Raw genomic sequence first — 72,089 nt, forward strand, 5'->3', positions numbered from 1 at the left:
CCCTCAACGATCAACAACTTTTTTGTAAAGGCCAAAGATGAGCAAATCACTCGTACTAGATCAAAACCTACAGAGAAGGTTGAGTTCTAGAGTGAGAGGCTCAACAATGGTGTTTTTGGAGAAGTAGGAGAGAGAAGAGAAAGTGAAAAAGTGATTTGAAAAGTCAAAAAACGGAACTTAAACCCAATCGACCCGCTCGAGCGTCAAACACCCCGCTCGAGCGTCACTCACAGACTCCCGCTCGAGCGGCGAATACACACTCCCAGAACTTCTACAGAACCAGGCCATCGCTCGAGCTTCCAACTCTCCGCTCGAGCGGAACTCACACAACCCCGCTCGAGCGGCCAATACCACGCTCGAGCGTCCAACACTGCACAGAAAATACTGGATGGGTGCAATTCCCGCTCGAGCGCCAAAACCCCCGCTCGAGCGGACAGGTCAAAATCTGGGCAACTAGTTTTGGTTTCTAAACTCAACCAACCTGTAACAAACCTGCCCAACACATCACAAAACTCAAATACTAAGTAAAAAGGATGTAAACAAGATAATAAACAACTACCAACATCCACGGACACATGTCCGGATCACTGTATATCAAGGGTAAACCCGGGATCGCTATAGAGACTGTTTTTTGCATATATATTTTTTTTTAATATCTAGAGTTCCTAATTAAAAGAAAAATTTGAAAGACATGACATTTTAATATTTATGTGTAATATGGCAAGAGAGTTTATGTTTTTTTTTTTTTGGCACCGTTTTAAGGCAGTATAGTATTCTATGTTGTATTTCAAAAAATTTTGGTCAATGTATATATGTGTGTATTACTTTAGTTGTGTTCATGAAAAAAAAAATGTATTAAACTTACAAGTATTTAACATTTTGTTATAAAAAAAAAAAAAAAAAATTGTACCATTCAAATGTAAAAAAAAAAAAAATTGTACCATTCTAAAAAGAAAGGGACTATTTTTTTTCATTTAATTTTTTTTTGAAAGACTTGGCATTTTAACATTTATGTGTAATATCGCAAGAGAGTTTATGTTCCTTTTTTTTTCCCACCTTTTTAAGGGAGTATAATTGAATATGTTGCATTTCAAAAATTCTGGTCAATGCATATGTGTGTATTACTTTATTGCTTATAAAATGGCTTTCTTATGTGGTGAATTTTTTTTTTTGGCATAAATTTATGTTTGGAGTTTCCAAGTCATAAATGGTGAACTTCAAAATATTTATGATTATAATGGGTTTTAATTTTGGTTTTAATTTCATCTCTATAAAATTGAAGTCAGTTAAGAAAGAGAAAAGTTCAAATTCGGACAATTATTGTGCTCGAATTTTAATTTATCATTTTAATGTGATTGTTAAAAAACATCTATTCTAAATGCTAGGTTGACTCAGAAAATGTGAGTTTGATTATGGGTTTCTCAAAGAATGTAGGAAGAGAGAGAGAGAGATAGAGATAGGTTATTACGGCAATGAACTGTTTGTTTGGAGCTATTTAAAAATAAATTAAGGGTTGTACCAAAAAAATTAAACTGATACTCAGAAAATTTTATTTAACATTTTATTTGCTGTGTAATATATTTATTTAGTTGTACCATTCAAATGTAATATTTATTTGCTGTGTGATTCTAATGTATAGATGATAAATATTTTTCATTTAATTTTTTTGTGAATATCTAGAGTTCCTAATTAAAAGAAAAAATTTGAAAGACTTGGCATTTTAACATTTATGTGTAATATGGCGAGAGAGTTTATGTTCTTCTTTTTTTTTTTTTTTTTTGTCACCGTTTTAAGGGAGTATAATATTCTATGTTGGCATAAACTCAACATAATATTCTTCATGAACACAACATAGAATATTCTATGTGTAATATTCTATTTTTCATTTAACATTCTATGTTTTTTTTTTTTTTGGGCACCTTTTTAAGGGAATATAATTCTGGTCAATCCTTATGTGTGTACGTATTACTTTAGTTGTCTTCATGAAAAAAAAAATGTATTAAACTTACAAGTATTTAACTTAACGCAAGTATTTAACATAAAGATTTTTGTTTTGAATCAAATTCACCGAGTATTTAACTTAACCCAAACAAATGTATTTAACATTTTCTTATAAAAAAAATTTTAAAAAAAATTGTACCCTTCTAAACAGAGAAGGCACGTGCCTCTGGTATCTGTTGACCTTTTTCTTTTTCTTAGAAGTTTATATTTTTATTTATTTATTTTCCTCTTGATTGTAACCCGTTAAGTATTTTCTATTCATGGCAGTTATTTATTTAAATAAAATTTTGAATTTTATTATTCGATTTGGTAGCAAGATATTTGGAAATAACATTTCATTGCCAATGAAATCCATGTTAACTTTTATTATTGCTAATTTTTTGTTTCTTTGTGTCTAAAATTTTTAGGTTGAAGTACAACAGTTATGAACAATATCACTATTTTTGGTCAAGTAAGTTTTTTTTCTTCTTTTTTCTCTTCATATAAATTTAAGTACCTCTCTAATAAATTTAAGTACAACAGTTATGGACAATATCATTATTCTAATTTTTTTTTTCCTCATGCTTTATAGGTGGATGGGGACTTACACCGAACCGTAATATCTCCTCCCTTTACTAATTTTCTTATTTATGTGTATAAAGTTTTATTTATTACTCTAAAGTTTTTGTATGTATAGGTTCGATTTCTTCAAGAAAGAAATGTTAACGTTGTTATTCGCGATGAACGTGACCTTAATACTATTCGCATTCATGAGGTAAGCATAAAAGTCACTTGAACATTGGACATTTATTTTCTTATCATTTTAAATATAATTTATAAATATATTCTACTTATTTTTTACAGGCAAAGGCAAAGGAAAAAGACAAAGCAATATCAAAGGAAACAAAAAAAGCTATTCCTTATGGCAAAGGAAAGGAAAATGCGCATCCCATGGTATGGTTTCTCAACAATTTTTAAAAGTTTCTTTTTCGAATATTATATAGATTTTTTTAGGAATTGCGTAGTGTCATATACTATTTTTTATGTACATTTTTCAAAAGTTTCTTTTTCAAAAATTTATTCAATTCTTTTTATTGAATGTGAAATGTTTTTCTAAAGCATGTTAAAGTAAGCATTTGTACAACATGCTAATGCATTTTGTATGAACATTAATTTGAATTTTTAATATGTTTGTCTATTTGTATGATAAAAATATGTTGCATTTGTACAATATGTTGCATCTACAACATAGCATAATAAAAATATAATAGAAGAAAACGAAAAAGGAAAATAAGAAGAAATAACAAATATGTGATGAAAAGGAAACTACATAATATAATTTTTTTTAATTTTTATTTTTCTTATAAGAAGTTCTTAAGGAAAGAAGAAAAAGACAAAAATGTATTTTAATATAACAGAAACAACAAGAAGAGAGAAAAGGAAAGTACAAGACATTACACGCTAATATTCACATTTTATGTACCCAATGATCTAATATTTACCTTTTCAACGTACATTTTGTAAAGAGATGGGTAGTGTCTTAAAACCAATAAGTGCGTGCATAGTGAGTTTGCAGTTTTGTGTGCTTAATGTGTTTTCAAATTATTTTTCCCTTCCTTTTTAAATTTCATAAATACATGCATTGGTTCTTATATGACTAACAACTTAACCGAGTGAAGAGGAAAAGTTAGTTAAAAGGAAGAAAAAATACATGATGAAAGGGAAGCAAGTTAGTTAATCTTCACATTTTATGCACCTTCTTATATAATATTCTCATTTTAGGCACACAATGATAATGTGTTATCAAAAGCTGCATTAGCCCAACGTGCACGGCGAGAACGTGAAAAAAATCAAAAGCCATGTTCTGCATACCAATTGGGACAACGCCTACGACGAGAACGAGAAAGAGAAAGATCGAAGGAATGTATTAACCCAAGACAACCTTCTTTAACACCAAATTGGTAAAAATAAAAAGAATTTTTTACCCAAGACAATCTTGAATTTTTTATTTTTACTATTACCACTTTATTATATAGATTTTAATTTGTTCACAATCTATTTCTGTAGGCCTCCTCCTACAACTCCATGTAGAAATGTTGGTGTGGTCATCCGTGATGAGCACGACCTTAATGTTATCCGTGTTCGTGCGGTAAGTACAAAATCCAGTCAAACATTATATGTATTTTATTTATATAAGATTTTTTTAATCTTTTCAATATTTTATTTATATTTGTTAGGCAAAAGATAAAGAAAATGTTAACCCAATGTCTAAAGGAAAAGAAAAGATGGCTCCTTCCGGCAAGAGAATGACAAATGCATGTCATGTGGTATATATTCTTTTTTAAAAATATGATGCAAAACTAATCAAAATTTTGAATAGTTAAAATATATGAGTGTATAAAATGAATTTATTGTATTATGTTGTTTTTGTAGAATGATTGTAATATGTTTTCCTGTAACTTGCTATTATTTGTATGTGTTTTTCAAATTTATTTATTCTTATTTTGCATGGATACATGTGCATTTATAACGTACTATCCATAAATAGGAAAAAAGAAACGAAGAAATAAAGAAAAAATATATAAAGGAAGGAGAAACTAAATAAGATAGGTTTTTAATTCTTATTTAATATATAAAATAGAAAATAAAGAAAGTGAAAGGGAAAGGGAAAGGGAAAGGAAAAGGAAAAGAGAAGAAATAAAAAGATATAAAGAGAAGAAATAAGAAAAAAAGAAATAAAGATAACATTATTAAAGGTATAAAACAAATAAAATAGAAAACAAAATTAAGAGAAAGGGAAGAAATAAGAAGATAGTTTCATTTTAAGCACAAAATATTCACATCTTTTGCTTCAATGATAAAATATTTTCTTTTTAGGCACAAAATGATAATGTAATATCAAAAGCTGCATTGGCCCAACGGGCACGGCGAGAGCGTGAAAAAATTGAATTTCAATGCTTGCAACGAGAGCAAGAGGGATTAGAAGAATGTGTTCAACTAAGACAACATTCTTTAACACCAATTCGTCGCGATCGCACTCACTTGGAGTGGGAAACAATAACTGAAGATTCTCAGTCGGCACAAAAATGAACAATGGTTACCCATCATTCCACATGTTCGTTTTCTATGCCAAGCACATCTTCAAATTCACAAAGGAATCAGTAAACTATTATGTCTAATCTTGAAATACATACTTTTACTCATACCGTTTTGTTTTACAAAATCTTATTTATACACAAATATTCGTAGGTCTACTCCTATAAATCGATTTTTTCAACAAGATCTATGTACTAATGATGAATTAGAAGATTTGCCTACGAGTATATTAATTGACGCTCGGGCACACAAAGATTTTTGCCGCCATTATCTTGGCAAGATGGATGTATTATGTCCTTATTGTTCAGCCTTACATTGGATGGATGAAAAATTGACAAAATCATCTATAAAGCGTCCCTTATTCAGAACTTGCTGTTTGGAAGGAAAGATTAGGCTACCTTTACTTATTACACCCCCTCCACCACTTCAGGCATTGTATGATGGGAATAATGATCAATCAAAATCCTTTCGAAGTTATACTCGAGTGTACAATGCAGCCAATGCTTTTACGAGTCTTGGTGCTACATTGGATCCTAGAGTACTCAGTGGAAAGGGCCCTACATCATTCACAATTCATGGGGAATTGCGACATCGAACAGGATCACTACAACCACAACCAGGGCAGGATGCGAGTTATGCTCAACTGTATATCTATGACCCTTATTCAGCTTTAGAAATTCGTAATCGTAGAAATCCTAACTTGAGAAGGGATGTTCTCAAAACTATTCAGGATAGTTTGTTGCAAGTCAATGCATTTGTAGATAAATATCGCCAGGCTCATGCCATTTTACATCAATTAGACTCGGCAGGACACAATCTACCTGCTCATCTTCATTACAGTTCAATAACTGATCGACGTCGGTATAACCTACCAACTACAGATGAGATTGCAATTGTAATACCAGGTGATGGAACAGAGGTAAATGGAATGAGAGATATTATTTTACATTTTCGAGGAAATAATGAGTTGATGCAAATTAATGAATGTCACCCAGCATACTTGCCATTACATTATGTTCTATTATTTCCATATGGTGAGCTTGGATGGGAACCTGAGTTGAAATTGTGGAATGTTTAGTATGATCGACCTTCAACTGATCGACTTACTCAAATGAATTTTTATAGTTATCGTTTGTTTGAACGACCCATAGAGTATTCAACAATTTTGAGAGGTGGGAAACTATTTCAAGAGTTTTTGGTAGATGCTTGGGCTGCAACTGAGCAAAATCGATTGACATACTACAAGCTTAATCATGGGAAACTTCGGGTTGAGCTTTACCAAGAGTTGTCAGATATGGATCCAGATTATGTGCGACCTGGACAAATTGGTCAAAGGTTTGTTTTGCCATCTTCATTTACTGGTAGTCCTAGACATATGTTTGAAATCTTTCAAGATTCAATGGCTATCACACGATACAACCAACACCCAGATATTTTTCTTACCATGACTGCAAATCCCAATTGGCCAGATATTACTTCAGCATTATTACCATATCAAAAACCTATTGATCGTCCTGATTTAATTGCCCGTGTTTTTGAGTTGAAGAGAAAATGTTTAATGAAGGAGATAGAAACAAATAAAGTGTTTGGAAATAAAGTTGCACATGTTTTTACAATTGAATTTAAAAAACGAGGCCTCCCTCATATGCATGCACTTTTATTTCTCAAGAGTCCAGACAAAATTCGGACATGTGCTCAAGTAGACAAATTGGTTTGTGCAGAATTTCCAGACCCAAAAGATGATCCTATGCTTTTTGAAACTATCAAATGTTGTATGGTACATGGACCATGTGGTGCTCGAAATCCGCAAGCACCATGTATGGAAAATGGTAGATGCACTAAGAGATACCCTCGAGCTTTCACAGAAACAACAACTATGGGTCAAGATGGATACCCTATCTATCGTCGTCGCAATAATGGTCAAGTACATACTGTGAGAGGGCAAGAAGTTGATAACAGGGATGTCGTACCATACAATGCATATCTTTCAAAACTTTTCAACTGTCATATAAATGTGGAAGTTTGTGCCGGAATGAGATGTGTCAAGTATATACATAAGTACATTTATAAGGGTTATGATCGTACAACGATGGTGTTAGGAATGATAAATGAGATTCAACAATATCTCGATGCAAGGTATATTGGACCTCCAGAAGCTGCTTGGCGAATATTTGGTCATCCTTTGCATGCAGAGATGCCAACAGTTGTACGATTGGCACTTCATTTACCTGGAATACATCGTGTTGTTTTTAACCCAGAAGAGTCATTACAAACGATTCAATCTAGAGCTGGTCAACAAATGTCAACTCTTACTGGCTTCTTTGCATATTGTGCTGCCAGTGAAGATGAATGTCCATTCACTTATCAAGAATTTCCACAACATTTTGTTTGGCTCAAGTCAGAAAAGAGATGGAAATCAAGAGAAAGTAGATATGTAATTGGTAGAATGTACTTTGCTAGCCCTAATTGTGGCGAAAGATTTTATCTACGTTTGTTACTAACCGTTGTCAAAGGACCAAAGTCATTTCAGTCTTTACGCACGGTCAATAATGTTGTGCATGATACATTTAAATTAGCATGTGTTGCAAGGGGGCTTTTAGAAGATGATGAAGAATGGATACAATGCTTGAAAGAGGCTGTAGTCATAAAAACTGGATATCAATTGAGGAGATTGTTTAGTATTATTCTCACCCAGTGTTCTCCACTAAATCCATGTGCATTATGGAATCAATTTTCAACGCATATATGTGATGATCTTGCATATAAGATTTGTACATTGTTTGTCATTTCTAAACCAACTGAGGCTCAAATTGAAGATTATGGTCTCCATCTTTTGAATCAAATGCTTCATGAATCAGGCAAAAGTTTAATTGACTTCCCACCCATGCCACAACCTACTGCAAATTGGAGTGCAGTAGTTGGTAATCGATTGATAGTTGAACATCAACAACTGCAGAGTAAGGCACAACATGAAGATCCACAAATTGCTATTGATTGTCTCAATAATGGACAGCGGAATGCTTATAATACAATCACTTCTTCAGTTTTTCAAAATAAAGGAACTGTTTTCTTTCTGAATGGGGGTGCAGGAACAGGGAAAACATTTCTATACAATACGATTGCATTAAAATGTCGCAGCCTTGGGCATATCGTTGTTACTGTGGCTTCGTCTGGAATTGCATCACTGTTACTGGTAGGAGGTCGCACTGCACATTCAACATTTTCCATTCCGTTAGATGTATTGGAAAATTCATTTTGTGGGTTTAGCAAACAATCATTACAAGCTGAGTTATTTAGAGAAACAAAACTCATAATTTGGGATGAAGTTCCTATACAACATAGACATTGTGTTGAGGCGGTTGATCGTACATTGAGGGATATTTGTGATAGTGAAAAGCCATTTGGGGGTATTACTGTTGTTCTTGGAGGAGACTTTCGACAAATCTTACCAGTTATACCCAAAGGAGTTCGTGAGCAAATTGTGAATGCATCATTAAGACACTCTGTTCTATAGAAGCATATATATATCTTGACTTTGGATTTGAATATGCGCTTGAATCATGAAGGCCATGAAAATTCTAATTTTGCAAATTTCTTGATGGAGGTAACACTACTTTAACCTGTATTATATAGATTATTTTAAATTAATAAATTGTGTTTACACTTACTTTTTTTATTGATTTCACTTTTTTTTAGATTGGGACCAATCCTCAAGAAATCGTTAATCTTCCATCAACAATACACAAATGTCAAGATTTGAATGAATTACTCTCTACAGTTTATCCACAATTGAATATGATAGAGACGTCAACCCCAACATTTTTAACTGAACGCACAATTCTGTCTGCGCGTAACGATGATGTCAGTGACATTAATACTACTGCGTTGAATATCTTTCCAGGGACATTATATACTTATCTTGCAGCAGATAAAATGTCTGAAGATAATGAAATTGATCCTACCATTACAAATAGATATCCTAATGAATATTTAAATTCATTGGATCCTCCTGGGTTGCCAACTTTTAAGTTAGAGTTGAAAGTGGGTTGTCCTATAATATTGTTGAGAAACATTACACCGAAAGATGGACTATGTAATGGTACAAGATTGATGGTTACTAGGTGCGGCACTCGCATAATTGAAGCTCAAATTTTAACTGGAGAAAAGTTTGGCAATTTGGCATTCATACCAAGGATATCTTTGACACCATCTTCTTCAGAAATGCCTTTCCAAATGACAAGACGTCAATTTCCAGTCCGATTGGCATATGCCTTGACCATTAATAAATCTCAAGGACAATCTGTGAAATTTGTTGGGGTTGATTTGCGTATACCAGTGTTTAGCCATGGGCAATTATATGTGGCATTGTCTAGATGTACATCCTTTGATCGTATAAGTATTCTCCTCCCTAAAGATAATTTGGATTCTACTACAAATATTGTTTATCCTGAAGTATTGCTGTAGTATTCTATGCAGATTAAATGACCTTTTTTTAGAAGGTAACCACGTAGATTTATTTCTGTTGTTTATATAACTTTTTAAAAAAATTCAATTTAATAATAATTTGAAATTTGGACTTTTGTAGGATTGGACCGAAAAATCCATGGAGCTTAAAAGGAGAAATACGACTACCTTGCTTCGATGGGGATGTAATAAGGTAATTTCAATCTGAAAGTATTTTTACATGTATATTTCCAACAAATGTACTAATTTATATTTTTTTGTTTCCACAAATTACCAGATTATTGTGCATATTCCTCATTGGGGATACATAAAAGTTGATACAAAGACTTTTTGGAAAGTAATGTGGAGGAAGTTTGGGCAAACGCATATTTGAAGACATGTTATTGACACATCTTTTGTAAAGCATATATATTTTTGGTGTATGACAATATAATTTTTGGTGTATGACATGTTAGTGACACATCTTTTGTAAAGCATACATCTTTTGTAAAGCTTTAACCCACTTTTTGTAAAGTTTTAACCTACCCTTTTGGTGTATGACAGTATAACTTTATTTCTGTTTTTTATTCATTATTTACACTTTTTTTTACTGCCTTTTATATTTTGATATGCAATATAACTTTAAATCTTATATGTTTGTTTCTTAATTTGCATTAAGATTAGGGAGAGTTGTTATTTTATTTGAGTTTTGTAGAGCGTGTAATACAAGCAAAATTGTTATAAGTTCTTTAAGAAGAAAAATATTTCAATATATTTTTTCAGTATCTTTATCAAAAAATGACACAAACTTTATAAATTTCAACATAATACGTATAAATTATAACTACATTTTAATCTTAAAATTATTTACACCGTGCCTTTAGGCACGGGCATACGCTAGTATATATATATATATATATATATATATATATATATATATTAAACTAATAAAAAAATGATTGAAGGGTTGCCTAATGGTTTAGATGCTCCCTTACCGAGCATAAAACTTGAGTTTCATATCTCTACGAATTTAACATTTTTTTTTCTTCTTACTTTCTTTCTTTCTCTTCTCTTGGCCCAAAAATAATAATAATAATTTAAAATTTAAATGAACAACTCAAATGAAAATGGTCTTTTGTCACTACAACAAAAACACACTTTAATGACACTATATTAGTGGCATCTTTTTAGAAAATATCATAAAAATAATATTCAGTGGCACATTTTTTAAAAATGTCACAAAACAACAAACATAAAAGGCTATAGTGACATTTTAATAAACAAATGTCACAACACTACAACAAAAACACACTTTAGTGGCACTATACTAGTGGCATGTTTTTAAAAAATGCCACAAAAATAATATTTGATGGCACGTTTTAGAAAAATGTCATAGAACCACAAACCTATAAGGCTCTAGTGGCATTTCAATAAGGAAATGTCACATCAATTTTATGGCATTTCATAAAAGATTGACACAAGAAATTATTTTAGTGACATTTATTAACAGATGCCACTAAACTTTAGTAACAATGACATTTTTAAAAAATGTCACTAAACTAGGTAGGTGCAAGTTACTTTTTATGACATTAAGTGAAAAGTGTCATAAACAAATATTTTATAGCATTTTGAGAAATGCCACTAAGCCAAAACCTTTCCAAGCAATCTAATGGCTTTTTTGAAAAAATAAGAAATGCCAATATATTTTCAAAATTTTTAAAATGCACAAAATAAATAAATATAAATAAATTACACTCAATATGACATGTTTTTTTAACTGTACTTGCCACATGTACAAAATTGATCAACGGCTTTATATGACTTAATAGGAAAAATAAAATTTCAAATTGCTCTTCTGTACAATGATAAAGTTTCTTGAATTTTAGTCCCCGTAGTTTCAATTAACTCGATTTTGACTCTGAATTTACGAAATTATCTCAATTTATTTCAATTGCATATAATTGTTGAGTAAATTACATCAATAATCCTTACATTTTGTTGTTCCATATAATTTCAATTGACTCAATTTTGACACTTAATTTTAGATTTTACGTCAATTTAGTCAAATTGATAACATCTTTAGGGTCTTTGATAGAAAATGTTCATTGGATTGGTTAAGGTTAAGTCACTGAATTAACTAAGTATTTTGTTTTGCTCCTAAAATGATGACATGTTACATTTGTCATTAAAAAAAAATGCTATCAATTGGACCAATTTGAGGCAAAATAAAAAATTCAAGATTAAAATCGATTCAATTGGAATTACAAAATCTAAAATGACATAATAGCCAAAATAGAAGGACTAATAGTGTAATTAACCCTAATTGTTAGTATTTTTTATTGACAAATATATATATATATATATATATATATATATAAGTGACATATGTCATTCTTTTAAAGGCAAAATAATAAATTTGCTCAACTTGATGAATTAACCTCAACAATTTATTATTATTATTTTTTATTCAAATAAAGCCTTCAAAAAAAAAAAAAAGAACTAGAGATAAACATCAATAGTGAATAGGGCAGCCATCCACTTGAAGATGATGGACCAACCAAACAGGGGGGATAGGGATAGGACCCGCCCACTAAATTGGCCCTGTTTGGTAGAGCTGTGGGAAAGTGCTTATAGCTTATACCTAAACAGTTTATAGCTTATAACTTTCAACTTAAGCTGATTTCCAGCTTATTCTTAAAGCATCTTCTGCCCCACTCAAAGAATAAGCTGTTTTCTGACTTCCACAAAGCTATAAGCTATAAGCTATAAGCTAAACCAAACACATCAAAATAGCTTAAATTAAGCTGAAAGCTGAAATAAGCTGAAATTAAGCTGTACCAAACAGGGCCATTGTCTCCTAACGGTAGCATCTCCTAGCCACTGTGTGAGCCACATTATTCAAAGCCCAACAGACAAAGCGAAAAAGGACTTTTGAGAAACCATGGCAGAGGTTCACAATATCTTGCACCACCATTGCAACACTTTGATCCACTATCTGATGCCCAGAAAGCATGTTGATAATACTTTGAGATTCCCCTTCAAGCGCAATGGAAGTGAAACCTTTCTCCAAACTCAGTTGAACCGCTTCTCTAGCTACAAGTGCTTCTATGAGAATGGCTTTGTTAATTCCTTGAAATTTCCTTGACTAAATGGCCAAAATGTGACCATTGTAGTCCAACCATTCTCAAATTGATGAAGCAAATTTGATTTTGACGGGACAAAGAGGGAGGAGCCAAATAATGAAGTAAGGGTTTATCATTCTTCATCTTTCATACCATCCTTATCTACCATATACACCACAAATTTGTTATGATTTCATCTTCTATGATCAGGGTTCATTAGGTATTCTCTCTCTTTCACACTCTCATCAAACACACACAATTCCTTTATCTTTGTCACTTATTTATGATATTCTTGTTTTAGGGATAAAATTTGAAAATCTAATCTTTTTAACTCATGAATTTATTAATTTTCATCTTTTAATATAAAGGGTTAGTTGTGATTTACTATTATTGTATTTATGTTGTGATTTTATATAATGCCTTGCAAGTGTTTGTTTAAATGCTTCAGTTAGATTTTACATTATTTTGTTTTCTTTTTTTTTTAATAATAAAAAAACCCTTTTTCTATTGGTAAACATGAATAAGATGACAAAATAATACTAATCTCTTTTCATATCATTACTTGAAGAAAAATTCTAAAGTCCTATCTATGTGTTTTTTTTTTTTAAATATTAGTAATCATGGTATTTCTAAAAGTCCTGATATTGTTATGAAAAATTGATTATATTATACCCTATCCCTTCATTGTTTTTTTAATACCTAAAATGGTAGTCTCAAAATAGTTGATTTATAATCTAATTATATTGATTCCAAAGTTAGTGATTCCAAATTGAGATCATCTCAAAACAATTGAGTACTATCTGTTTTCATTTGTTTCCGTGTGAGGAATACTGCTTGTTAGAATTGTAGAATATCCTGCAAGTCAATTATGTTTATTATAATTTTGTTACTTGATTCCAATATTGATCTGTTCCAATCCTTTTTGTGGCTATTATCCTCTTCTTTACATTGAATACCAAGCATTGCCTAATGTTGCATCTACGTTGGTGGAAAGAATGTTGATTAGTGTCTGTTTTCATGGCATGTAGATTTATAGGTCCACATAACATTGAAGACTATATACTACATGCCATGAATCTTTGGATAAGACCAGGGATACCTTACTAAATCTGTAATGTGAAATCATATACACACAATAATAATCTAAACTCATTTTCTCATGTGTAGACAATATATTAAGAGTCAACAAAATAAAACACACGGAAAAACTGTCAAATTACATAACATACCATGTTCAAAAGGGCTGCAAAAACGAAAACACAAACATATCTATCCAATTTTTCTATCATCCCTCTAGGTAGTTTCAGCAGCAAATGCTAAAACCTGTAACAATAAATTTCAGGGGGAGTCCCCTTTCTGATAAAAAGTAAAAAGAAAAATACTTCCAATAGTAAACACAACTACTTTTAGAGGAAACCATTTTGAACCATATGGTCAAAAGTGGAATCAAAAGTGATTTTAAATAAGAACTATGGTAAAGGTTGTGGGTGGAACAGGGGAGGGTTTGGTAAAGTCTTTGAACCCGGCCCCATTAAGGTAATCACTAGGGAAAAAAAAGAGTCATTGAATTATTAAACTTTATATATATATATATATATATATATAATAAAATAAAAAAACTTTTGGTCGTTAACTTGAAATCAAACAAAAAAAGTTTCAAAAAATATAATATTTGGACATAATCATAAATAGTTGAACTAAACTTTTTTTTTTTTTTAAATAAATATTGTGCCCCTCTCAAACTACACCACAATGATTCATACATAACACCAGTTTTGTATAATGCTTTCTCTACATTCCCAAATCTCCACCACCATTTGAATTGCTATTATAATAATGATATTGCATTGACTTTGTAATACTTATATTCTCTCACATGTTTTCCCTTGACATGAGTTGCCTTATAGTTATGCACCAACATATTGAATATGTTATATTCTATATTGTTGTTAGTATTTTATAGTTCTTGCAAAATCAAGTTTAGTCGTTTTTGTCAATCGTAACTTACAAATAGTTGTTATTGATATATGCCTTCTAAGTGTTTCTTTCAATGCTTCATTGAGATTGGTGATATTGATGAATGGGTTGAGATGGTTTATATACTCGTTGAGATGGTATTCTTTGCAGTTTCCTCACCCCTGCATATATGAATGCTTTTAATTAATTTTCACCTTAAAAGGCTTGCATAGTTACATTAAATTGATTGAAGCAAGGTAGAATATTATATGGTCCGAGGGCATCTTTTAATTTGATGCCATTCCACATGTTAGACCTTTAAGTCCTCTAAGAAACCTAACCAGGTATGGCTAGCAAAGCATTTAAAAAGGAATGTTCCAAGAACTTTTTCCCACAACAATTTATTAAATTGCTATCCGATGAACTATCTTAAAATTGCAAAGTTGTTCTATTTTTGGCCTATGGATCGAGATAAATAATATTAATCAGTAAATGCATAATATTTTATTATTATTATTTTGTTTACGAAAGGTAATGTTTTAGATAATCACTAGTCGGGTGGGATTATAGCATGTGGTATTGGGATTCTTAAACGAGAGTATTGCTTGATATAGTGGCTATCAAAGATTCATAATCCTTTTCAATTTTGTTAGGTTAAATTCAATTAATTTGATACTTGTGTATTAGGGATAAGAAGATATGAAACAATGAAACTAGAAATCTCTAACTTTTGCATCAGCATGCTAAGTTTATTCTCTCTACTCATCTTTCACAAAAAAAAAAAAAAAAAAAAAAAGCGTTTTTATCATTTCCATCAAATTAACCATTACATGCAACAAGTTGTTATGCTAAAAATTTGTAAAAGTCGTGTTATGGAGAAATGGAGAAGTATACATGAGTTGAAGGAATTAGTGCAGTAAACTTCACATCTCTTCTACAGAAGACAGTGGATCACTTCTAGCTAGCATACTTACTTTTTGGTGATATAATTAAGCATTTGACAATTTATTTATTTTAGAGTAGAAGGACATGCTAGAGAGCTGATGCAATTGGCATTGATTTAAATTGGATTGTATAGACACCCCATTTTTGATCGCCCTTAAGACTTGGGCGCTACTGATGGTTTACTTGGTGATGAAAGGTGTGCAGTGCAAAGGTTCGATTCCTTCGGCAAGAGGAGAGTCAAATCCCAACCTTACACCTCATTTTGGACCAAAGCTATTTTGAATGGTTTTTAGACCTCAAAACCCTCTCTTTCAAAATATTTTTGAAATAAAGTTCCTACGATGTTCTGAGACTCGCATTTCGTTAAATATTGCGCTTTTCGGTAAACTGAGCAAGGACAAAGTGAAAATGAATGAAAGAGAGATGAAATCTTTGGAAAATCTTTCAAAACACCTTGTTTAGGGGTTTGGAGTTGAATAAAAGAGGAGAAGAGGGAAAAACCAAGTTGGAGAAGAAGATGGGCATGAATTGCTAAGAGAGAGTCGAGCAGCCCTTGCTAAATCAGGCCTATCCTTTTGAATACTTGGATTTCAGCTATGAGGCCACTACCGTTGGAAATATTACTTCCGGGGCTTCATTTTCCAATTAAGAATCTCCTAAATCCGTGTCCGGATGAGGGATATGTAGTTGGTTAAAATTAGGCATCAATCCAATTGGACCGAAACTGAGCAGTCCTTACTAAAAGAGGGATATCTCTTAGCACACTTTGAATTTTGATGCAAGGATAACACCATTGTAAAGATTTCTTCTGGGGCTTCAATTTTCACACAAGAATGACCTGAAAAGGCATCCATATGATGGAGTTATGCTTGCTTCAAGTCGGGGACCAGGACTGATTTTTGCTGCAGATCACTAAGGGAGTGTGCCGACCACAAATGGAGCATGCCGACCATATGTCGACCAGAAATGATCCTTGTAGACCAGAAAAAGTGGTTGGTCGACCAGTTGGGGTGGTTGGTCAACCAGAAATTTCCAGGAAGCCTATAATCTGCAGATATTTCCTTTCCAGCTGTTGTGCACTGCATCAAATATTTCCAAATCAGATATTTCGACCAAATGCTCATATATTGCTATATATTGAGCCATATCTCATATATTAAAGGGTTAACAAGTTTTGGGGAGTCTCTCTCTCTAAAATTTTGTGAGCAAAATTCTAGCCCCTCCCTCTAGAAGCATCATTCTCCTCTTGTTTTTGAGCCTTAAGCTTAGAATTCTCTACACTTTTGCAAAGAGACCCTTAACCAAACTTGATCACCATTGGGCTGAGGTAGCTTGGAACTTTGTTTGAGCTCCAAAAGGCTGATTTTGGCTCAGATTTTGGCTGGTTTTGCTGCTATGCTTCAAGGTGCTTTAAGGGTAAGCACTCCCCCCTTTCAAGCTTGTTTTTACACTCTTGCTTTATCCCCCTTTTTCCATTGTTTTGGACTGTTTTGGGGCTGGTTTTGAACTGTTATAAACTCTATTTTTGAGGCATAAAAGTGTTGGTTTGTGCCTTGTTTGGCTAGGGGGTTGTTCTCCATTTTTGTTCCTTGGCTTGTGAGGCCATTTGTGCAACTTTTCACCACCTTTCAAACCAACTTTTTTGGCCTTCCAACCACTGAATTCTAGAGGAATTTCAATGGTGGAAAGGTAGTTTTGAGGCCCAAAATGGGAGGGGGTGGTCACCCCTCCTCTTGTCTTGTTAGATTGTATTGTTGGCCTATCAAATGAGCATGTATTTCTCCCTTCTTGAGGCTTAGTTTGAGCATATTTTTGTGAATTTTTGGGCCTACTCTAACGCTGTTTTAGGCTGGTTTGGTTGTTTCTTGCATGCTCCTTACACTTGTAGTGTAAACCTTGCTCACTAGCTTTGTATGCTTGCTATTTTAGCCTATAATTCTAGCATGTTTTGGCTCCACTCCAGCACATTTTTGGCCATTATTTAACATTCTTTAACTCTTTTTTTAGTTGGTTCGATCACGTGTTGCATGCTTTTTATACTTGTAGTGTAAATCCTCTTTGCTAGCCTTGCATGCCTAATGAGTTAACTTGTTATTCTAGCATGTGTTGGCTTAGTCTCAGCCCATTTTTGGTGTTATTTTGACATGCCATAACTCTATTTTTGGCTGGTGGAGTCACCTCTTGCTTGGTTTTTGCACTTGTAGTGCAATCTTGCCCATTGGCCTAGTGTACTTGGTGTTTTGGCCCTTCGTGCTAGCTTGCCTTGGCTATACTCCATACATGTTTTAGCATTATTTTGACATTCTTTAGGACTCTTTTGGGTGTTCTTGGCCTTTTGGGGCTTTCTTTGTATAGCTATAGTGTAAATGGCTTCACTAGTCTTGAGTTTTGAGGCCACTACCATGCTATACTTGTGATGTTTGCATGCCTTGGCATCATTTGGCATGGTATTTCAGAGCTTTTATCTTTGCCATACTCTCATGTTTATCACTCTTTAATTATGTTTAAAAGTTATGCCATGATGCCTTGTTTGTGAGCTAATACATGAGCATATCTTTCTTGCCATCTATGCTGCGAGTCTAGCATGTTTTTGCTACTATTTTGACCTGCCTTAGGTCTATTTTGAATGGTTGCGGCCATTTGAGCATTACTTAGTATGGTTGTAGTGTAAAGCCCTTGACTAACTTTGTGTTTCAAGCCTCTTGACATGCTTTCTATGAGCTGTTTGCATGATATGGCACCATTTAACATGTTATTTCAGAGCATATAGCATTGTCATGTTCTCACTTCTTTCACTCTTTGAGTGCTTTTAAGAGTTGTGCCTTTGTGCCTCGTTTATGGGCCAATGCGTATGCATGCATGACTAGGCTTTTGAGCTCCCATCTCAGCATGTTTTGGTCTTTGTTTTGACCTAATTGAGTTCTATCTATGGCTGGTTCAATCATTTGTGCCATGTATTGCATGCCTCTTGTGTAGTCCCCTTCACTAGCTTTAATGCTTAAGGACCCTAGCATGCCATACTCGTGTTATTTGTATGATATGTCATCATTTCTCACATGATTTCAGTGCTTTTACCTATGCCATGCTCTCATATATGTCACTCTTTCAATGTGTTTGAAAGTTAAGACTTTTGCCTTGCTTACAAGCGAATGAATGAGCATGTGTTCTTTGCCCTTTTGTGCCTAATTTTTTGTGTGAATTGGCCACTGTTTTGGCATGGTTTAAGTCTGTCCATAGTTGGTTTAGCCATTTAAACTTGGTATTGCATGACTCTTATGAGATGCTCTTTACTAGTTTTGTTGTTCTTGGCCTCCGAATATGCTATGCATGCTTTGCTTGCATGATGGAATCTTGTGCATGCCACATTTGCATTGATAGGTTGATCATCTTATTTGTGTTGCATGTGTTTGGGTTGGATGTTAATCCGCACACAAGGAATGTGGCACGTTTCGTACTCAAAGTGATGAAACGTGTTGCGTTTCTTGGTCGCTGACTCTCTTGATCAAGCATGATAGAGGCGACGGCTTTTATGTGTTGTTTGTGCATTCATTGGCATTGACTTGTGCAAACTCGGCTTCTTGGCCATTGTGCATTGCGATGCTCGGTTGATGGCCCGAGAGTCAAGAATCGCACTCCCTTGAGCTTGAGAAATGATAGGAAGGGTGGTTGTGCACACATATCTTGCAAATACATTGCTATGCCCCTTGTTGTTCTTTGCTGCAGCAAAACTGGAGTTTGGCAAATTTTCTGGTCTACAGCCAATTTTTCTGGTCTACAGCCAAATTTTCTGGTCTACAGCCAGTTTTTCTGGTCTACAAGTGGTCTATAACCACCTTTTCTGGTCGGCAACCCACCAGGAGGTCCCCATGTTGGAGCAGAAGCAATCTAGAGGTTTGTGCACTTTTTAGAGAACAAATCAAATGCAAACAGAGGCAATTTCAAACATAGTAATGGATTTCCGAGCGAGGCAATCGAGAGCATGCATCCTTCATTGTTCAAGGCAGAGCAGTGGCAGCCTAGTTTACATATCTCACATGCTTAGTTAGTTACCATGATTAGTTAATTTGTTAATTAATTAAAGTGTTGTAATTATTAGTAATTAGTTGTAGCTAGTTATTCAATTTGTGTTATGTAATAATTAGTCTAATTAGCATAATTAGATTAGTTGTTAGCTTAGCTTAGACTTAGCTTAGCTTATTATTTAGACCCTCTGTCGGGAGGGAAAATATTGTAATAAGTGTGCGTGTGTGTGTGAATGTTTTCTAACCCCACATCTTTCTCTCTTTTACTTAACTGCTTTCGATGGTTAGTTTAGGGCATATTTCAATTAGTATACCTTATGCTTCGCATGTGTGCATCATTCATCTGTCTTGCATGCACCGGGCTCGGCGCATCATACAAACTGCATTGTATTTCAATACTAATTTGAATACATGTTATCAAGTTGCATTCACATGACATCTTAGAATAGCTGAGCCTATCTTAGTTACATTTTTTATGTGTTGCATTAGGCATCTTAACATAGTTAGGAGCATGCATGGTTTTCTAACTAGTTTCCTATTTTGGCTCGGAGTACACTGTAAGTGTTTATGCTTTAACATCCTTGTATGTGTGTAAGTGACTGCCATGATAGCATGCTTGCCATGAGGCTAACTGCTTAAGTGTTTTAATTGCATGAATGCCTGTGGATGAAGGCTTCATTACTTGAATTGGAACAATTCATCAAAATGTGCGTTTTAAGGCCACTTGAAGTGGCAAATCATCATGTTTTCTAAGCCCACTTGAGAGTGGCAAATCCCCGTCTTAGCCTACTTGAGGGTAGCAACTTCAAACCATTTTCGAAAAACAAACATGAGATGTTTTGTTCCAACTTGAGTGATTGAGTCTATATTTGTATGCTGTGCGCATCACATAGTAATATAGCTAAAAATCAGAATAAGAACACATGTGTTTTTAAAAACAACATATCATGCTAGTAGAGGCCGATCCTTTGATCGGGCAAGTGGGGGCGCTCATTTCAGGACCTTCCCCTCTCGTACCCAAGTTCCCGAGCCGAGGCAACTTTGGTGATGACGGACACGTAGCCTTAGGCACGAGTCAAGGTTTCCTAAACTTCCCAAAACAAAATATTTAAGTGGCGACTCTGAAATCTGGCAAAGCAGTCCATGTTTGGCGCTTTTGATTTAAAATCGATTTTCCAAAACGATTTGTCGGATTTAGACTCTTTGGTGATTTATCAGTCTTACATTGCACTTTGTGAGATTAGATTCAGAACCGTGACAGGAGTCCGAACTGTAGTGGCTGGAACTACAATTCGCTCTCTCACGCGCTGAGCGGAGTTCGGGGTGGTCTACAGATTGTCCTTGAACTAAATGCCTTGGCACCAGAGCATCAAGTTGCCAAAGTTGATTTATAAGGGTTAGACAATGCTTTCACTTGGTTCAACTTGATGCTCACAATAATACTCTTTCTGTCTTTCACATGTTTCTGCACAAATTCTTTTACATGTTTTCCATTGACATGAGTTGCCTTATAGTCACGCACTAATAAAACAAACCAAGACACAACAATGTATGCTATAGAAGCTAAAAATTCGGAGCTAAGGTCCAAAGTTTCCCATATTGAGCATGCTCCGAATAACTTGACAAACACATCTAACCAGGTAAATTTTTAAATAGAATTTATAAGTTATTAATGTTTTCCTACTCATATATATATATATATACATACATATATCTATGTGTGTGTGCTTGTAAAATTAATTAGTTCAAATCTGGTTAGGTGACAACAGCTTCTAGTCCTCTTGACATGGCAGCTCAATATCAAGTATGGTCCTTGTCATCGATACAAGATGCCTCTCTTACTCAGGTACCCACTAAGAGCTAATCATATATATCACATTACTTCCAGCTTTATTTTAAATAGCATGCAAAACTTGTCTTACAATTAACCAATGAATGAATATTGTGGACCTAAATTCCATTGTTTAAATCTGAACAAAATGTGCTACATAGTAAAAATCATGACATAACGAAACTTGTGTTTTTTATTTTTATTTTCTTGTGAAGCTTCAACAAGACATCTCTCAATCATTTATTACCGCATCGGCTCTTTCTGATTCTCTCAAAATATTGCTTGAAAGTAATTAGTTAATTGTCATTTTTCACAATTACATTTGATTTACATCGTTGAGGTTAGGGGATCGTGATATTGATAATGGGCATGGTTTTGATTATTGTTGATTGGTGCGTTTGGTTGTTATTGATTTTTTAAGCTATTGTTTGATATGGTCTAAAGACTTACGGTTGTTACTTTTATATAATTTGTTGTAGTATGGTGAACCAATTAAGTGATTAAATCATTTGGCTTGCTTATCTACTAGAGAAATGCATATCACTTTCAGTTATGATCATCTTCACTCTGGCACTTTATACTAGTTTATTTTTTAAATATTATTTATTAATTTTAAATATATAATTACTTAAGTAGTTAATCTTGATTTACAGGTAGGAGATATAGTTATTCTAAAAAGTATCATTAGGCTAACAAAAACAGTTGCAATCGGAGTACTTAAAAGCATAGACACATCTGAAGAAGTAGAAGAGGAAGAACTAGGACTTGACTATTGGGAGGTACATGTTCAAGTGCCAGTCAAACCTAATGAGAGCTTGATCCGATCATATGGACTTGTCAAAACAGTTAGACAAGCTATTGGAGTTCATGTTGCTTGGTCTGCTCCAATTATAGCATATTTCTTTCTTAAATACTAATTTCATTAACAAATATATATAAACTTAATATAGTTTCAGTTACCTTTATATGTTTATCTTTTGGATGCAGATTTTATATGTTTATCTTTTGGATGTAGATTTTGCAAGTTATGGATGCTAGCCGAGAATATTTATACAAGTGAGGTTGAGAATTTGGGAACTAATTTTATTTTGATAATTTGTCTCTCTGGAAGATAGATATCACTATGGTTTTTCAGAACATGGTTGGAATAATTTTCTTTTAAATTTTTTTTGCTTTAACTTTGTTAGTAGTAGAATGTTTTATAATTTGGGCAAGGGATTTTTATTGCAATATAAATAAATTTATATTTCAATAATAAATGATTGATTGTGGTTTGAATTTTTTATTTTTATTTTTGATGTGATGATCCTATGATGGTAATAGTTGTGTATTATTATGAAAATATTGCATGATGAATGGATGTCAAATTAATATAGGATGTGGCAATTCATATTCAAATGTTTATAAAATTGATTCAATTTTTATAGGCATTTACGCATGCTTAGTTGTAACTTTTAAAAGTGTCAATAAAAAGAACACATAAATGGCATTTTGCAGTAGTGATAGTAACTTTGCAAAGTGTCACTAAAATAAGTTCCAATGGCACTTATATCCATTTAATGGCACAAATGAATTAGATTTAGTGGCATTTATGAAGTTGTTATAAATATCAATTGTGGCATAACAAGTGTCATTAAAAATTCAAAGCGTGGCATTTTTTAAATTGCAAGTCTTGTTTAATGGCACTTGATAGCGTCACGAATAGTGTCTATCATGACATTAAAATGTCACTGAAAGTGTGTAACCTTAATGGTGTAATGGCACTTAGAAGTGTCACTAACTCTTTTTTTAATGGCGCTTGATAGTGTCACAAATAGTAACTATTATGACATCAAAATGTCATTGAAAGTTTTTAGCCATGATAGTGTAGTGGCACTTGCAAGTATTTACCGTGGCATGGCCACAAATGACACTTGTTCAAAATGCCACAAGACTAAAAAATGTCATTAGAAGAATAGTTTTGTGACACTTTCAAATGTCACTAAATTAAGAAAATGTTGTAGTGTGTATTTGAGTAATGTTCCACATTCTTGTATCTTATATGTAATAGATAAGAGTTGGGTAATGCTATGGTAAGGGTGTGTACTATGTAAGTTATAATATTTGTGAGTTTAATTTTCATAAATGTTATAATTTAATCTTATAGGAGTCATAAAAAATAAAAATAGAAATAAAAATTAACCAAATACCACATAAGATATTAACCAAAGAGCTCTTAGATCATAATTAAAATAATATCATAATTAATATTATAATAAGTCATAATTAATAGCACAATATATCATGACCAAACACCACAAAAATGGTAACCAAATGTGTATGTGAATTACACCCCCATAGAGAGATATTGGTATTTGTAGCATTTTCATATGTATTTCCAATTGGGATATTGGTATTTGTAGCATTTTCATATGTATTTTCACTTAAATTGTCAGGTCCTACTAAATACACCAACAAAAAATTTTCTGTACACCCACCTCCCTCTTGATGCATTGAAAAGTGTACTTCACTCAAATATAGGCGTCGAGAGAAATTATACGAGAGCATTAGCAGCACCCAAAACAATGTCTTGAAAGAATGGCAAAATAATGGTTCGATTAAAAACACCAAGGACCCGGCCCAGTCATAGGTAACCACAAAGCAATCAAATCAGCCCATCGATTAAAAGTCAACCCAATGTCACTATTAATGTAAGTTCTTAACTAATAACATGGACAACATTTATCAGCTGTGTTCCACATTTTTAGATTTGATTGTGCACACAAATTTTGGATACACACTTATGGTTTGATTAATTACAGTATGATGATCCAACAGTTGAAATTTCAAATCAAAATTCACTCAGATCAGATCAATCACGGAGATCAAATCGAACTAGGGTGCGTGTTGTGAGACTCATCAAACCTTGTTTTGAGTCTATGTTGTTGATCCGAATTGTTCATATTGTAAGATTTATCAAACAGATTATCCATACAAAAATTTAAATTAATTGTATATCTGTAACCTCAAAACAAGATCATATACATTTTAAAAAAAATAAAATAAAATAAACAGTTAGTATAATTTTGTTAATCTTTTTTAAAACAATTAGGACTTGATCATGAACAATTAGGACTTAATTTTTTTTTATGAAAAATATGTTCGACAAACTCTATAATATAACCAGTTCGGATTATCAAAATAAAGTCGGAACACATCTCCATTGGACCTCACAACATGCTTAATATGACATTAATCACAGCATGCCCCCCTTTTCCCTTTTTCATTACCTAGATGAATCAATCAAAAGTGCCAATTTTGGTAAGAACCATAAACTCGATCTCATGATATAGACTCATTCACTTCAAAGTTCATCATGTCCACACAAAGTTCATCATGTTCTCAATTTTTATTAGGTAAATGTCAATATCTAATTAAATTAATTTTTTAAATAGATTATCTACTTGGTGGACTCTATAAATTAAACAATTTGAATCATCAAAACAGGTACGTAGTGGGTCTACAATAATGTAAACTAGACTCTTCAATCCAAAAAGTAAATTGGAGCCGTGTTTGCTTAGTACTATGAATAATTCCAACTTTTATCTTGTATTTTCCGAATTATTCAAGACAATTGACTTGAACTTCGAAGATTTTTTTGCACTTATTTCTTTTCCAATCAATTTTTTTTTTCTTTAAAATGCTTTATGAATTTTTACCAATAACTGTCTGAATGATTTTCTGCATTGAAAGGTTAGTTTCCATCTCAATTCATGGACCACTTGAATTTACAATTTTTTTTTTTTTTTTTTCCAGCAAACAATTGTGGAAAAGGCTATTGTGCTAGCCATTCAAAGTTTCCCTTAGAGATTAGTTTTCTATTGATTTCAAGATTGAAAATAGAATAAGGTGACCATGTGATATGGTTTTAGTAGAAAATGACATCCCAATGTTGACTACATGGATTATTTATTATTGAAGTGTAAAAGAACACAAAATATCTAAAACCATTTAAAAGAAAAAAAGAAGTGATTGCTGTTTATATGTCATTTTCTTCAACAAACGGTTCCTCCAAGAATACAGTAAAAAATAAGATTTTGAATAGCATTTCCGAACTTGTATTGTCCGTTTGATTGGAGTGAGAAATATATTAAAAACTGATTGATTAAAAAAAAATTGAAGTAAATAAAGAAAAGTGAAATGAAATTTTATTTTCACCTATGCATTTGGTGAAATCTTTTTTTTTTCTTTTTTTTTGGGTGACAAAATCATAAGAAAATTAAGATCTGAGATAAGAATTGGCTACTTTTATCAGAAAAATAATTTTCATATATATATATATATATATATGCAGAAAAACTGAAAGACAAGATACTGGAAGTGGATTGTCAATTAAATTTAGGCTAAGTTTGGGAAGACTAAATAAGTGCACTTTTTGTCTTTTTGGACTAAAATATTGAGGTTGAAAATATGGATGTTTGGGTTAACTTTTTGACTTTTTATTGAAAAATGTGTAATAAAAAATTGTAAAAATTGATTTGTAGAGAAAAATTTGAATTGGGAGTTGTGCAACCGTAATTGTTGACTTTTGGTGAATAGTGTTAACTTTTTAACTTTTTGAGTAACTTTTTGACTTTTTTGGAACATCCCAAACTTGGCCTTACTTTTCCTATATTTTCCACTGTTATATTAATAAATAAACGCAAAGAAAGTTTCACTTTAAAAAATAAACAAATAAAAAAACTCATCTAATTGTGTGCACATTTCTGCCACATGATTTACCCATTAACAAAACAATTGATTTTGTTCAAAAATAGAACCAAGCTGGGTTTCACCTCTCTAATAATTAATCAAAAAGCCGAAAAAAGAAGGTTGCCATTATTTCCCATATTAGTATTGTGATTTTTATTTTTTTTAATCGACAAAAGTTAGTAATTAGTTATTAGATTATTACATTGGGAGAGTTGAAATTACACTCTTTCTCTCTCTGCAAGCCCTTAAAACCCAAAACGGCTAAGGGTTAGCCACACAAATTACAACTCATTGATTATCTGTATTGTGATATGCTTTGAAGGGACTAAATGTGAAATGGGTCGGGTCCAAGTCTTGGGCCGGCCCAATTCGCTGAAGTCCAGATCCAAGCGGGCTGGATGAGCATATAGGCAGACCAATTAAGCCCAACTTCATAATCAACAGTCTACCCAAGCCCTCAAGCACTTGGGCCCAACCTGCAGTGGAAAGGCTAGTCCAACCGTGGTGCTGGGCTGGGCCGAGCTGCGAGACTGAATCTATGCGCTAAACAGATGATAGGCTGAGCCCATACAAAGATACCCGAATGGACCAGTCCATCTCCATGATTGATCCTGTAAAAGGCCGAGATAAGGCATAATGATGCCGAGCTGAGGAACATCGGTATCGAGTTGAGGAAACCTCACAAGGAAACGTGGAAATTGTGAACATGTGCACGTGCAAGTTGCTACCTCAACTGGTCCCCTACACCTAGAATCACGGAAGTTGTTGAACCAAAGGAATGTGGTTTGTTATCAACATGACTACAATGAGTATATGCATTCAATGGCAACTACCAAGTGGTCCCCCACCATAAGCAATGCTAAAAGGACACCTGGCAGCATCCAAGCTCCATGAACTCACATTGAGAAGCAAGCAAGGAACACTATATGTATAACATGAACTTCACATTGAAGGTAACTGAATAATTCCAAGTACAACTATAAGCTCAACTCGATACGCATTCTCTCTTCGATCACTAATTCCCACACCGGAGGGGTTATCCGGCCAACCCCGGCCGGGCAGCTCTAACGGTACTTCTTGTGGCAGGAATCTCAGTCCCTGGATAGTCCAACCGAGTGCGGAGCCCCGATCCACTTTCATCTAGTGCGGAATCCGGTACGCACATGCTTCTAATTATTTATCAAAATCAACATAAAAGTATCAAATTCTATTATTTAAACCATTAAAAATTAAATTGGAGCATTACAGCCAAAAGGTCAAGCTTGGGCAACAACAAAATAGCTCAACTTTTCTTCACAACTTGATAAGATGTGTATAAAATATTATTTTATTAGTTAAAATAGTATAATGATCCATATTTAAGAACTCTATAAAAAGTAATGTTAGAGATCCCAAATATTCTATCAAAATTTTTATCAAATGTCTCACATGGGTGTGGGACCCACACAATGTGGGTCCCATGTGAGTCCCACACCCATGTGAGATATTTGGTAAAACTTTTGGTAGAATTTTTGGGGCCTCTAACATTTTTGCTCTATTAAATAAAAGTGACCGGTAAATTATAATGATAGTTCTTATATTTTATTTAATGTGTGGTTTTGATTCCTAAACTTTCAAATGTCTCAAATTTGACACTTAATTTTATATTTTGTGTCAATTTAATTTAATTGATAATACTGTTATGCCATGTTTATTTGGGCGGACTGGATTAGATTTAATTAGTATTCTCATGATTAATAGTCCTCAAACTACGAATCCTTTTGATTGTGTATCATATCCTATATTTCGATTGAGTTGGGATTATAAGGAGAGACTAATAGTCTAGACTTTAGCTTAGTCCTCCAATTTATATCTCACCCCCCTCTGTGGGATTGAATAGTCCATCATATATGGGATATCATATCTGGATGGATTATTAGTCTGTACTTCAATTGTTTAACCAAACATCGGATTCATAATTTTATTTGACTATTAGTTCAATCCCAAGCTCATGTCCACCCAAATAAACATGGCCTTAGTGTTTTTGAAAAAAAATTATTACTAAATTGGTTGGGGTTAACTCACTAAATTGAGCAAGTCTAAAATTTTATCCCTAAAAACATAATATATGCTACTTACGTGTTTATTTTCCATTAGAAAATGCTAACAACTATAATTAATTGAATTAAATTGAGACAAAATTATGAATTTATGGTTAAAATTGAGCCAATTAAAATTACAAGAATCAAAATAACACAATTACCAAAATACAGGAATTACCGGTATAATTTGCCCTAAAGTGAACGACGACTCTACAATTTTAATTAATAATGGAGGGAACAGGATATTTTAATGATTTTGTCATATTTCTTAACACAATATAACCAATTAACAAAGTACATAAAAATAAAATAAAATGGCAATAAAATATGTAATAATTTTTTTTTTTTTAAATCACACACTTTAAAACAACGTACCTTTTTCTTCCACTCCAAGTTTAGAATTAGAATGTTAAATCAGCTCAATATCATTGGGTTCATTTCTTGGTGAACATTTTCTATCATAATCTCTTTGATCCCTTCATTGATGTGCCACAATACAGAAAGATTTGGTAGAAAAGTGGAAGAGATTTTTTTTGGTTCAAATTCGACCAGTTCCTACAACGCCATTCCACCCTTCAGTTTTTTACATGTTTTTGTGGATAGAATGGGGGCCAGATCAAAGGTTGAAATCTGGGAATTCTTGGAGTGAGAATTTTTACAAATTCCACCAAAATGAAGTATGTTTTGTTCACAAGACTCCAAGGCAAGGCACACTCATAGTAGAATATAAATGAGTAACTTACAAATATATAACACCTAATCAAACACACACCAGCAACATCAACAACAGCAAGCAACAAACCTACAGTATTAGTTTAAACATGCTAGCTAGGACTCTTTTTATTTCATTATCATTACAGAGAAGAGATAGTAGTAGTAGTAGATATAGCTTTATATATGTCTGCTAAATTCACATAACATATATATGATCACATTATTAAGAAGCATTGACAGCAATCTTCATCCCAGACTGACAGTGCCCTGGAAAGTTGCATATGAAGTAATTCGGTCCCTTAGCCAGACTTATCCTGTCCATCCCCGTTTTATAGACCTTTGCACTTGCCGGAGTTGTGCAGCTGCCATAGCCTCCCCTGTCCACTGCAACCACATTGTGGGCTGTGGGATCATAGTTGAACACTGCACCACAAAGCACAAACACACACTGTCTTTCAGGGTTTGTCACAAAGTTGGGTGTTTGAATTTATTACTTTACCATGATAGATTTTAATAAATTTGAAATAATAAGGTAAAGCAATTTTTTGTAATTCTCTTCTTACTCTAATTTATCTCCCCTTTCCATTTCTGAATTTATCTATAATAACCAATTCCTCTATATTTTTATAATATTTAACTTGAAATCTCTTTATTTAAAATTCATTCATCCAAATTGAACCTTGGAAATGTTTCTGTGTCTAAAGAATCACATCCAAACTTAAGTAAGAAACTCTAGGATCTGAATTATGTAACCAGTAACTCATTTTATTTGATAAGCTGGCATTCAATAAATTCTGTCATTTAAATGGTTTGACTTTCTATTATTTTGTTTAGTTTACATGAAAATTAAAAGATAGGACGTTTTAATAAATAAAAAGAAAGAGTTGATGTTTTTTTCATGTTTTTGCTAAATTCATTTGCCATTTTCTTTGCTACAAAATAGAAGTTTTTTATTTTTATTTTATTTTTTACATATTGTTTAGTTGTTTACATTAAGAAATAAATCACAAAGAATTTTGACTAAGAAGTGATAATAGATGACTTATATTCTATTAAACAATATATTACAATCTTTTTGGTTTATCATTATCATGGTGTCATTAATATATAGAGAAAAAAAAAAATGTTTGCTTAATTGCCCACCCCCTCCCCCCCCCCCCCCCCCCCCCCCCAAAAAAAAAGATCCTACATCCACCCTTGTTTGTATCCTTTATGCCTCTTTTTGAAAAGTTGATTAAAAGTCACTTTCTAACTTTTAATTCATTTTTTATCACATTATCTTTCATATTTTTTTAAAAAAATTCAAAAAATCAACTTTTAACCATCTTTCTAAAACACCCTTTAATCATGTTGGTTTTTGAGCTTAACATCAAGAATTCAAGAACTCATACTGACAGTAAAATTTTTGTTTTTGTTTTTGTTTTTTTTGTTTTGTTTTGTTTTTTTTTTTTTTTTTTTTTGTGATGCATTAACCAAACGAGTACTACTAGGTATCCTGTGTCGTTTGGAGTTTTCAAAATATTTTAACGTATTTTTTTATTTTTAAAAATATTTTAATCAATTTATTTTTTTATTTTGTAGATCCATTTAATCTTGGTATATTTGAAAAGCATAAAATTTATACAAAAAAAAAAATTTAAAAATTCATTTAATGCAACAAAATACGAAAATATACTAAATTTTCATTTTTTTTTGTATTCGGTAAAAAAAAATTAAAAAAAAATTCACAAATATTATACTTTATAAGTGTATCTAAAAAAAAATAAAAAATTTTAAAAAATTCATTAAAAACAAAAAACACAGAATAAAATACTCAATTTTCTAAAAAGTAAATCAAACCAAACAAATGTATTACCAAAATTTCTATTAAACTATTTACATAGGTGTGGGTCTCACACCCATATGAATATTTTATAGAAGTTTTGATAACATGTTTGGTGTCTTGCTAATTTGATTAAACTATCTGTATTATTATCGATCTATACTATTGTATTAACTAAGCCCCTATTCTAATTTCTTGAAACTTTTGCTATGTGACATTTACATAACAATAATAAAATAAAATTAAAAAAAAAACTCAATAATAAATTCCCACTAAATCACATTCTCCAAATAATACTCTATAATAACGTACTTTTATTATTTATTTTTTTTACTCTTTTACTTTCTTTCTCTTTTTCTACAATGATTTTTTCTTTTAAAGAAAACAAAAGTGTTTTATTCAATTATGGTAAAGAAAGTACAAACTAATAAAAAATTATCTTTTATTTCTCTTTAAGGGTAAGTGATGTAATAGTTTTCAATTTTTATATTCTCAATAACTAAAGCTTTTGTTTATTTGTCTTTGGGTATAATTTTTTTTTTTTTTTCCTTCCTCCTCTTTTACAATCATTTTGCTACATGATTTTTTTTTTAAAAAAAAACTTTTTGAGTTTCCAGAGAAGGCGATTCAGTCTGTTGAAGATGCCCAAATGAATCGATGAAAAACATGAAATTGAGGAAAAAAGAGATGTAATAGAAGGAAAAAAATTATAAGGTTTAGAGATTTAAAGAGAAGTCTTTTGGGACCAAAATTTGGAGGTTTTTAATGAGTTTATAGAGGAAGTACAAAAGCAAAATACAAATCCATACAAGAGTTGGCTATTTGATGAGTCATTATACAGAATTTATATTTATGAAATTCGTATTCTTATATTTTTTTTTTTTCCAAGTTGTTTCATACAAATTTATACATTTTTTATATTATTATAAATGTTGTCTTATTACTTATATACATAATTTTTTTTTTCCAGATTGTTTTACAACTTTGTATTGTTCAAAAGAAATAATTTTTCAAGTAATTATTAATATTTATCTTTTGTTTCTCTTTGACCGTAAGTGACTAAGGCTTTTGTTTTGTTGATTGTTGTTTTGTAAAAATTAATTTTTTTAGTAGTTTTTATTTCTTCATTATGTTGATTGCAAAAATAAAATTAAAAAAAAAACTCTATTTTCATTTTATTCATTATGTTGATTGAAAAACATACAAAAAGTAAAGAGAACTGTACAGGTTTTGTATATATATTATATTTGTGAGTATATTTTTATTTTATTTGTTTATAGATTTTGTACACATAGATTTTAGATGCTTTATTTATAATATAGATAGATGTGGTTTTACAATACAAACTTGAATTTAAATTATATAGATTATCACTCTAAGTATAAATTTATTCTTTTTATATAAATTTTTTTGTATACATTTTAAATATATGAAATAAAATTTTTATGACTTTGTATTCTTCAAAAGAAAAGTTTATCGTTTCTTTTTGCACATTGATTTAACAGGTTAATAGAGAAGTCAGAAAAAGAAAACAAAAACGTTTGGTTAGAGATTTTTGAATTAAATTTTTTGAAAATAAGTTTTTTGATTTTCGTATTTTTTTGTTTTTAGTGAATATTTTTAAAATTTTAAATTTTTTTTTTTACTTTTTAGATGCACCTTACTTAGATGTATCTAAAAAGTAAAAAATTTGTGAAAAAATATTTTAAAAAATTAATAAATACATAAAAATATAAAAAAATGTACTGAATTCTCGTATTTTTTTATATTTTGGGTATTTAGTGAATTTTTAAAAGATTTTATTCACAATTTTTTTACTTTTTAGATACATCTAAGTTAGATATGTCTAAAAATTTTTAAAATTGCTTAAATTATTAAAAAAATTAGTAAAAACAAAAAAAATACGAAAAATAAGAAAGTAGAATTTTCTGAAAAGTATTTTTTGAAAAGTGAAACCAAACATAGTAATTTTTCTATTCATTGTGTTTTCAATTTTTTTTTCATTCTATCTTTCTTTAAAACGTAAACTGCTTTTCAATTTTTAAACTGTTTTTAAAAGAATAATATTCCAAACTTTTTAAAAAAAATTTGCGCACACAAAAAAAGGATGAGAATGCTCTTAAACACAAATAATAATAAATATTAAAAAAAATCTCTTAATACTTGGCTAGCTAAGAATAATAAGTTGAAAATATATTCTGAAAACTTACTTATTTTAGAAAGAAAGAATGAGAAAGAAATAGGTATTGAAATTTTATTTTATTTTTTTTGAATTTTAATATTTGATAGGATATATATACACTCATATATATTTTGCAAGTTAATAAAGAAGTCAGAAAAAGAAAAATAAAAAAGGGAATAATTTGTTTTATTCATTATATTTTCAAATTTTTTTTCTTACTATCTTTCTTTAAAATGTAGGCAAAGTGCTTTTCAATTTCCAAGCTATTTCCAAAAAAATAGTATTTTAAACTTTTCAAAAAAAATTTGCACACACAAAAAAAGAATAAGGATGCATTAAAAAAAATGAATATATAAATTTAAAAAAAATAATATAAAAATAATTTTGGCCAAACTCAATATTCTAAACTAAATACATTCTCATTCTTAACTCAAAGAGATTTGATTAAAATGAAAAAAAATAAATTAAAGACTCAAAAAAAGAAAAAACTTAAAGATAATGCAAAAGTATATGAGAGTGTGTGTATAAATATATTAGCAGTTGACACATGCAATACATGTACAAATTAAATAAATAAAATTAAATAACATATTTGACATCTATTGATTGTAATCTCAAATGATAAGAGTCTTTCTTATTCAATTTGTGATCTTCAGTTCAAGTCTCGGCTCATTCCCTTGTAGCTTCTTTTTATTTTTTTTTTAAATAAATAACTAGACACTTGGCATAAAAGAGAGATAAAGTTTCAAGGAACCAATCTAAGTGTCATATTTATAATATTATAGATAGATAGATCATATCAAATTTAGAAAAAAGTTGTGCCATTGAAAACATAAATTTAAAAAAAAAAAAACAAAACAAATTGAACATAAAAATAATTTCAGCCGAACTCAATATTCTTGACTAAATATATCCTCATTCTTAAAGAGATTTGATAAAAATGAAAATTAATTAATTAAAAACTCAAAAAAAAAATTCAAAGATAATGTAAAAGTATATGTGATTGAACTTAGAAAAAATATATGAGAGTATGTGTATATATATCATATTAAATTCAGAAGAAAAAAAAATTATGCAATTGAATATATAAATTTAAAAAATAAAAAATAAAAAAAGCAAATTAAATGAGGGTGCATTAAACTTTTTATCAATTGATAAGCAATTTTCCTTAGTTTAATTTTTATCAACTCAATCGCATGATCTTTTTTGAAATTTGTACACATATTGCGTGTACCTCGACTGTTAATATGTGTGTGTGTGTGTGTGTGTGTGGGGGGGGGGGGGGGCGGCGGTTGGGGTCTTACCAAGAACATCGCCTGCCTTAAAGCTCTTTCCTTTAGGCCAGTTGCTCAAATTGAAGGTCCAACCACCAGCCCCTCCAACTGTGTAAGTTGCACCATCACTAGCCACCCACTGACTAACTAGCACTAGGCATACAAGGGTTACTGCAATTGCACTGCCTCTTCCCTCAGACATCTCTGGAATTGGAAGCAAAGAGGAAAGCTAACTGTGTGTGTTGACAGAGTGACAACCTGCTGTCTCTGAGGATTGACAGCTAAAGAGGCTCTCTACTCTTTTATATACATGACCAATGCTAGAAGTACACAAAATAATGTATTGGAAGGCTGAGATTAAATTCAGTTAGGCCCCTTTGGTTTTGGTTATAGAGGGACGGATGAGATTAAGAGCGAGGTAAGACTCATTTAATGTTATGTTTATTTGCAAATTTGGGGAAGGCATCGAAATGTAAGAGAGGATTAGGTTAGGCCTTGGAAGGGAGATTGTGATGAAAAAGGTGGAAGTGGTATTAGAAAAATAGTCCGTCAGACTATATTTTTTTATTTTTTTATTTTTTACATGTTGGACATTTTTTTTTTAATATTAATGTTTAATTTTTTATATTTTTTGTTAAATAAAAATCATTATTTTATTTGTTTTATTTTTTTTTGGGAAAATTTTTATTTTTTTATTTTTTACACATTAGATCTTTTTTTGAACATTAATGTTTAATTTTTTTTGTATTTTTTTATTTGTTTTATTATTTTATATAAAAATAATTTAACAATCCTACACCAATAACTATTATCAAAACAAATATAATTTTATTTAATTCCTTCACTAACAATCCTCTCACTATTAATCTCCTCACTATAAATCTTCTCTGTTCTACTCCTAAAAACAAACAAGACCTTATGGAATGACTCATTCAAAATAAATTTCAACTTATTATTATATTTTTAGTGAAAGTCCCATAAGTTCGAGAAAAGGACAGAATAAAGATAAAATGGCCATTAAGGTCTATTTTAAGATGTAGATTAAAAGTTATTTTTATTTTTTATTTTTTTGAATATATAAAAAAGAATAGAGGCAATGTAATTCAAAAAAATCAAAACGTCAACTTTTTAGCTTTTAACCTCATTGCCAAAATAGGCCTATGTTTGATCAACTTTTTTATCTTTTTATCTTATTTGGATCATATCACCTTTCTATTTTTCTGTACATCTTTTTGTAAAAAGTTAAAAAATATATTTATTTAGATTATTTCAAACATTAGTAGGCAAAACTTAGGATATGCAGGTATGCTCCCTCTAGTGGGCGAAACTTGGGGCCTATGGGTGATGGAATTGATCTCTTGAAATTAGTCAAGTATGCATAAATTGATTTCAACACCTAATTATAAAAATAAAAAAATAAATAAAAATAAAAATAAAAAAACAATTAGCCATAATAGGGTAAGTGATAGTAGTGCCATCTCAAAAGTATAGATTACAATATATCTGGGCGGTGATTGCATTATTTAAAAGGAAATGATTGTTTAGTTGATGTGGGTTACCTACATAAAAGTGTAGAACAAAATAAATATATAAAAAATAATGTATAATGCAAGTTCATTTGTGTATAATAGGACCACATTTAAATTGAATCTGATCATATATTATTTTTTCATGTTATTTTTTTGTATTTTTTTTTTCACAAACAGCTCAAATCTGAATGTAATTAGGCCTTTTTTTTTTTTTTTTTTTTGGCAACATTCCAAATAAATTATTTTCGTAATAAGTGAGAGAGATAAAAAATAAGTCACACCTAAAATAATTCATATTTCCGCTTTTTTTACAAAATTTGAACGCGTGTCTATTGTTAATATGGACAGGCGCCTAGTCACGGAAATGGAATGATTGTTGTGCTTTCCACACAACCATTATCATTGTACCCTCATATGCGTCAATTTTAAAGGGTCTGTTTGGCGAGTAAGGTTGGGGTTAAAATAGTCACAAAAAATAAAATAGATTATTTTAGTCACAACAAACAAAACATCACATTCAACCCATAATCATTACACTTTTCTCTCACAAAAAAAGTCAAAAAAGTTAAAAAACCAAAAAGTTCTTCCCAAACCAAACTTTTTAGCCCAGGCTAAAATAGCCAAAAAAGTCAAAAAGCCAACCCACTTCTCAAACGGAGGCAAAGTTTATTTTAATAATTTAAATTATTTATTTATTAAAATATATCAAATAAAATATATGTATAAAAATTTAAATTAATCACACATTATTAATTTTTCATCAACTCATATTTATATTTATAAAAATAAATAATAAATATAATTTAAAATATAAAATTAAATACAAGTCAATAAAAAGATTAATCATCTTTGATCAATTTAAATTTTTATAAATATTTTTTAAAAATAAATAATTTAAATTATCAAAAACTAGTCCCAACATTAACTCATATGAGAGTACAATAGTATCTGCTGGGCCGGGAGAACAGCACAACCGCCCAATTTCCGGCGGGTCACGGGTGCCTTTGGGAAAAGCAATGAGCAAATGGTAATTGAAAACACAGACAAGACAGGTTTTGTGGCCCATAGAAAAATAATAACAATTTGAATGGGTAGGGGTGAATTTCCAATGAGTTACACGAGTTACTTTTTTAAAATATCTATTTTAATATGGATAAATTTAAAATATATTTTTTGAGATTTATTTAAAATATAAATTATTTTTTATAGTTTAAAAAATTATAAATATCTCACTATCAGAATTTTTTATTTAACAGAATTAATTAAAAAAGTAAAATGTTTAACTGTTTATTTATATAATAATAAAATCATCTGAATTATTAATTGAAATAAAATTTTAATATTATTAAAAACTGTTAATTAACTTGATAATTTATTAATAAAATGACTTATTTGTTATAAAATTAAAAACTTTAAGGACGTAATATAATTTTTAGAACCAATCAAAATAATTTATAATTTAAGTAAACCTTAATAAATGTGTTTGCAATTTACTCTTTTAATGAAGAAGGTCTAAAAATCTAAATTAAAAATTCAAATGCTGAAACATTTTATCTAAAGCAATAATATTTAGAAACTTTAATTTAAGAGTTCTAATAAAGCTTTAATAATAGATCTCACGTGATGATGTGATATTTTAAATTTTTTTAATAATTTTTTGACACTTTATTAGAGCTCATTTTAGAATTTTCTATTACTAACAAACTCAAGTAAAATGACTAAAATAATATGAAAAATGCTTCATACCACTAATTTAACGAGTTCAGATCGTCTACCGTGATTTCCTACGGCGCCTTGGACCTTTTCCCCCCCCCCCCCTCTTTTGCTTTCTCTCTCATTTGCTGAAAATCCTTATCCTCAAAACAGAGAAGAGACTGACAGAGAGAGGTAGAGGTGAAGGCGAAGGAGGTTGAGGGCGACGAGACGACGTCACGATGAGAACCTAACTCATATACTACGGCTACGGCGACGGCGATGAAGCGACAACTAACGAAGGATGAACGACGACTTGAAGATATTCTGCTTCTGTCTATTTTGTGTGTATATATATATGTATATATTTCTGATTTTTTTGGATTTTATATAATTTTTGATGATTTGTGTGATGGGTTTATGAAATTTTGAGTGTTTGAAGTGTTGAAATTGAAATTATACAACCAAGAAGAGAGTGGCAGGGAAAGAATAAAACCATAGCAATTGATGCAATGATATGTACTCTGTAATTTTTTGAAAGGAATGCACTCCCAATGAAGTAAGCACCACAAAACAACGAAGCAGTAATGAAGAGAGTGAAGAGACAAGATTTACTCTTTGGATCCGACAGTGGAGAAACCTGCAAAGATAATAAAAAATACCTTTATGTTTGATTTCATCTTGGGTTTGATTTCTCATGTGTTTGATTTCTTGGGTTTTCTAAGCTCCAAAGATAAACAAGAAAATTGAAAGATAATCAACTTCTCTAAAACACAAAGAAAGCCTCTGACTCTCTTTGTTCGTCTCTTCTCTATTTTAAAGACTAGGGCTCTCAGCAAATGAGAGAGAAAGCACAAAAAAAAAAAAGAGGTCCAAAACGACATCGTTTTGGGCTGTTGCAGGAGGCGTCGCAGGAAATCCCTGCAGACGATCCGAACTCTTAATTTAACACCACTAATACATAACTAATAACGTGGCATCATGTAGATCTCACTATTGATATGATAGTTTGGCTTTTATTTTATTTTTTGTTTTTTTCTTTACACTCCTACCTCATTAGCGATGTTTTTAGAGAGATCAATACTGTTACATATCATGAAAATGATCATAAAAGATTCTCTGTCGTTAGATTACATATATAATAAAACACTACACATTAATTAAGGGATAAAAAAATTTCATGAAGCTTTTCATGATATTTGCTGCTCTAAATCGGAACTGAAATAAGAGAAAAGTTAGGAATCATGAAAAAATTTTCATGAAAATGATTATGAAAGATTTATGATCCTTGAATTACCTTAATTAATTAATGTGTAGTGTTTTATTCTAAGTGTAATTAAAAAGTCACAAAACTTTTATGATTATTTTCATAAAAAGTTTTTCATGATACCTAACATTGCTGCTGAAATAATATATATTTGACACAAACTCTCTTCTCCTCTCCGATCTCGCCGTCACCGCTACCAGCCCCACCGCCGTCCTCTCCTTGTTCACCTTCACCGTACACAGCTTGTACAGCGTTGATATCGCGTCAACGGCGACATCAACGGTAGAATCGCTCCGCAAGCTCCGATCGATGTCTCTCTCTTGGTTCACAGCCGTCCTCATCTCTGCTCCGGCGCCGCACACATAGTCTAGCCATTCAATCTCTTCTCCATCTCTGTTAATCCATAAAATAGGTATGTTTTCATATTCTCTCTCTCTACAATTTATTGTAATGTGTTAATCATATTATTTAATTTTGATGATGTCTAAAATATATTAGTTAATATACATATTATTTGACACAAATTATTATCTTTTTAAAATATATATATTTGTTAAATATTATTTAAATAAAATAATATTATCTTTTTAAAATATATATGTTAAATATTATTTTAAATATTTTCAAAAACTTTACTATTCACTTTTTGAAAAATAGGGTTAATTACTATTCATCTTTTGACAAATCGATTAATTATATTATTTTGACAAAAATGATTATTTTAAATATTTTCAAAAACTTTACTATTCACTTTTTGAAAAATAGGGTTAATTACTATTCATCTTTTGACAAATTGATTAATTATATTATTTTGACAAAAATGATTGATTGGTTGTATTATTTTGACAAATTTGATATTTATGAGTTGTCTTATTTTGACAAAATTAATATGGAGTGGTAAAATATATTTAGTATAAAATCTTTACAACATATACAATATTTTAAAGAGGACATATATTTTCAGATCCATCATAAATATTATTTATAGAGATTTTTCTGTATGCAAAATTTTGATTAGAACTTATATAACATTATATGCAGAATACATCACGTGCGCTATTAAATTTTTTACACTACATTGATTATATTATATTATAATCAAACAAGAAGAAAAAGATGGAGTTATGTATATATGTATATATATATATATATATATATATTATAAACTAGATGGAGAAAATTATTTGTTTGTTTGAAAGTTGTGAACTTTGTATTAAATTGTCTACAAAAACGGTGGCTCCATGTTTGAAAAAAACAAGAAGAAAAAAATCAATCTTATTTTTATCTTTTTAATTCTTATCATTTGCTGACTATTTAAATTTAAGGAGTGTGCTTATGTAAGCAATGACATCAAGAGCCTGCTTATGTAAGCGATGACATCAGGAGCGTGCTTATGTAAGCGATGACGTCAGGAGCGTGCTTATGTAAGTCATGACGTCAGCAAGGAGCGTCCAACGGGTATATTTTTGTGTATAAATAGAGGTGTTGGATGTGGAGAGAAAATCAAGAACTTGAAGAGAAAATATTTCTGTGAGCTCCAAAATTCTGAGTATTCTGCTCTTTCACTTTCAGATCTAAGTCTAGTTTTTGTTCTTACACTTTCATATCTACTCTTTGTGAGAGAATTATTGTAAAAGTGGGTTCAATTACCACTTATTCTTATTTCTTATTTTTGTGAGAGATTTTGTAAGGGTAAGGCATTTATTGTTGAGTGAGGCTCAATAGATAAGAGTAAGCCCTGTGCCAAATCCACAAGCTTGGTGGTGTATTTATTCAATTGATAGTAAAGAAATTCTCAAGGAGGTTCCTTGGGGAGTGGACGTAGGCCTGGCGTGCCGAATCACTATAAATCGCAGTGTTTGATTTTCTCTCTCTATCTCTTCTACTTTTATATTGATAATTATTATTCTGTTTGTTTTTATTTATTCAAATTCTGAATATTGTGTTATATTTAATATTGTGAAATTTTTAATAACCCAATTCACCCCCTCTCTTGGGTTGCCTAACTGGGATAACATAATGATTTGTGGCTTTACTTTGATTGTGATTGTGATTGTGATTGTGATTCTGATTCTGATTCTGATTGTAATTGTGATTTATGGGTTTACAATGATCTGAACACAAAGTAAATGAAGGAATAGCCATGTCTTCGTCATCGAGATCGTTGATACATCAATTCACTCCATTCTTCGTAGCTCGAATTTGACAAAGTCACAGACTCCTGAGTTCTTGTTCTGCGCTTCTAGAATTTCAATCACTACGTCCATCTCCATCTCTCGATGCTGTTCACATGACAGACAATTGCGTCCGGGTACTCTTTCTGAAGATGTGATTTATGAGCTCTTTTTTTTTTCCCCGATTTCAATTTTTTTTATTTGGAAATTTCAATTGCTTGTTTGATTAATACAGTCAAATACGCATATTCAGCAACTGAGATAGTGTAATTTATTTTGTGTCATAGATTTCTCATTGTTTGAGATGCAAGAGACGAGTTGGGGTTGTGCTTGCAAAATTTTGTAGAAATGCATGTTATTGTGGAGTAAAGACCAAGGATTTTGAAAAATCTAGAAATCCCCTAGATGTTGATTTGTGATTATGTATCAATTTTAAGCAGAATATAACAATCCCAATCAAACAATCAAACAATCAAGACAAAGAGACACAACGATTTAACGTGGAAAAAATCACAATTGGACACCTCCAACTGTGATCAAAAAACCACGGGCAACAGCCACAAGAACAATCCACTAAGAAGATTTAAAAGAATTACACAGGTATACTCTCAATTACCTAGCGAATCCACAACGCCTAATTGAACCAACCTCTATGTGCCTCTTCCAACCCCATCTTCACCACGGAATTGTCTTTCTGATGAGCCACTCCGGATTCCACCAAAGCTTCAGGCTCGAATTCTTCAGAATCCACAACTGAAGAATAACTCTCTCTTTTGTGTATAACAAACAAACCTTTGATGTACTCTCTTTAAATCATGAGTTGAAGACTCAATAAAAACATCAAAGAAAACAAACAAAATATCCCCAGATATAAACTTTAAGAACCAAAAAGAAGATCTGGAGGACTTCAATCAATCACTTAGCTTTGGGAGAAAACTAAGTATTTATAGAGAACCAAAAGTAATCCTAGATTGGGAAGAAAACAAACTGCTTGAAAAATCCGGATTCTGAGGTTCGCTCGAGCGAAGCTTTTCTGGCTCGAGCGAGCAGTGTATTTTTCATGATTTCTACTAGTGCCTTGGCTCGAGCGACGGATCCTTGGCTCGAGCGAGGAATACACTCTTTCAGGTTTTTGTATGGACGCAATCCTTGGCTCGAGCGCGCATTCCGTGGCTCGAGCGAACCCTAGCTCGAGCGAGCATTCCTTGGCTCGAGCGAGCAACGACGGACATGCAATTTTGAATGCAATTTTGCATTTTGCTTCGGCCGCGAGCTGACCAGCGGAGTGGCAATCTTGAAAGCATTAACATCACAAACTTCTCTGCATGGTTCGATTCGGGTTTGGATTCGCATCTAATAAACTCATAGCCTCACTGAAATAAAAGTGTGAAAATAAATACATCTGAAAGGAGTTTTGTCAAACGGGGTTGCCAAGAATAAAAACCTAACAGATTTGTTATTGATGATTAGTTCTTTTCTTTTCTTTTCTTTCTTCTTCTTCTTTTTTTTTTTTTTTTTTTTGTATGTGTGTGTGTGTGTGTGTGTAATTTTTGTTGTTGTTGATTCTTCTTGTTGTTGAGAAACATATTGCAACAGATTTCAAAAAAAAAAAAAAAAAAACTATGGTGTATATGAATCTATGGTGCAACAGATAGTAAATGCAAGTAATGATTTATTTGGGATTACAACTTTCTTTTCCTCCCAATTTTCCCTAAACAACCAAACAATTAGTGGAATTCCATTTGATTTTTAAAGCGAGGAATTCCATTTTCTTATGGATTTTGAAAGTGGCATTTTCCCTCTCATATTCAGTATGAATGTTCATATGTTAATTTTGTTGTTGTTGATGATGATGAATCTGTGATGTGACGATGATGAATCTCTGTTTGTAGAATGATTTTAACAGATAGTGGGTGATGGAGAAGAAGCAGATTGCAACAGATAGGAGAGAGAGATGGGAGATTTAACATATAGGGGGAAATTTTTTATGAACAGATAGAACATATTTGTTTTAAACAGATCTGTTATAGTTGATTTTCAATATATAAGATAATAGATTTGTTCAAAAAGGGTGGAAAATTGAACACATAGACAAAAAAATTGGACATATAGAATTTTATTTAGACAAATATTTAAACAGATAAGGGAAATTTGAATTTAAAATGTTAAAAAATTAAACAGATAAGGTAAAAAAATTGAATAGAAAGGAAAAAATTTGAATAGATAAAAAAAGTCTAGGGTAAAATTAGAAATAAAATATCCTACAAGATTTCTTACCAAATTATTTTACAAAACATAAATCTCTTATCAACAAAAAGTATCTATCGAATCTAATGCTTGAGACACTTTCTAAATTAGATTTATCACAAATTTTCTCTTTAATAATTTGTTTGTATTTGTTATTATAATCAATGAAAAAGAGATAATTTAGCAGGAAAATTACACATAAGTCAGATTTTAACAAAAATACAATAAATTAGAAAATTTAATTATGGATGCATTACATTAACAGTTCATGTAGTTTGAGACTTGTGTTACTTTAGTCCCTGATTTTTTAATTGTGATACATTTGATCTTAAATTTTGAATTTTGTTTCAAATAAGGACAATAAAAAATGTTTCCGTTATAAATGATCCTTTTGCAAGGGCAAAATCATTATACAACTTATTTTGTGTTAGTTAACTTGTATGTTATTTGAAATCTAATGGTTTTTTTTTTTTTTAATGAATAATGCTGAAACTTTCTTGGTTATAAAGCTTTGTTTGGCTTGCTTTTCAAAATCTATTTTCAAAATTTTTTCTAAGAAATTTAAAAATTAAATTGGTGAAAACAAATTAAAAATTTTTATATAATTTTATCTTTTGGGAGGGTAGAAATAATTTTTTAAATTTTTTTTTGACATTTTTTTCGTTAAATTAGTTTTTATTTTTTCAAAAGTCAAACACGGCGACAATTTTAATGTCATTATTAAACTAATCCATTAAATCAAAAATTTCAAAACTAAAAATATTTCATATATTAAACATATCGAATACACATTAAAAATTTAATAATCATCCATTACATGATAATCATTTAAAAATATCTATTAACAACAAATACAATCATCTATTACATGATAATCATCCAAAAACATCAACAAGAATAATTACCCATTACATGATCATCATCCAAAATATATACTAAAAATTCATTTGGTAAAAAAAATGTAAAAGATTTATCATTTTTATATAATTTTATCTTTGGTGGCTAGAAATATTTTTTAAAAATTCAAAAATAATTTTTTGACATTTATTTTTGTCAAACTAATTTATATTTTATTAAATTGATGAGTTTGCCCTTAAAATGGATCAATGATGTCTTTAATTGTCCTTATTTAGAACGAGATTCAAAATTCAAAATTTAAAATTAAATATATCACAATTAAAAAATTAGAAATTAAAATAATACAAGTCAACTACAAGAATTATTGATGTAATTCGCTATTTAATTATTAATATTTATAAATTTTATCATTGATTTAAACATATTTTTAAACAATTACACTGAGCTATTACTGTCCCTGATTTAAATAATTTTTTATTCCCTTCATTATTGTTGATAACCACCTTCACTCTTATCATTTCATCACCAACTCTCATCTTTTCCAATCCACTGCCACCCTTTTTTATTTCCTTTCTCTGTCCACCACTACTCTTCTCTTTTCCCAATTCACTGTCACTCTCGTCTCATTCATTTCACAGTCTATAGTCACCGTGGCTCCCTAGTACCACTGACAAAAAATGTTCAAATTATTTAAACAGCTCCGTTTTGTAACTCGAAATAAGGCTCAAAAGGCCCGACTTCGTTGTACACCCACCTCTATTTCTTTGTACAAGTTATCCATGTTACAAACAAAACTCAACACATTTCATTTCAAATAAAAAAAAAATTAATAGAGTAGAGAGAGTGAGAGAGATGAAACCCATTAGTCAACGAGGTTGTGTGTACGAAAGGGTGTCGCCGACGAGGTTGCTATTGCTTCTACTAGTACCGACCGGTGCTGCCGCTGCTGCTGTGCGTGCAAAAGGTGTTGCCGCTACTAGTGTGTATGCCGAAAGGTGTCGTCGCTGCTCTTTGATTCATGATGCTTATGATAATTTTCTGTTGCTTATGATTCATGCTGCTTATGATTCATCTCCTTGACCCATTAGTTGGTTTTGTTTTTAATTTAGGGTTTTGCATTGAACTCTGCAAAAATCTACTGTGTGAAAATATTTGACAAATAAAAATAATTAAGAAGATGAAATATGTAGTGAATAATTAAAAATCTACTGGTCATACTCATATGATTAAAAATAATTAAAAATTTGCTAGTCATACTCATATGATTTTTGCACACACTATTGATGAAATATGTTGAATCTTCTGTTTATAAGGAACATTGTGTGTGCAAAAATCTGTGAGACCCTATGTTTTTAAATTTTCATAACTCATTGATTAATCCATAACAAATGACTGAAAATTTATGTAGTGAACTTCACTGTTAATAAGGAACATTGTATGTGCAAAACTCTGTTAGACACTATGTTTTTAAATTTTCATAACTCATTGATTAATCCATGATAAATGACTGAAAATTTATATAGTGAACTTCATGTTAAACAATTTCAAAATTTTCATTTTAGATTAGACAATTATGTTACTTCTAAAATTTAATTCTCATTTGAGACCCATTAAAATCACCCCTCCAAGTCCCATGTATTGTAGACGTCCCCGAACGTCCCGGGAGGGGAGGGAACCCCGTTCTGTTCATTTGGGCTTTCCACAGTTCAAGACTCAATGTCACGGTCCTGTATCTAATCTCGCAGAGTGCAATGCAAAACCGATGAATCATTAAAGAGTCCAAATCCGGCAAATCTTTTTTGAAAACAGATTTTTTTTGAAAGAAATGCCAAACATGGACTGCTTTGCCAGATACAGAGTCGCCATCTAAATATTTCATTTTGGGGCATTTAGGAAACCCTGACTCGTTTGCCTAAGGCCACGTGTTCGTCATCACCAAAGTTGCCTCGGCTCGGGAACTTTGGTACAATTGGAGAAGGTCACTTCGTGAGCACCCCCGCTCGCCCGATCAAAGATCGGCCTCTACTAACCATGATATCAAGTTTTGAAAACATTATGCATTCTTATTCCGGTTATTAGCCTAGATTTACTACGTGATGCGCACAGCATACAAGTATAGACTGGATCGCCTGAATTGGAACAACACATCTCATGTTTGTTTATTTTGAAAATGGTTTGATGGTGCTACCCACAAGTAGGCTAAGATGTGGATTTGCCACCCTCGGGTGGGCTTAGAAAACGTGATGGTGGGCTTAGAAAACGTGATGGTTTGCCACTCTCAAGTGGGCTTAAAACTCACAGTCAATGCATTATTCCAATTCAGATAATCCAACCTTCACCCACAGGCATTCAGGTAGGTATATCACATAAGCACATAACCTCATGGTAAGCATGCTATCATGGCAGTCACTCACACACATGTAAGGATGCTAAAGTATAAACACTTACCGAGTACTCCAAGCCAAAACAGAAGCTATGTTAGAAATCCATGCATGATCCTAACTATGCTGAAATGCCTAATGCAATACATGTAGGAATGCAACTACAATAGGCTCGGCTATTCTAAAGATGGCATATGAAATGCTACAACTAACAAGTATTCAACTCGGAATTGAAATACAATGCAGTTAGTATGATGCGCTGAGCCCGGTGCATGCAAGATAGATGAATGAATGCAAACATGCGAGCATAAGTATGCTAATTGAAACATGCCATAATCTAACCATCATAAGCTGATAAATAAAAGGGAGAAAGACGTAGGATTGGAAGACATACATCACACACACGCACACTTATTACAACATTGCCCCCCTCGGGGGGTCCGAATAAATAACAGCTACAGCTAATTATTACACAACATTAACTAATTAACAAACTAGCTAAGTAAGCATGTAAACTACATGAATGTGACTACCTCAGCTCTGTTTTGGGTGACGATGGATGCATGCATGCTCGAGTCACCTCGTCGGGAAATTCCATCGCGATGCCTCATCTCGCCTTTGTTTGCAACTGATTTTAGAAATTTGCACAAGACTCCAAGAGGCTGAAACTCCACCCTGGAAAGGCTGTCGACCAGGTATTGACTTGGGAAACACTTGCCGACCACCCTTTGTGGTGAAAACCAAAAAAGGTGGTCGGCCTGCTAGAAAAGTTGGTCGGCCGACCACTTTCTGTCCCTGGATTCTGGTTTTTCTGCAACAAAGGCAAGAGGGAGAGAAAGCAAGGTATTTTCAACATATGTGTGCAAGATCACTCTCCCCGTCCTTGCACAAGCTCTAGGGAGTGTAGACCTCGATTCTCGTGCCATCAATCACGCATCTCAATGCATGATGGCCGAGGAATCGAATTGCACGACTCGATGTGAAATGAATGCACAAATGAACACGTAAAGCCAACAACTCCGTCATGTGTAGTCAAGAGTGTCGACGACTGGGAATCGAGGCACGTTTCGTCACTTTGAGTACGAAACACCCCTCATTTCCCGTGTTTGGACTAACCCTACTCCAAACACAATGCAATATGCATGACATGCACAAATACAACTAGCATGCAATCCTAATGCAATGTGACCTAACCATGCAAACATGCAAGGATGAGATGCAAACATGCTACTAGCATACACAATGCTATAAACTATATGGCATACACAATGCGACTAACAACCTAGCATACGCAATGCACACACGAAGATGGACATACACAAAGACATAATCAAAGCATACACAATGCGATGGTCAAACATGCAACAACATGAACCAAATGGCATACACAATGCAAGGTGGACTTAAACCAATATGAGTGAACCTCAGCCACACTCAAATCAGTGGCCATATGGTGAAAATGAAACAACCGAAATACATGCAAACATGCACGAATGCAAAGGATCGATCTTAAGGCATAACACGCAACTCTAACTAAGCATAGCAAAGGATGAAATATGGTATAGAGTGTCACATGATACAGCTCTGAAATGGCACAAAAGATGGTCTCGAATCATGCAAACAGGTCACCTAATACATGCTAGAAGGCCCGGGTACCGAAACTAGTGAAATGCGTTACACTAGAGGTACCCAAAGTAATGCACCAATGGCAAAACCAACCCCAAACAGACCCTAAGAAGGTCTAAAACAGTGGGGAAATGGCCTAAAATGATGGCTCGGAATGCAAAGGAATGGAGCTCATTCAATGGTCCGAAAACAAGGCATTCATGGACAACTCTCAAGCACACTTAAAGAGTAGAAAACATGGCAATATGGAATTCATGCAAGCTCTGAAATATGATGTATAATGGACCCGAAACATGAACACACCTCAGTATATGCATGGAATAAGCCTCAAAACTCAAAGTTAAACATGGGTATTGAACTACAAGCATGCAAAACAAACATCATTCGACCATGAGACCCAAAAACAGAGCTAGGGCAGTCCAAAATACGCACAATATCAGTTTAAGGCATGACCAAAAAGTGCTAACATGAAGGGTCAACAAAGCATGCGAAGTAAGCTAGTGAACCATGATTTACACTACACGTATATGAATCACATGAGAGCTGTCACACCCCAAACTTGCCCCTAAAAGTTCGGGCATGACCCATTCAGATACAGACATATAACCTGGTATCTATAACATATGGGGCCTTATCGGAAGCACAAAATATTAAAAGAATACCGAACCAAACAACCTCCATCGAGCTATTTCTAATATGCCAGGATCTCATACATCACATGCACCATAGTAGGCAGATAAAGTCCAAAAATATTCCTTAGCAGTACTTATACACAAACACATACACAGACCCAGCCCTATAATCGGGCATGTACAAAACTATTGAAGTTATATACATTCAACCTTGGAAGGCTAGTCAAAAAGTAAGCCAATTATCTTAATAAACTTCACAAAATAAGTGGCCTCGTATAGTGCCTGGATACACGAAGGTTGACAAAAGAAACCGGGCGTCACAGGTTAGGACTGACCATCTGGTTGGTTACCTACACAAACAGACATAATAGAGAGTGAGCCGGGCTCAGTGAATAGTAATACATAATGAAACAATGCTTAACTTGAAACATGACATATATCAATACATATGGAAGTGCAGAGATCACATAGTTAGCTTGATTCTGTGTTTATCTCATAACGGCCTTAGGCCCAGTCTTGAACATAACAGCTTGAAATATCACATCTTAAATCATAATGGCTTGAAGCCCTTGAACATGGTGGCATAATGCCCTTGAACATGGCGGCACAAAGCCCTTAAACATGGTGGCATAAAGCCCTTAAATAGAGTGGCATTACGCCCTTGGATAATTTGGCATTAAGCCCTTGAATATACTTATACGAACTCAAGAGGTGTCTCACACGGATTCTAGAGGTGGCTCACATCGTAGCACTTAGTTCCATGTAGCACTTTGTTTCATATCATAACAACTTATATTGAATGGCCGTAGGCCCAGAGTCTTATAGAAGGAAGGTATTTCATCTTTCCCATTTCTTTCTTTACATACTTGAAACATTAACATAGTTGCATACTTGAAACATTAACATAGTTACGTAAACAAAATGCTAATGAGAATCATTAGCCATATGTAAAGCGGATAATGATACTACTACTCACAGTGTTGAGATGATGTGTTACTTCCTCCCGGAGTATGTCCTGCACACATTTAAAACTTACACATTAGTTCATTTTTCTTATCCATTTACCTTCTGTTTCACTTCACTTCGAAGGAGTGTATCAATATCAAAAAAACCTCAAATACATATTCCGACAATATTAGAGGATTCTACACGCAAAACGAAGCAAACAGTGTTTTTCAGCATGAACCGCACGTGCGGCTGTGAGCCCCGCACGTGCGGCAGTTGTCCCCTCACGTGCGGCCCTGAGGTCCAGCACGTGCCTTTTAGGCAGAACCAAACCACAAAATTTCAGCATTTGCCGCATGTGCGGCAGTGACTCCCGCACGTGCGGCGATTGCCCAGTTTTGGTCTGAAATTTGCAACAAAATCTCATCTTTTGGGGAATGTTTCCAAGGCTCAAGGATGGATCTTTTCAATGCTAAATCATGGTTCAAAAACATGTAATTCAAGGTATCACATACACAATCTAACTTGCATTAATCATGAACACAACTCAATTTGATCAACCAAGAATTGAAACTCATAAACATAATTCCATTTCTTGAAATTCTTAACTTCACTTGCATCTAACATAACCTAGAGACCCAAAATCATGATCATAAGAATGAATACCAATTGGATGAGAAAGGAGACACATAAATGATAGGATTATCATACCAAAACTTCAACACACACATCCAAGACTTTCATCACACTCTAAAGCATACCAAATCAAAAAATTTCTCTTCCAAATTGAGGAAGAGGATTAGACTAGGGAAATTAAACTTACCTTAGCTTCAATCCCTCTCAATTCTTCCTTGTTCTTATCATCTTTTCATTTTTCTCCCAGAGAATGCTTTATGAGAAGGTTCCTAAGTCTTGAGCTCAAGAGAAGCTTATAGACATACATATATAAAGAGTGAATAAAGACGAAAATCAATCGTTTAAACATCCGAAATTGAAATTTCCCAAAAATGCTTAATATTACCTAAAAATTATGCTGATTATATATATAAAATCAATTTCAGATAATTAAGCCCCTAAGGCTTCCAATTTCGAATTCAAACATTCTAGTGTAACAAATACTTTTCTTGTTTAAATAGATAGACACCCTTAAACATGGAGTTCACTTACTTAATCTTAATGTCTCATAAAAATTCACAATAAACATTCAAAAACACAAAATATGGTCTGAAAATATATCAAAAAATCATGTACGAGGGTCAGGTTATTACAAGAGCTCACCAAATCAGCCAAAAACAGAAGTATGTCATGCCAAAATATGCCCCAAAACCCACTGAAACTCAATCAATGCATGCAAGAATGATAGGTTCCTTTGGAAGGAAGGCCATGCAAGGGGTTATTCTACACATGTATGATGGACACACAAAATGGCAAAACCACCTCTGGACAGAGGTTATGAGGGTTCTAAAACCCACCAAAAAGGCCCTGAAATTAGTCTAGGAAGCATGCAAGTGAGAGCCCCTTTGAAAGGCCTTGAATATGATTGTTCTACACATGCATAATAGACACTTTATATGAAAAAATGGGCTTTGGACAGAGCCTATGCAGACCTTAAAACTCACCAAATAGGGCCTGAAATATGGCTTTGAAACATGTAAGTAGGAGCCCCTTTGGAAGACCAACAAAGCTAGTAAACAAATCAAGGGGTGAGAGGGTCACCCCTCTCTAATTTTAAGACTCAAAAACACATGTTAGCCACTAAATATCCACTGGATTTCAGTGGCTAAAAGGCCAAACTAAGGCCAACACAAATACTCTAATGCATAGCCCTAAACATGAGAAAATGAAGCATGCAAGGGGGAAAATGACCCCAAAAAGAAAAATGACCATGAACAAACTTGAAGAGAAGCTCAAAACAAGACTTTTTTCAGTTTATGTCGAAGTCTAAAAATGCTTGCAAATAGAGCTAAACTATGGAGCAAAACAATGTCAAAATGGGGAAAAAAAGAGACTTATCCTTGTAGCACAGCAATGCAGTAAGCTTTGGACCAAGAAAGTGAGCCCTCAACCTCTGAAAAACAGCTCCAAGGTACTTAGGATGGTAGTGGAGGTGTTGTGCTATGAGTGGTAGTGTAATGGGGCAAGAACAATGGAGTTTTTGGAGGCAAAAGAGAGAGATATAGAGAGAAAAGTGTATAAGCTTGAGGCCAAAAATTCTGAACCCTAGCAATGGAAGAGGGCACTTCCCTTTATAGAGGAGAGGGTCTAAAGCTTCTCAAAGAAGCTTAAAAGCTAGCTCAAACAATTGGCTTCTGAGGATGCATTCTGAGGCTTCCAGCTCGCACAATTGGCTTCAACTCAATGAGACAAAAAAGCAGAAAGCTGGCCGACCAGTCTAGGTGTTCAACCGACCACTCCCCCTGGTCGGCCGACCAGGGGTCAAAAGGGTCAAGAAGAAAAGGTGGTCGGCCTACCCATATTATGGCCTCCCATGTGAATACAACTCAGTGGTATGGTGGGAGACCAGAAATTGTGGCTTAAAAGTGAGGGAGACCAGCTTTTGTGCAAGGTTCAAAAGGGTCAATCACAAAAGGTGGTCGGCCTACCCATATTGGTGGTCTCCCAGATGAATACAACTTAGTGGTGATATGGGAGAGCAGAAATTATGGCCCAAAAGTGAGGGAGACCAGTTTCCCGACAAGAAAACTGGCTAGAGGAGAGAGAAAAGTGGTCTCCAAGGAGAAAGCTGGTTTCCAAGGGAAAAAGGTGGTCTCCCACCCTTGTACCACCTTCTTAACAATGAAAATAGGGTCCATGCCAAAAATGAACCCACACCGATGCAAAACGAGGGTTCGGGGGTCAAAACGCGCAGGCAGGTGCCTCGAAAACAGGCTGTCAAGCACCGGAAGTGCCGTGTGACCACGAAGGTGGTCTCCCGGGCCACAGTGTCCCTCTAGGGAGGGGAAACAAGGTGTGTGCCAAAAACTGGAACAAATAGAGGTAGTTAAGCGGTCCCAAACCGAGGCGCGCGGCCGACGGCTCCGAAAACTAGAAATTGGTCTCCAAACGGGAAAAATGGCCTACGACCACGAAATGTAGCCTTCAGCCACTGAGAGATGGTCTATGACACCTCTCCCTCCCTTCGGGAAAAGAAAATGGAGAAAACAGGACCTGGTTCACAAACTGAGGCAAAGCACAAAAGAGCCCCGAACTCCGGAGGCAAGGCTCTGAGTCGAGACTCCGAAACCTCAAAACGAGCACAATATGCATCATCACTAAGCGCTCAATCAGTGACGTCTGAGTCTTAAGGTCGGTCAAAAATGGGGTGTCTACATGTATCTGTGCTTAGAAACAATAATTTTTTTTTTTTTTTTTCAATTTGCAATGGAAGTGTAAAAATGAACCTGTAAAGGAATGAAAAATTGAGTTTATTTGTCTTGTTGTTGTTGTTTTGAACAATTTGTATTGTTCTTGCTTGCTTCCTTATAATGCTACTTGTTGTGTGATAAGAATGGTTATGGAGGCAATCAGTGTTTTGTCTCTACTAACTCTCTTAATGTCTATTCTATTTCACTTTGAAGCTACAATGGATATTGGTTCAAACAATAATTCATTCAATATGAGTGAGCAAGTTGAAGAACAAAATAACAATGTTGAATTTAATGAGAGTTGTGAAGTTGAAGAACCGAAGAAGGGGATGTATTTTATCTGAAAGGAAGAAGTGTACACATTTTATGCAAGATATGCGAAATAGCTTGGATTTGCTATAACTTATAGGACACAAAATGTAACAAGGGATGGAGAAGTAAAGTACTTTGGAATTGAATGTACTCGGGCGCGGAATAGGACAAAAAAATTAGAAATAAATCCCTTTGAACCATTTTTGTCATCAAAAATTGATTGTAAAGCAAGGGTAAAAGCCAGTCTACAAAAAAATGGAAGATATAAGTTAACCACAGTTGTGCTTAAGCACACTCATGATTTGATTTTGACTGACTCACGACATTTTATAATGAATAAGAGGATTCTTACTCCGATGAAGAGAAGACTAAAAGTTAACAATGCAGCAGGGATTAGGGTGGCTAGGAATTTTCATTCCATAGTTGTTGAAGCGGGGGGATATGAGGCATTAATGTTTGATGAACAAGATGCAAGGAATTATATTCAGAATTCTAGAAGATTGAGACTTGGGGTAGGAGACGCCAAATCAGTTACACTTTATTTTCATAAAATGCAACAACAAAATTCGAACTTCTATTCGGCAATTGACCTTGATGAAGATGGTTGCATGCAAAACTTGTTTGGGACAGATGCAAGGAGTAGGGCGGCTTATAAAGCATTTGGGATGTTGTCTCATTTGACACAACTTATTTAACAAACAAATATGATATGCCGTTTGCTCCGTTTGTAGAAGTTAATCACCATGGACAGTCAATTTTGTTAGGTTGCGGGTTGTTAAGTAATGAAAACACAGAGACATTTGTTTGGCTATTCAAAGAATGGTTAAGTTGCATGTCAGATGCTCCCCTAAAAGCGATAATAGTTGACCAGTGCAAAGCTATGCAACATGTCATAGAAATTGTCTTTCCACAGGCACGACATCGTTGGTGTTTATGGCATATTATGAAGAAAATTCCGGAGAAATTAAGAGGATATTCGCAATATGAATCCATAAAGGTTGCTTTGAGTAATACAGTTTATGATTCATTCACAAAAGATGAATTTAAGGAATATTGAGAAGCAATGATTGCAAAATTCAATCTGAATGATAACGAATGGTTGGGGGTATTATATCCTGAGCGACATAGGTGGATTCCTGCCTATGTTAAAGACATATTTTGGGGTGGCATGTCAACGACACAACGAAGTGTGAGTATGAATGCATTTTTTGTTGGATATGTGAACTCCAAGACAACCTTAAAGCAATTTGTTGAGCAGTATGACAATGCCATGAGAACTAAGGTAGAGAAGGAGACAAAAGCAGATTTTAAGTCTCGTAACAATTTGTATGATTGCTTAACGGTGTATCATTTTGAGAAACAATTTCGTGCAACTTACACTAATTCAAAATTTGAAGAAGTTCAAGTAGAAATAAAGCGTCTAGTGTATTTTCATGCAAATTTTATCAAAGATAAGGGAGCAATTTGTACCTATTATGTGAGGGAGGCTGTTCTTCTAGGTGAGGGGATGAAGAAAGTGGAATTTGTTGTGTACTTTAATTCAACTGAATGTGAGCTTTAATGTATATGTCGGTTGTTTGAGTTTAGAGGTATTATGTGTACCCATTCACTTTGTGTGCTTATTGAGAGATTCATATATAAGGTGCCAAATAAATACATTGTTTCGAGATGGAGAAAAGACTTGGAAAGAGGATACACATGCATTCCAACCACATATACTAAGGGGTTGTTTGGGATGATCTAAATAAGTGTACTTTTGACTTTTTATGAAATGTGGGTTGGGTTTGGATTAGGTTTGAAGTGATGTGTTAGAGAGGTGATGTGACTTAAATAAGATGATATGACTTAAATAGGATAGTGAATTTTTGACTTTTTGACTTTTTTTAAACATGCCAAACCAACCCTAACTTTGGGTCTGCTCTATATCCAAAGTTGCATGATAACTATCACAATACGTTAGATGAGATCCTAGAACTTGCTACCAATCATGATAGTAAACACAAAGTAATTTAACTTGGGTTAATGAAAATCAAGGATAAAGTGAGAATAGTTCAATCAGATAGTGCGAGTAATGTGTCATGTACTAGTACTTTACCACCTTCCCATACTTCACCAAAATGTCCGCTTGGTCGCAATACTACAAAAGAAAGCATGACTCACAAGACACTCAGTCCTTTGGTTGCTTGTCGAAGAGGCCGTCCATATACGAAATGGAAGGTTAGCAAGGTTGATACAATAGTGAATCAGTTGAAGGGAAAGAATAAGAAGACTAATCTGGTACAAGTAAATTTTTCAGTTTGCAATACATATGTATATTTCAGAATTTGTTAAACTTAAAATATTCATTAATGTCTAGTACTATAGGGTCGCAAGATGCGTCAAGGTGAACCTCGTAAGTTAAGCTTTCCTTGTACGGGAGGCGTGTAACACACTATGTATGAATCGGTACGTGTTAAATATGAAGGTTGTTTCGTGTTTTTTTTTTTTTGGATTTTAATTTTACTGCTTCAAATTACTAATTAACTTGTGTTACTATTTCATCATAAGGTGCCGCAAAATTAACCTTACTATTTTCCTTTTATGGATGCCATAGAAGACAGTATGCATGTACCGGTATGTGTTGAATAGACTTAATATATTTCACTTTGTTTGTTGTGGGTTGATATTTTAGTGCTTCAAATTACGAATGCCATTTTGTTACTATTTCATGATAAGGTGCCGCAACATCAACCTTACTATTTGTCTTGTATGGATGGCACACAAGACAGTATGTATATACCAATACGTGTTGAATGTATTCTTGCGACAAATTATATTTTATATTAGTGAATATGTTTGTGGATTTTTTTTTTGGTAATATTTACTTTAATTTTACAAGCATCGGTTAGCACAATGGGGGACAACATTGGAAGTACATCTTATAGTCAAGCTAGAATGGTCAACAATATTAGCAGTCAAAGTTCGATAGTACCATCAAAATTTGTTGACTTGAACATAGACGGGGATCCGAATGTCCCATTTTTTTTTAGTTTCGAAGTGCTAATTGTACGTGAATTTCATTTGTAAACTTCGGATTGTTTAGCTTCATTTGAAAATTGGTGGAATTGGTGGCTGTTCCATTTTTGGTTGAATTGAATTACAGGTTCAATTATAGGTTCCATTGAATTATAGGCTCAATTGGTGGATGTTCCAATTGATGGAATTGGTGACCATTCACTGGAGTTCTTACCAGAGGCATTTTTAGCTTTATCATTTTCCATTTCAACATGTTTGGCACCCAAGGAAGCCCTTTTCAGTGGTACTGATGGGATGGTATTAGGCCTGGCAATTACCTTTGGTGCCTTTGGAAGGGATGAAGTCAAGCCACCATTTCGAGTCATGGGCTGCATTAGAAAACATGAGTCGAGTCAGTTAAACTGTTGATTATTAAGCTTTTTTGTTGTTTTTCTTTCTTCTTGAAAGCTTTCGTTTTGATATAGATTTTTATTTCCTTGTTTCATGTTCTGTCTCTCCCCTAAAGAAAACTATGTGTATGTGTTACCAAAGTAGAAAGCCAACAGTCTCCCTTTTGTTTATGTATGTTCTACACAATGCTTCTCATTCAAAAAAGAAACCTATGTGTATGTGTTACCAAAGTAGAAAGCCAACAAATTTCTTAAATGTAAGGATTCCAACAAAGATAAAAAATGATATCAATAATTTGTAATTCAAGAACAAAAAATTCCATATTGCTCCAAAGCCTGCAAATAAGCCTCCAAGTATGATTCTTAGTTGCATTCAGTCAGTCAACTAGTACAGAAATGACACATGCACATAAGAAATATTCATCTCAATAGAAGTCAAAGAAATGTGCACATAGAAGTCAACAATCTTGAAACATAAGCTACTTAGTCACTAACCAAAAAAAGCAATTAACGAAGATCATCAAACTGTGCACATTATACAAACTGTAAACAGAAAAGAAATGTGCACATTATACACACTGTTAACCAAGATCATCAATTAACCAACCATCACATATAGATTTTTTAATCATGTTCTCAGCAACCCATTCCCATGAACACTCCATGACCAAGCTACATACCTGGAGGTGTTAAGAACAAACAACAAAATACAAAACAAGTTTTGATTACATTCATAACATTGTCCAAAACCTAACAAATAAATCATTTACATGATAAAGTACAAAAATACACAAAATACAATGACGTAAGTCATTGCCTTAAAAATCTTCTCCATTCTTTGAAGCTTTCTACCATGCTTATGAATTGCATTGTCCATCTCACCAAACCTTCTTCTTAGATCATTAAATTCTTCTGTTCTTATAGCTGTCTGAGGTCCAGCATTGGAACGGATTATGGAGGTAACGTCGTCGTCATTATTATCATCTACAAACTTGAAGTAATTGCAGTGTTCCTTAGTACTCTACAATGCACAAGAATCAATTAATCAAATCACACAAATGAAATTTGTAAAAACTAAAAGATTAATTTATATAACAGATACTTACATATTTTGATGGGCAAACAAAAAACAAACACCCTTGATTTCCATTCTTATTGGTTCGTACAATATACATGGTAGTTTTTCTTCTACAATCACACAATATTGGCTTTAGTCTTATGTTGTTATTATTAGTAGAAGATGAAGCCATTTTTTTATCTGCATAAAAAATATGAACAGATTCAACTACCTCATACTGATGGATAAGCCTCATACTGATGCATAATGATGCATTCATAGTGATGTGATCCATAAACAGAGTTCAAAGATTAGATTCAACAAACAGATTTTTGTAATGTGATCATTTTTTGCAAAGATAATTACATAGTTTGCCCCATGGGGGACTATAACAAATCCTTACATATTGTTTAAAGAGTTCTAAGAACAAATTTTGCAAAGAACAGATTCTTCAAATAACAGACTCAACAAACAAATTCAAAGAACATATTTTTGTAATGTGATCATTTTTTGCACAGAAACTTACATATTTTGCACCATGAATGACTATAACAGATCCTTATATGTTATTTAAAGAGTTGTAAGAACAGATTTTGCAAAGATCAGACTCTTCAAAGAACAGATTCAACGAACAGATTTTTGTAATGCGATCATTTTTTGCACAGATACTTCCATATTTTGTACCATGGGGGACTATAACAGATCCTTACATATTGTTTAAAGAGTTCAAAGAACAGATTTTGCAAACAACAAATTCTTCAAAGAACAAAACAAATGATAGATTCATAAGTCGAAACCCTAACAATTTGTTTAAAGAGTTCAACAAACAGAAAAAATGATAGATTCATAAGCCATAATGACAAAACCCTACGAATCTGTTGAATCTGTTTTGTCAAATGATAGATTCTATGAATCTGTTTGTTTGTAATCTGTGTTAGGGTTCAACGAACATATTTGTTTGTAAAGTTCAAACGACAGATTTTGCAGTGTTCAAACAAAACCCTAAACAGATTCCAAAAACAGAATCAAAATAACAAAATAGGAACCCTAACAATCATAGATTCATAAGCCCCAAACACATTTTCTCACAATTAAAGGGAATCCTAACACAAATTGACGGCAAATTCCAAAACCAAAAAGTCACAATCGACGAATTTGTATAGAAATTGAAGCCAAAACATAAACCCTAGTTTTGTCGAATTTGGGTTTACCTTAGATTCGTTTTCTTCTGGTACGTAATGACGAGTTTTCGGCGTTGTTAGCGTATGAGAGGCATCGAGCTCATAGATGAGGAGTTTTAATAGAGCTCGTCGTTCATCGTTTACTTTTCGTCGTCGCTCGTCGTTCGGCTCCGTTAGTATATGAGTACAAAGAGAGGTTTAACAGAGTTTAGAGAGGAAGGTTTATGAAAGATGAGGATGAGAGGGATAAGAGGATTTTAGCACAGAGATGAGATGGATTTGGGGAGAGACCTGGATCAGCGATTCAATGGAGAGAGACCAAAGGCGATTCAATAGGGAGAGACTAGAGGTTTGGTTTGGAGTTTGAGGAGAGGAAAGAGAATATAAGTCATATCTCAGGCCATTCGAGCCTAGATTTTTCGAGCTACAAACTATTTTTGTCATCTAAATTGCCTTGGTTAACTAACAGATAGTTAAAATTAATACCATTTTTAAAATTAAGATTTAAATTAAAATAATTAGAAAATTAGGATTTAATTTATTATCTGGCTCCTTGAATTATTATCATGTAATTTCTCTAAATAAATAAATAAATGATAGAATGATAATTGGAAGGTATGTTCCTAGAGTATGGGCCACGTAACACAACAATATTTTAAAGGAAGATTTGGTGATAGATCCCTCACTGTCTAATTTATCTTTCAAAAGGACAAGAATTATATAGGTACATTCAAAACCTCCTTATATTTTAAAATTTGTTTCTTTTACTATACTACCCTTATATCTATTAACTTTTCTATTAAGTCATCCTCACAATGTATTTCAGAGTAAAGTCTACTATGATTCAAAATAAAATTTTATATCGTTAAGCAAATCAATATGTTTTTAACCAAAGTAAAATTTTACTGTTATAAAAAATAAAATACATACTAAATGAATAAACCAGAGTCAAATTTTACTCTTAGATTTATTAACAAATAAAAAAAATTAAAAAAAAATTGGAAACAACAATGCGACATCTACAACTCAGATTCATGTTCTCGGAGGTATTATAACTACCTTCGCTGCTTTGTCTTCCAAGCATTCGAGTGGAAAATCTCCACGAATAGTATTCTTCGGCCAGTGACTCAACAGCAACAATAACAGCAGCACAGTGTTGTTTCGATTTCTGAAGTTGAAGAAGAGCGAGAGTAGAAGAAGTTGAGGTTGTGGAGGACCGGTGAGGGTGATGGTGACGAGGCAAATCGGCGGCGATGGAGAGAGGTAGATCTGTTCAGAGACAGATCAAAAACAACCTTAACCTCACATGTGAGCGGCGGAGGACGTGACGTCTGAGTTGAGCTCGGCGAAGGAAGTAGTTGCAGATGATAATGATAAGACTAAGAAAAGAGAAAGAGGAACAAAACAGAGGGATGAGAAGATTTAGTTGAGAGTACAATAGTCTGATAAAATATTTAAATAATAAATTTTGTCTTTCATACAAGACTTTATAATTATGAAGGGATTTTGAAAGTATAATTTTTTTCTTAATTATTTTAATAATAAAAAGAAGATAAGAGGGGTTTATATTATAACAATTGGTCATAGGCTGTTTAAGAGCATCTCCAACCCACTAAGCATGTAATGTTTGTTAGTCAAAATGCCTAGTGTGACTCATTTTTTTCAACTCCAATGCACTAAGCATATGATTAAGCATTTTGGCTCAACTCACATTCACTAGTTACATGTAGCTAACCTTCAAGGTTAGGCAAAATGTATTTAATTATTAGGATCATTTCCCTCTATCTTTGTTGTTGACGTGACATTCTATAAAGTTAATAGTATTTTGATGAATAGCTAAAACAAAGAGTATAGTTGGAATAAAAATATAAAACAGTTGATAGATAAAATAAAATATATACTTTATAATAATATTTAGATAGATAAAATGCCTACTACCGTTGGAGATGCTCACCTGACCTAAAAGGCATCACTACATATTAATAAGAATTTACGAATAACTACTAAACACTGAAGTTTCTCTTAACGCGTTATACATTTTTATTGGGCTTTGGAGATTTTAGTGGCCCGTGGACGTTTTCATATGTATTTCACATCTGATTTTTTCACAGGTGATCCTATTTGCGCTCAATAAAAATTATAAAATTTTAATTCGTATTATATTTTAACATAAATTTATTAATAAAGATAATACCAATTAAACCATAAAATAAGATATTATTTTTTCTCATAGTACACCCTAATTATTTATACGTATTCTTCATATTCAATGCTCTTAATATTTTTCTCCAAGTTTCAATTATTTTATTTTCATCTTTTTCTTTACTCCAAAACTCCAAAATCCATTCTACTAAAACTCACAATTATCATCAATATCATTATTTCTTATTGTGTTGTTTTTTACAAATAGAGCAAAACAAGAACAAAATAATATGTGCCATTGTAAAAATAAAAAAGTAAAAAAATGCTGGGTATTGTCAAGAACACAAAAAAAAAAAAAATTTATTCAAATAATCAAATCAAAAAAAGAAAAAAGTGTCTTGTTCAATTAATCAAATTGAAAAATAAGTAATGTCCCGTTCAATTAATCAAACATTAACTAGTATTATCGTGGAAAACTCTAGTTCTTGGGAATTGTTAAATGACCAGAGATGCCATAGAGGTTCAACAACAAAACTATTTTTCAATCTTAATGGGATTATCATGGGGTTTTTCAACAAAGTGTTTCATGGGTTTATCAGTAATATAATAGAAATACAAATAAGTAAATATGATGTCATATAGAATAACTAACACCAATCGTTCTTTGTATATGAATAAAACAAATAGTAGTAATGAAAAATTTGTTTACTAGTTTTGAAAAAGTTTTCAAAGTGCTGTAATTTGGGATTTTTGATTTGTTTATTATTTGGGTGTACTTTGAATGGTAATCTTTGAAAAAAACATAAGATGCATTGAGAGTAAATTATACCCTAAATAATTTAATAAAGTGCACTGAAAAATTAAGTATACTTAATAATTTTTTGGGTGCAAATAGAATCATCCATTTTCCACTATCACTTTTAAGTTTCACAAATGTTACCAAAAATATAAATAAATAAATAATCAAAGAAAGATACCCAAAATCTCCCAAAATATTAATGTGTGATCCAAATTCAGTTTGAGAAGGTTCCGTCACATCTAAAATGAAATTTTTATGCAAATATCATTATTTTTTAAATTTTAAATTAGGGAAATAAGAACCAAATCTTTGATAATATTTTAAGTAAAATAACAAAAATGCCTTCGAAATTTGACGAAAAAAATATAACAACTATTTTCAAAAACTACAAAATAAAATAAAATTTAAGATCAAATCACAATCAATCATATATACCGTCAAGTGGTTAGACATTAGCATTTTTCAATGTCAAGTTTCAAAGATACGTTTATACGCATCTAAAACACTAATGCAGCCTTAAATAGGAGTTTAAACTTTAGGGAATTACCCACCCCCTAGGTGGCCCAGTGGTAAGGGCGAAGACGTGATTGTGTGGGTTAGGCGCACGGTCACGGGTTCGATTCCCCTTTGGGACACTTTGGGATTTAAGCGGGGAGCCACGGCGGTGGGATGCTGTGATTGCTCCCCCTGAGGATTAGTCGGTGGACGCAGCCCAGCGGTAGAAGTCGGACACCTCAGTTTCAAAAAAAAAAAAAAAAAACTTTAGGGAATTTTTCCTAATTTGTGAATTACATAGTTTTTTTTTTAATATATTTTTTTATCAAATCTAAAGAGGTGTTTCTGTATTATGCTCTAAATTTAATGTCAATGGAAAATATTTATCATGTCTTAGTGGGTCCAACTATAATACACCAAAAATTCAATAAATAAGATCACAATAAGTAGGATCAATTCGATGGTAAATTCATGAAAACCACTTTATTTTCCGATAAAACCATCTTCATTAACAATTTTTTTTTTTTTCTCTTTATCTGAATCTAACGGCCGGGATTTGTTTTGATTTGCAATACACCAAAACCACGTAGTGTGGATCTTTTTCTTCTTTTTTTCCTGTTTTCTTCTCTCCCAACCAATTTGATTAATGGGTCAAACTGTGGATAAGTGATTTAACTATATATGAAATCATACATATGCTAAAACCTCGAAGTCTAAAATTTCAGCTGACAATGAAGGCTTTGAATTAAAGCTCATTTTAATTATGTTTTGTTTTAGCAATATGAAAAGTTAAAAAGTCACTAAAATTTTCAAAAAGCTTACAAACTATATAAAAATGTCAAACATTTCCTTTCATCTCTACTTTATATATATATATATATTTTGTAAAAAATTAAAAAGTCGTCACAAATATATTAGTTTTTTTTAATCTCATATTTAATAAAAAAGTCAAAAAATTATTAAAATAATATATTTCCAAACGAGACGTAAGTTACTAATCCCTCACCTATTAGAGAGAGAGAGAGAGAAGAAGAAGAATACAAGTAGCTTTTGTTCACACTTGTTAAAGGTTTTCTTGCATGATGACACATTGACATTCTCATTTTCAAAGTTAGAGACAAAAGAATAGAAGCAGGTTCCAGTCCTTTAGATATATAATTTGTCGGATCATATGTACAAATCTTCAATCAGTTTACAAGGATAATTGCTGTACAAATTACAACTATTCTTAGTTGATCATATCATTCAAGTGATCTCATTTCAAATACTACAACTTTAATAAAAAAAACTTAATAGGGTTTAAGATAAATTACACACATTTTGTCACTCGTGTCATTTTAGTTTTTATAGTTTTAATTGGTTCAATTTTAATCATTAAATTTAGATTATGCTTCAATTTGTTCTATTGATAACACCTTTAGGAATTTTGACGGAAAATTTTTATTGAGTTGACGTTAAGTCACTGAATTGATCAAATTTATAATTTTATATCTAAAAAAGTATGACAAATGTTGCTCATATGTAGAATTGTCATAAAAAAATGGTAACAATTAAAGTTGGAGGAAGATGTAACAAAGTAAAAGAGTCTAAATCGAGTAAAATAAAATTATAAAGCCTAAAATAACGTAAAGATAAAAAAAGAAAAATTGTCTTGTACACGCTTCATCATAAAATAAAGTTTCTTTTTCAGGACCCTCAGGATTAGTCCTGGCTTCCCTTAAAATCAGCGGGTTGGGGATACCTGAGTTATAAAAAAAATAAAATAAAGTTTCTTTTTTGCCTATAAAAAATATAAAAAAAATCAAAATCAAAATCAAAATATAGGGTTGTTTGAAAATTTATTAGTGTCTAGTATTTTTTCATTTACAAATACAAAGCTAGCGATAGAATATACCTGGTAATGAGTAGTCTGATGATTCCTCTGATCTGTGCATGATATCTATACTTACTGAATGAAGCAACAAAAACCCATTCTTCCAACAAGTTATTGCCATTGTTGCCCAAAATTTCACAATGTTGTCATATAGTTAGAGGTCCATTCATTAACATGGGATAAGAAATGTAAAATAAAAATAATCTCATTCATCCATAAAGGCAACAAATTGAATCTTTTCGATCCTATCTCTAACCTAGAAAGGATGCCTTACATCTCTTTTGATTCTACAATTTAGTAAGTTACAAGCACAAACTACCAGAGAGTAATTTCAGAAGGTTTAATTTAAAGATTGACAAGTGTATGCCATGGCATGCATAAGAAAATGCAAATATGAAGCTAAAATATCATCTATATATATAATAGATAAGGAAAGAGTTAAATAAAATTAGGGTTTTGGTGATCAAGAGATTCCCACACCAAGAAAATCTATGAAGGCAGGAATATTATCCTTTTGCTTGACGGATTCATTTTGATTCTCTTCTTCATCGATAGCCCTTCTAATCTTTGCAAATGGGTGCAAATTATCACCAAAGCTAACCAAATCTCTCTTGATCACTCCATGAGCTCTATTACCATCACCAAGCTTAGAGTACCCAAAGGGACTTGGAACAACCCGCTTGTAGTTTGGGAGCCCAAATGGACTGAAATCCCGGCAACCATATCGATATAGAGGTTGGTCTGAACTATTTGAGCTATCTGTAGTGCAATAATATGTGCTAGAATTGATGTAATCTGTACCTTCCCTTCCAAATAAATCCACTGAAGAAGAGTTGTTTGTAGCTGAAGCAGTTGGTCTAGTGAAATTCCAAGAAGGGGACGAACTGGAGGGCGAAACTGGAAATATCCTATCTTTGTTTAGGGTTTGGAATTCAAAGAACTTAATGCCCTCAAAGTGGCATTTCAAGCTGTAATCTTCTTGGGTTCTTGAATTCCTTCTTCGAAAACCAAAAGAGGGAGAAGCGTTGGAGGAGCTTTCAATCGTATCTTGGTAAATTCTTTTACCACAAAGCTTGGATTGTTCTCTTTGCTTTCTTGCCATGATAACATGCCAGTGATTCTTCACAGCGTTATCGGTTCGACCAGGGAAGAGTCTGGATATCAGTGCCCACTTGTTTCCATGGATGCGATGAGCTGCAAGAAGCCTTTCTTCTTCTTCTTCTGTAAATGGCCTTCTGTTGATTCTGGGGTCAAGTTGATTGAACCACCTCAATCTGCAACTCTTCCCTGTATATACAATCAAAAACATCAAAAACCCATATCATAGAACTTGATAGATAGGTAGGCAGTTAGGTTAGGTAGGTAGTTAGAGAGAGGGAAAGATAGAGGGAGAGAGAATATACATGTATATGAATCTTTTCAGTAATTGATAGAAGAATTATCTTGTTGGAATATTTGCGAGGTTAAATTTGTATATTTTTAAATGATTCTGTATTCATTCCATAAAAAATATTCAGTCTAAAACTTTGAATATTAGATCAAGAATGATCCAAGAAACCCATAAAATACGTATCACAATTTTGAACTTCCCATACTAATATATCAATCGATATTGATCGATATATGATTATATATTTGTATACTGATAAATATCTGGATACTGTTATATAAAACCATGATAGGCAAACAGAAAAGAGTTTAAATTCAAGTAAGATATATACATACCGGATCGTCCTTGGAGCTTCTCAGCAATGGAATTCCAGTTCTGGGGACCATACTGTTCGACAAGCTGCCGGAGTTTTTCATCCTCTGCAGGTCTCCAGTGTCCACGTGGACAAGTCCTTGTATCATCGCTAGAGCCACCTAGAGTTTCATCCATGGCTATTGATGGAATGGAAATTCTTGAACATCAAATACAAAAGAGAGAAGTGTAGAGCAAGATTTAAAGGAGAGGAAGAGAGAGAGATGTGCAACAAACAGATTAAGAAAGAGGGTTGGGTTGGGTTGGTTTAGGGTTGTGGATGGGCAGTCACTTTTGTTGGTTTTGCACGACACATTTTTTGAGCCTATTTGTTTTTCTGTATTACTACCACTCACTGACCCTTTCTTGCTTTGCTATTGGCCCATGAACCTCTCTATCAATTCCCACCTATTTTGATTATTCTACTCTCTCTATTTGGCACCTGCTATGAATTATTAAAGGACATCCCTCCTAGTTTAAGAATTAATAACCTATTTTGTTATATACAAATTTGGGTTTTTTTAATTTTTAATTCATTGATAACATTTTAGAACAAGTGTTGTTAGCCTTAGCGAAAGGTTGATTTCAGTCCTACTACGCTCAAAATTTTTATCTCAAATTTTATTTTAAAATATCAAAATGTAATTGAGATTCATTTTTTGTATGGATCCCACAAAATATCTATTACATCTCAATCACACATAATAATTTTGAAATTATTTTTTGATAAATTTTCTGAGACCGTAACCATAGTGGGTTGATTTTGTTTGTAATATAAAATAGTTGTTTTAAGGGAAAATTATAAATACATCTTTTGGGATTTGCTTAAAATATAGAATATTCTCTGTGATTTGAAAAATTATAAATACTTCTCTATCAAAATTTTTTATTTTAAAAAATAAAACTCCTAATTACACTCCGATATAATAATAAAATTATCTAAATTATTAATTGAAATAAATTTCTAACATTATTAAAAATTGTTAATTGACTTGATAATTTATTAATAAAATAGACCATTTGTTATGAAATAAAAAAATTCAAAGGGTAGAATGTAATTTTTAAAACCACAAAAAATAAATCATATTCTAAACAAATCTCAAAAATATAATTGTAATCTACTTTGTTTTAAGGAGACTCAATTGTCAAAACACAACCTCACGATGGATAATGCATAGTGCAAAACTCATTATTATAACATTCCATTTATAGGTACCACAACCTCAAGATGGATAATGCATAGTGCAAAACTCACTATTATAACATTCCATTTCCATATATGTTCAGTTATACTTGTTTCAAAAAGATAAATCTACATATCGTGAACATATACATATTCATAAGCCATTAGTAAGCCTTCCCTAGCTCTTTGGGATTTATCATTCTTCACATTGCAAACCTTGTATAAATCAATATAAATGATAGGGGGAATGTATCCAACCTTAATGTAAATAGTTTTCAAAATTACAGAATTTTAGGAGGAAAAAATATTTTCATTAACAATTTGTTAATTGTATAAATGAATAAAAATAATGATGTCATATATTTTCTATTAAATTATATATTTATATTTGTTTATTTAAGTGTTTACCTATCAATTGTCTTAGTTTCGATTACTTAACCTTATTAAAAAGGAGATCAATGCAATTATTTTTAAAATGTGAGGCTAATTGTATTTTTCTCAAATCATTTATTCCATTTTTTATATTTATTGCAAACACATGTATACCAAACATGTTATTTTGATTTCATTTTAAATAATAAACATAATTGTGTTTTCTTTAAATAAAATAATAATAGCATCTAAATGTTATAAAAAAAATTCAAGAGTTTTTTTTTTTCAGATTTTATTTATTTATTTATTTGGAAATGGGGTCTTTTACTTTTGGTCTCAAGGAAAAAAGCAGCCACAATGAAACTAGGTTTTGCTTAATGAGAAACAGTGAAAAGCTCGTATATTTTGGGAGTCTGGTCAAATTAGTTTCATTCCAATTAGAATACTTATATGAGTGCTCAAATCTACATCACAATACATGCATATATGCGTATGTACAAATTTATACACGCTCAACAAATTGACATATTTAACAATGGGACATGAGGGTGATTCATCACTAGGGAGAAAAATACTTTAATTTTTCCAGGTTTATTTAAGCATTTGTATTGAAGTATGTTTGTGGGGGTGAAAGAGAGTGACACTTAATTTGGTTAGTCTTTAGGTTAATCATCCGACTGAACCCTTTGGGCATCTGCAAGCCAATCACGGAAGAGCAATGCTATAGACCACTAATTTACCATCATTAATACCACCATTAGTGAGCTGGCAATTGAAAAAAAAAAAAAAAAAGGCACAAAACACATGTGGCAGTGGATGGAACCCACTGCCACATCATTAGAGCCACCACTAATTAATGGTCTAAAGATCACGGAATTCACTTTAATAATTTAAACCGTTTATCTTGCAAAGCCTTTCTAAATTATTATTTTTCACAAAAACAAAAATTGACTGAATAACTATAAATACATGATGAGATCACATTTGCTATTAAAAGTGGACGACAAATATGATTTTGAAATAGACTATCCATTATTTTGAACACAAATGTAATATATATATATATATATATACACACACTAACGTATATCCATGCCTGAAAGCACGATGTAAATAATGTTAGGATTATAATATAATTGTAATCCCAACACTATTTAAATTTATTTTTTAATTTCATAAAATTACAAATTTATTATAAAATTTTGGAATTCTCACAAAACTCCTCACAAAAACTCGCTTCTACCTATATAATATATAGCTAGATAGATAAATATGCCTGGCATATAAATAATTTCCACGGGCATACATACAATATTGCTTTTGCTTATACAATTATATGAAAATTGTATGTATGCCCATAATGTCCTATTATATTACGGGCATACATACATTGTATGAAAATATGTATAAAATATATTGAACAAAAAGGAGAAAATAAAAAAATAAACAAATAGAGAGAAAATTAAAAATGGGAGAAAATAAAAAAATAAAAAGAAAAGAAAGAGGAAGGTGGGATAATGGGATCATGGAAGGATGTGTGAGAAAAGGAAAAAATAAAAGAGAGAAACGGAAAAATAGAAAATGTACATATAGAATATTTTTTAGAAAATATATCTCAGCCGTTGTTTTATAATTTGAATAGATCTGAGTCGTCCAAATATCTTAGTAGGACAAATTCAAAAACCATCCTGCTTTATTATATAGATGTTTAAACTTCATATAAAGTCTAAATTTATAAAATCTATCATGTATTCAATATATTTAAAAATAATAATTAATTGTTCAAATTCATTTAATTTGTGGACTATAAAATTCATTAATTTAATCTCCACAACACACAGTAAAATCTGGCTCTTAATTCTGAGTTCGTAGACTTTTCCATATAATATGAATAAAAACAAGTGAACAAAAAGGAGAAAATAAACAAATAGAGAGAAAATTAAAATGAGAAAAAAAAATTAAAAAGAAAAGAGAGAGAAAAGTGGATCGTGGGATCATGAGATTATGGAAGGATGGGTGAGAAAAAGAAAAAGTAAGAGAGAGAAGCGGAAAAATAGAAAATGTACATGTAGGATATTTTTTGAAAAATATATCTCAGCCGTTGTTTTATAATTTGAATAGATTTGAGTCGTTCAAATGTCCTAATTAGACATATGTATATAGGACAAATTCAAAAATTATTTTGCTTTATTATATAGATATATATATATTTTGATAAAAGAACACAAATGTAATATATATATATATATACTGATAAAAGAATAAAAATGTAATATGATCATATGGTTACAATTATTTGATCCATATGATTTTTTTTTTTTTTTTTTTTTTGTAGTTTGTTTAGGATGATCTAAATAAGTGTACTTTTTGACTTTTTGGGTTTGGATTGGGTTTGAAGTGATACGTTAGAGAGGCGGTGTGACTTAAATAAGATGATAAGATTTAAATAGGATAGTGACTTTTTAACTTTTTGACTTTTCTTAAACATGCCAAATCAATCCCTGCTCAAATCTTTACAAATGAACAATTTGGGTCATTATTGTGGGTCCTGTGATGGACCTATAGAAACCCAATATTACGGACTAGTTGACCAAACCAACCGGAGATAATCCAAATCGTAACCGGAGACAATCCAAATCATAATGAAATTGCCGTGTAAGTATGGCATCAACATACATATATTATGGGTAACCCATCTGCGTTTCCATATACATATTATTATGCAATTTCATGCAGATGGCAAGTCAAAATATAAACGTTGAAAGATTTGTTTAATTATTTATTTATATTGGCGTGTATATAAAATGAATATTAAAATTGATTTCTTAACTGATTGATATTCCATACCCCACGAAATCATCAAAAACACTTCTCTTGCCATTCAAACATGCTAATTAAATAAATAGATTATCCATTACATCACCATTAATCAAGTAAACAAGACATCACCAACGGTGGGTGTGAAATCAGTGTCTAATTGTAACAGGTGGATTGGATATGCCTGTCCATCACAACAATCTAATCAAATTCGGAATGTGAACGAGAAGAGCTTAATGAAACTTCATGGAACGTCTGATCTTTCTAATCGATTTGGTGGGTTCTTTGCACAGTCCTAATTTTCGATCTTTCGATTCTGTTTGCTAACCAAAAAAATGGTCTCTTTCATGTTTTCAGTTTGTGGGTTTATGATAGATTGGAAACTGACTCATTTTTTTAACTAGATCATGATTCAATTTAGACTACTAGTTATATATGGCTTGTCAGGTCATAAGACTCATAAACTCAATGTAATGACAAATTGTTTAAAACAAAATAGAATCACTAACCAGAACTAATACTGATGACTAAATTTCATAATGTTTTGAAAGGAAAACCTTATTTATTTATTTATTTTGTGTGTGTGTGTGTGTGTGTGTGTGTGTTTTGTTTTTTTGTTTTTGGCGGTGTTTTAGTTTGCTAATCATTTAAATTATGTGTTGTCATCATTAGGTAATTTGGTTAGAATAATTACATATCATTAGCTACAATCATATAAACGACAAGAAATAAAAATAAAGCTTTAATGAAGTTGAATAAATTTTTTTGAATTGAGAACATGACTCTGTTTGGTTTGATTTTTTAAAAGTTGTTTTAAAATGAGTTTTCATTTTTCCAGTGATTTTTTTTGTATATTTTTATTATTTTTTAAATTTTTTTAGATACATCAAGATTAACTATATTTAAAAATAAATAAATAAAAGAAGCTAAAATATGAAAAATAAAAATTCACGAAAAACAAATAAAAACTCATTTAAAATAATTTTTAAAAAATTAAACCAAATAAAGTGTTTGGTAATGTTGCCGGCCGTGTGATTATTTATTTATAGAAAATAAGAAGCTCGTTTACAAATATGACCTTTTTTTTTTTTTCAAAAATAATAAAAAGAAAAACTCATCTAGTGCACATAAATGTTTTGAAAATAAGAGATTAAATTTTCGGTTCATAAAATTTGAAAATTGTTGTCACTTTTTGGGAAATGCAAAGATCACCAAGGCTTCGTTTGGAAAGATGGGTTGAATTGGGTTTGGGATTATTTTAATTACAAAAAGATAAAATAAGTTTTTTATTTTAATAATACAAAACATTACATCTAATTTATAATCATTACATTCTTTCTTTCGTAAAAAGTCAAAAAAATAAAAAAAAAATTTCAAACGATATTTTTTAACCTCAAACTAAAATAATTAAAAAGTTAAAAAAAAAAAAAACCAACCAACTTCCGAAACAAAGTCAAATGTGTTTTGTTTTCAAAATTCTGAAAAACGTACCAGACAATAATGTCTTCCCATTGGAATAGAGTATCCCCCAAAAAGTAATCAGGGTTGGTTTGGGAATTTTCTTTTTAGTAATATTAAGAATTCTAAATCTTTTATTAATATTTTTATCAAATATTTTATATATGTGTAGGATTCACATAGGAGTCATCTGGTGTGGATATCACATATATGTGAAATATTTGATAGAAATGTTGATAAAATATTTGGAATCCTTAGCATTTTTCAAATTTTTTTGGGTTTTTTTTTTTTTAATCTAGTTAAAAAAATTCTATTTGGGATAAAATTTGACTTTTTTTTT

At 32.2% G+C, this 72,089-nt stretch overlaps 7 protein-coding genes and 2 long non-coding RNA genes across 12 annotated transcripts in view; 7 read left to right on the forward strand and 2 right to left on the reverse strand.

Annotated features, from left to right (window-relative positions):
• LOC114282079 (uncharacterized) overlaps nt 1-2,922 on the forward strand; it is a 14,896-nt gene extending 11,974 nt beyond the window's left edge. The window contains exons 2-4 of the long non-coding RNA XR_014364718.1: nt 2,409-2,452; nt 2,573-2,755; nt 2,845-2,922. This is a non-coding gene — a long non-coding RNA (uncharacterized LOC114282079). The remainder of the gene's footprint in view (nt 1-2,408; nt 2,453-2,572; nt 2,756-2,844) is intronic.
• A 2,473-nt stretch (nt 2,923-5,395) lies between these two features.
• LOC145821989 (uncharacterized) lies at nt 5,396-8,590 on the forward strand. The gene is made up of 4 exons (XM_082918558.1): nt 5,396-6,110; nt 6,228-6,411; nt 7,417-7,565; nt 7,935-8,590. The coding sequence occupies exons 1-4, from the start codon at nt 5,396-5,398 to the stop codon at nt 8,588-8,590; spliced, it is 1,704 nt and encodes a 567-aa protein (XP_082774684.1).
• Nucleotides 8,515-10,103, forward strand: LOC145822880 (uncharacterized). 2 transcript variants are annotated; one of them, XM_082921311.1, is made up of 4 exons: nt 8,515-8,680; nt 8,773-9,575; nt 9,662-9,733; nt 9,818-10,103. In XM_082921311.1, the coding sequence occupies exons 1-2, from the start codon at nt 8,624-8,626 to the stop codon at nt 9,538-9,540; spliced, it is 825 nt and encodes a 274-aa protein (XP_082777437.1). In that variant the 5' UTR covers nt 8,515-8,623; the 3' UTR covers nt 9,541-9,575; nt 9,662-9,733; nt 9,818-10,103. The 2 variants fall into 2 exon arrangements, with proteins under 2 accessions (XP_082777437.1, XP_082777435.1); XM_082921309.1 differs by having other exon boundaries at nt 9,662-9,725.
• Nucleotides 10,104-12,142: 2,039 nt separating this feature from the next.
• LOC145822881 (uncharacterized) lies at nt 12,143-22,701 on the forward strand. Of its 3 annotated transcripts, none has more exons than XR_014364719.1 (3): nt 12,161-12,861; nt 21,324-21,410; nt 22,049-22,654. XR_014364719.1 is itself a non-coding variant. In XM_082921312.1 (3 exons), exons 1-3 carry the CDS (start codon nt 21,112-21,114, stop codon nt 22,310-22,312), a joined length of 444 nt encoding a protein of 147 aa, XP_082777438.1. In that variant the 5' UTR covers nt 12,163-21,111; the 3' UTR covers nt 22,313-22,654. The 3 variants fall into 3 exon arrangements, 1 of the variants encoding a protein (XP_082777438.1); XM_082921312.1 differs by having other exon boundaries at nt 12,163-21,204; XR_014364720.1 differs by having other exon boundaries at nt 12,143-21,410; nt 22,411-22,701.
• A 6,226-nt stretch (nt 22,702-28,927) lies between these two features.
• LOC114318483 (basic blue protein) lies at nt 28,928-34,493 on the reverse strand. The gene is made up of 2 exons (XM_028265380.2): nt 34,230-34,493; nt 28,928-29,344 (listed from the first exon to the last, which is right to left on the reverse strand). The coding sequence occupies exons 1-2, from the start codon at nt 34,399-34,401 to the stop codon at nt 29,145-29,147; spliced, it is 372 nt and encodes a 123-aa protein (XP_028121181.2). The 5' UTR covers nt 34,402-34,493; the 3' UTR covers nt 28,928-29,144.
• Nucleotides 34,494-38,839: 4,346 nt separating this feature from the next.
• LOC145822882 (uncharacterized) lies at nt 38,840-41,250 on the forward strand. The gene is made up of 2 exons (XR_014364721.1): nt 38,840-39,099; nt 40,814-41,250. It is a non-coding gene; the product is annotated as an uncharacterized LOC145822882 (long non-coding RNA).
• A 12,309-nt stretch (nt 41,251-53,559) lies between these two features.
• Nucleotides 53,560-54,284, forward strand: LOC145821990 (protein FAR-RED IMPAIRED RESPONSE 1-like). Its single transcript, XM_082918559.1, has 2 exons — nt 53,560-53,830; nt 53,992-54,284. The coding sequence occupies exons 1-2, from the start codon at nt 53,560-53,562 to the stop codon at nt 54,282-54,284; spliced, it is 564 nt and encodes a 187-aa protein (XP_082774685.1).
• A 6-nt stretch (nt 54,285-54,290) lies between these two features.
• On the forward strand, nt 54,291-54,788 carry LOC145821991 (protein FAR1-RELATED SEQUENCE 5-like). Its single transcript, XM_082918560.1, has one exon. It carries the CDS (start codon nt 54,291-54,293, stop codon nt 54,786-54,788), a length of 498 nt encoding a protein of 165 aa, XP_082774686.1.
• Nucleotides 54,789-64,365: 9,577 nt separating this feature from the next.
• LOC114318482 (uncharacterized) lies at nt 64,366-66,406 on the reverse strand. The gene is made up of 2 exons (XM_028265379.2): nt 65,904-66,406; nt 64,366-65,465 (listed from the first exon to the last, which is right to left on the reverse strand). Exons 1-2 carry the CDS (start codon nt 66,055-66,057, stop codon nt 64,642-64,644), a joined length of 978 nt encoding a protein of 325 aa, XP_028121180.2. The 5' UTR covers nt 66,058-66,406; the 3' UTR covers nt 64,366-64,641.
• Nucleotides 66,407-72,089: the final 5,683 nt, after the last annotated feature.

This window comes from Camellia sinensis, chromosome 3 (genome assembly GCF_055761805.1).
Source record: "Camellia sinensis isolate YWXY chromosome 3, ASM5576180v1, whole genome shotgun sequence".
Lineage (NCBI taxonomy): Eukaryota > Viridiplantae > Streptophyta > Magnoliopsida > Ericales > Theaceae > Camellia > Camellia sinensis.

Coding starts and splice junctions, on each gene's coding strand:
- LOC145821990 (XM_082918559.1), top strand. CDS start 53,560: ATGAATAAGAGGATTCTTACTCCGATGAAGAGAAGACTAAAAGTTAAC. Junction 53,831..53,991: donor AATTGACCTTGATGAAGATG/GTTGCATGCAAA, acceptor CAATTTTGTTAG/GTTGCGGGTTGTTAAGTAAT.
- LOC145821991 (XM_082918560.1), top strand. CDS start 54,291: ATGATTGCAAAATTCAATCTGAATGATAACGAATGGTTGGGGGTATTA.
- LOC145822880 (XM_082921311.1), top strand. CDS start 8,624: ATGCGCTTGAATCATGAAGGCCATGAAAATTCTAATTTTGCAAATTTC. Junction 8,681..8,772: donor TTGCAAATTTCTTGATGGAG/GTAACACTACTT, acceptor ACTTTTTTTTAG/ATTGGGACCAATCCTCAAGA.
- LOC145821989 (XM_082918558.1), top strand. CDS start 5,396: ATGGATGAAAAATTGACAAAATCATCTATAAAGCGTCCCTTATTCAGA. Junction 6,111..6,227: donor TGTTCTATTATTTCCATATG/GTGAGCTTGGAT, acceptor AACGACCCATAG/AGTATTCAACAATTTTGAGA. Junction 7,566..7,934: donor TGGCGAAAGATTTTATCTAC/GTTTGTTACTAA, acceptor TTCATGAATCAG/GCAAAAGTTTAATTGACTTC.
- LOC145822881 (XM_082921312.1), top strand. CDS start 21,112: ATGTATGCTATAGAAGCTAAAAATTCGGAGCTAAGGTCCAAAGTTTCC. Junction 21,205..21,323: donor TGACAAACACATCTAACCAG/GTAAATTTTTAA, acceptor AAATCTGGTTAG/GTGACAACAGCTTCTAGTCC. Junction 21,411..22,048: donor AAGATGCCTCTCTTACTCAG/GTACCCACTAAG, acceptor CTTGATTTACAG/GTAGGAGATATAGTTATTCT.
- LOC114318483 (XM_028265380.2), bottom strand. CDS start 34,401: ATGTCTGAGGGAAGAGGCAGTGCAATTGCAGTAACCCTTGTATGCCTA. Junction 29,345..34,229: donor TAAGGCAGGCGATGTTCTTG/GTAAGACCCCAA, acceptor TTTGTGGTGCAG/TGTTCAACTATGATCCCACA.
- LOC114318482 (XM_028265379.2), bottom strand. CDS start 66,057: ATGGATGAAACTCTAGGTGGCTCTAGCGATGATACAAGGACTTGTCCA. Junction 65,466..65,903: donor GAAGCTCCAAGGACGATCCG/GTATGTATATAT, acceptor TTGTATATACAG/GGAAGAGTTGCAGATTGAGG.